General features: G+C 35.5%; 3 protein-coding genes across 4 annotated transcripts in view; 1 reads left to right on the top strand and 2 right to left on the bottom strand.

The window, feature by feature from the left end:
- Positions 1–24,090: 24,090 nt before the first annotated feature.
- LOC149414458 (uncharacterized) lies at positions 24,091–29,913 on the top strand. The gene is made up of 4 exons (XM_089644179.1): positions 24,091–24,252; positions 25,073–25,266; positions 26,076–26,216; positions 29,879–29,913. The coding sequence occupies exons 2-4, from the start codon at positions 25,128–25,130 to the stop codon at positions 29,911–29,913; spliced, it is 315 nt and encodes a 104-aa protein (XP_089500305.1). The 5' UTR covers positions 24,091–24,252; positions 25,073–25,127.
- A 16,272-nt stretch (positions 29,914–46,185) lies between these two features.
- Positions 46,186–49,844, bottom strand: LOC149414457 (uncharacterized). 2 transcript variants are annotated; one of them, XM_089643824.1, is made up of 5 exons: positions 49,024–49,844; positions 48,856–48,945; positions 48,569–48,703; positions 48,283–48,417; positions 46,186–48,132 (listed from the first exon to the last, which is right to left on the bottom strand). In XM_089643824.1, the coding sequence occupies exons 1-5, from the start codon at positions 49,229–49,231 to the stop codon at positions 46,232–46,234; spliced, it is 2,469 nt and encodes an 822-aa protein (XP_089499950.1). In that variant the 5' UTR covers positions 49,232–49,844; the 3' UTR covers positions 46,186–46,231. The 2 variants fall into 2 exon arrangements, with proteins under 2 accessions (XP_089499950.1, XP_089499948.1); XM_089643822.1 differs by having other exon boundaries at positions 48,856–49,844.
- A 6,807-nt stretch (positions 49,845–56,651) lies between these two features.
- The window catches only part of LOC149414456 (ionotropic receptor coreceptor Ir8a-like), a 7,252-nt gene continuing 4,245 nt past the window's right edge, over positions 56,652–59,658 (bottom strand). The window contains exons 4-5 of the mRNA XM_089644178.1: positions 57,262–57,485; positions 56,652–56,947 (exon numbers count right to left, since the gene is read on the bottom strand). Of these exons, the coding sequence (XP_089500304.1) occupies positions 56,652–56,947; positions 57,262–57,485 (520 nt within the window). The remainder of the gene's footprint in view (positions 56,948–57,261; positions 57,486–59,658) is intronic.

Here is a 59,658-nt window from a genome sequence, read left to right as displayed (position 1 = left end):
CGCAAGGTCCTAAGTTACGTGCCACCTCTAGAAAACGTTGTAACTCCCACGCCGTCGGGGATTTACATCCCTTTCTAGGTCAATAACATAGATAACACACGACAATCTTGTCGACATTTAGCCTGCTTTTTAGCGATAGGTTGTGTGCCTACCCATTCAGCCAATTATCATGTGAGATATATGTAAGGTCTACTCGAGATGCCAAATTTAGGATGAGGACTGTCTGTATTTTAATATTTGGTTCTAGTAATTATTTTATGAGGTTACTAGCATCCTCGTGTATTAGGTATGGGTAACTTCTACTGGATACCTATCCTCTCAGGTAGGTATAAACGGATAATTGGTTTGATTTTTGCATTTTATTTAAAGAGGCTGCCTACCTCTCGAAAGGTACCTGTTGAGAAAAGTTGTTCGGTTGGTAGTTTTATTTCGGAGATTACCATCTCCCTCTTTTGACTTTAGATTTGTTTTTGTGCATCCCAATTCGTAACTTAGAAAGTCAAACAATAGATGAAAAGTATTAAATTAGAAAGTCAAATAACAGAAGAAAAGTTTTCATTTTGTTCCGTCTGGTTGCATCCGATCGCTTTCAATTCGGGACGGCATACGCTAGCAAAACTTCCCCTTTGACTGACTGTACACCGCGCCTCTCAGCCTATATATGAAAAGGTCATTGGCCTGTCTCTCACTCACAGCTGATTGACAATCCGTCTAGGGTATTCCTTTTAATGATAACATTATTTGGGCGGCAGGTGTCGTAAACTTAGTTCCTGTACCTCGGTTGTATCCGTCTTTTAAAAGGGGTCCTCTGGAATTGAATAAATAATATAAAAAAACTCACCCAGTTAGTCACCTCTCATTCTCAGCGTGAAGCTTACCTGGTTACACTATATAGCTAAATCACTTTAATTTTCGACCTCCTCCCTACGCTTATAAAAGGGTAATTAAATATTCCTGTAAATAAAATTGTACCTCCCTAATCTGTCAGGATTCGAACCCACAGTTAATAATCTATTTGATTCTCTGGTTTTCGGTCTCCGTGGATAGAATGCCATCTCGCCAAATCAATAACCTAGCCAGATTAAACACTCCCTGCCTTTATACGTTCACTCTGTTTTAAAAACGCAATCATTATTTTTATCATTTCCATGTTTTTAAGACAAGTCACTTAGTTTGAACTACATATTTACGAAATCACGTTTAATCTAACACACTTTCACTTCACACAAACACCGGATCAATAATCTTTCTCTTTAATTCAATATTCCACAATATTCTCTAATACCATTTGAATTCAATAATTAACTCTAATTTCACACAACACTTCTGATTTGTATTGATTTCTCGGAGCTGCCAACGTATCTAAGTTCAAGACTCGACTGTCCGTCCGATCTCTCCTTTCCCGTAGGAATGTGTTTCTTCAAGGCCCGCCTGTCAATAAAATCTTCTCATATTCTAAACAAAAATTTTTTTGGAGTATGTTTATCTCGTTTATTTTATGTGAGTGTCCAAAACATCACACCCTTGATATACGATCGGAAGAAAACTACGAAAAATATAAAAAAAAAAATTAAATTAAAATACTCTTGTACCACCTCATAACTTTACTTATTGTTTAGAAATATGTTTTTGCCTTTTAAATTCTTTGAATCATTTATTAACTAACCTATATTTTTATTACTTTTATTGTTATTTTTTGTGTTATTCTTTGTTTTATTACTAATATTTTTTGTTTAATTTAAACAAATAAAAAAATATTTTTGTTGTCCTCTCCTAAACACAAGCAGCTGCTTTATTAGGAGAGTGATTGATATACTGGTGTTTATATTGTTAAAAATTGTAACCTTGTTTATATGTTTCAATAAATTAAAAAAAAAAAAAAAAAAAAAATCTAGATAGTTGCGAGTTGTACGTAGGTCTGTCGGGCGCCATTATCGAATAGGTATTTGTCTGCATGTGTGTAAAGAGCGTATTTCCGTTCGCATTACCTCTGTAGTTATTCCAATAGTTGTGTTTGGCGTTCAAATTGCCTCCCATCACAACAATTGGTCCCAGATTGAGCAATTTATTGAGGTCTTCTCTCACTAGGTTACTTTGGGTGCAGTATACGGCGATGATGGTGTGCGCTCTACCTTCTATGGTGACTTCGATAATCGTGGCTTCAGCGTGCTTCAACTTCGGGGTGGGTATTCTTGTGGACGTCATAGATTATCGAACGAATATTTCGGTTCCTCTGCCTGATCTTCCCTGTCGGTCGTCTCGATAAATCTCGAAACCTTGCACTCTCAGCGGTACGCTTGGATTAAAGTGGGATTCTGATAAGAGAATAATGTCGGTGTTTAATTCGTTTGCCAAAGCGAGCAGTTCGTCTGTCTTGTAGCGCACGCTAAATACGTTCCATACGAGGACTTTCACCATCTCGGTATTAGGCATCGAGGGTGTCTAGAAGCTCTATCAGGACGACGAGCTTGTCTGCTCTTGATGTGCAGCGGGCGAGCTGTGATCGCATCCTCAGGAGGCCTTGGAGCAGGGCCATCATATCCAGGTTGTCTTCTGAAGAGGTGGACGCGCGCACGGGCTCCTGCTGTGGGCGGGGCTGGGGGCGTGGTTGTGGGGGCGGCGCGGGCTCGCGCTGCTGTTGTGCGGGGGCGGTGCCTCCGGCTACGTTGGCCCATGTGCGTCCATCCGTCCTCGGCTGAGGAGGTGGCCTGCTCGGGTTCTGTTCTGCAGGCGGGCGTTGGGCCCTTCTGGCAGGTCGCTGCTGTATTGAGGCGACGTACGCTACCCGCTTGGGGCAGCCTCGGTAGTTGGCGGGATGCGGGCCTGAGCAGTTGCAGCATGCGGCGGGCTCGTCTCTCGTCTTCTTGGAGCATTCTGCCGAAGCATGCTCCAGTAAGCATTTAACACACCTTGCTGTGTGTGAACAGTTTCGGGACCCATGCCCGAAGTCTTGGCACCTGTAGCACTGGGTGCCGTGCTGAAGGTGATTGCTCCTGTGCTTGAGTCGAATTCGGCAGTGGCACAGGTATTTGACGGCCGCACGCAGCTTTCCCATGTTGACTTCCTTATTGAAGTGTGCTTAGTACAATGGATACCCAATCGAGGCGGTCATCTTAACCACCTTCACTTCTGGAAATCCCTGTGATTCCAGATCAGCCTTGATGTCTTCCACTTCTACGAGCGGCAGGCCCTTGATGACGGCCTTTTTCATTTTTTCCGCTTCGGCCGTGAATGTATGAAAACCGCGAGCCTCCGCTCGCAGTCCGTTGGTAAGGGCGCGATGGTCCTTCATCGAGCGCACGAAGATGTTGGCCGTGCCGCCCCTGTTATATTTAAAGGTAAACAGTTTGCCTGCCCCCAGATGTCCTTGGACCGAGGCCGTAATCTGCGCGTGTGTCATGTTCCCCAGGGTCATCACAACCGGGGGAACACGGTCTCTCCTGCCGGTACCTGCAGGGGAGAAAAATGAATAAGTATTGGCACGCTTATTACGCGGCGCGCCGGCGCCTTCGCTTACCTGGGGCAACTCTTCGAATCAGTTGCCACACTGGAGCGGTTGTGGTCCCCGTGGGGACATGGGCCTCTTCACGGGGTTGGACAGCCTCGTCCAGCCTCCATCCTGGGGGGCAGCCGTCTTCATCGGCTGCTGCGGCCTCGGGGGCGCCACGTAGGCCGACGCTGGGCCTATCGGGGGGCGCCTGGGGGCAGGACTGGGTCCTGTTGCCCAGGAGGGTCCTGTTGCCCAGGAGGGGCCTGCTACGGGCTCCGTCATCTCGGTTTCATTGGGCGTCGTGGGAGCCGTGGTGGTGGATGGTCTCCGGGTCCTTGGGTCCACGGGGCGGGGCTGTGGTGCGGGGACCGTAAGGCGCACGGTCCCGGTCTTCCTTCGAAGCGCTATCTGGTGAGCGCCGGGTGGTACCACGACCGGGGAGTCCTCGTGGTCAATGGGGAGCATCCTCGACGGGAACATGGTCATCTGAGTAGATCTGTGACTCCTCTTGAAAAGGGAGCACGTCTCGGGTGCTTGCGGGCGGTTTGTGGGGGCCAGCGTGGATCTGTGTTGAAGTATTTCGTATGCGAGAAGTTTGCCTTGAAAAAGGCAGTTGGGGGCGCGAGCGCCTGCTCAGTGGGCCGGCGGGATTCCTCCGGCCGGCAAAAGTAGCGGGGCCTGGCTGATTACTCAAGCCAGACAAAAAGACTTTTGTGGTTATATCACAAACCACAAAAAACTGCGCAATCAATCTCTCCCAATCATCTCTGCTCTATCGAATTGTTGCCTACAATTTGTTAAAGGCAAGATTCGAAAACATTCGGTTAATAGCAGATACCCATATCGAGTTAATATTGTCATCTCAAATTGTCAAAGCCAATGATAACTTGAGGAAATTTATTTCAATATTGAAGGAAAACGTAGCGGCTTTAATGGCATTACATTTTCCAGTACATGAATGGAGTTTCCTATTATTACATATTGTTTTACGTAAATTACCAAAAGAATTACGTATTGAATTTGAGATTCAAAATAAATTGGAAAAAATACCTACATTTGACCAATTATTAAATTTTTTGGAACAACAATGTCTAGCTAAAGAGACCGCTTTAGGCATTTTTCCGGAAAATCTGTCGCAAAAGGAAAGCTTCAATAAAAACCCCTCGAAGTCATATAACATGAAAAATCGTTCGAATAATAATAATAATATTAATTATTAATTATTATTTTGTATCAAATGTCGAAAATTTTTTTATTATTTTTTTTTATTAAATATATAAACACATTACAATAATTTACAAATGTAGATATTTCGAGGCTGATTGCGAAAAAATTAGAAATTTTTAACAAAAAATTGCCCAACTCAATTGAGAAATTATTTCTCGTGTTTGAGTTGGGGAGTGTTGTGAGTCATTATGGTTTATATGTTGTAAAATTTCACTAGTTGATGTAGCTAAAAATTAACAAATAGCTATAAAACTAGATGATAAATTTGATAACACTATAAATTAAGACAATAAGAAATTTAATTACAAACTAAAAAATATAACTTAAATAATATAATAGTTATTAAACTTAGAAAAAATAAGATATTAAAATAAAAATGTACTTATTAGGTACGAAATAATAGTAGGTAGGTACAGTACTGGTAGTAAATTGTTCAAAGACCGAGCTGGCAATCTTGTATGAAATGGGTACTTATTAAAATGCAACAACAATAAACGCATATTAGCACATATTAGGAAGCGGATAATATAACTTTAGAGGATATGTATTTTTTTTTTAATATTAAATTTTGTTTATATATATTTTTTTTTATTAATCATTAATCAATTTTCCTAAATTCATAACGTAAATTTAGGAAAATTTAATTAATAAAAATTACAAATCAGTTCATATAAACAATTATTTGAAAAATGTATCCAATGAAATTAAAACTTGTGATTACCGTTGGGTTTATCTAAAAGTTGTTTGATTTGTGATTTGAAAGTTTTGTAATTTTTTTCAGTTTTAATTTTATCCGGAAGGGCATTAAACAATTTTATACCTTGATAATTATAATGGTGTTGACCAGCACTAGTATTACATTTAGGAATTTCTAAGATACCACGTGATCTAGATCGGTTACTTATTTTTGTAGAAATTGTTGAATTGAAATGGTCTTTATGAATTTGTAACAGTGCATTCTTTTTAAAAATTTTGTTAAAGCTAAGAACCCTAAACGAGTCAAACAGCTCCGTGGTTGGAAATATCGATGGTTTTCTTAGGATGACTTTCAAAATTAACCTCTGAACCTTTTCTACAGGTGAAAGGTTAGTTTTGAAAGTCCCTCCCCAGCCGATTATACCATATTGTAATATGGATTGGGCAAGAGAAAAATATATAATTTTAATCATATTATATGAAAGGATGTTTCTCAATCTAATGAATAAGTAAATAAGTTTTCTTACTCTGGTTGCCGTATTTTGGACTTGTTCGTTCCATTTTAAGTGTCTATCTACTATGATACCCAGATACTTTATACTATTTTTGCATGTTATTGGTAAACAATTTACATTACCGCATTCTTTTTTATTTTCACATTGTGATGAATGGATTTTAATGGTAATATTGTTTTCAATTTTTTTTTCCTGCAAAGAGAATGGGATGAAATATGTTTTCTCGGTATTTAGTGAGAGACAATTTAGGTCGAACCATGTTTTGAGTATGTTTATATTGATATTGGCTATCCTCATTGTTTCCTCCCATGATTTTCCTTTTGTGATAACTACAGTGTCGTCTGCGTAAGATATGATATCTCCAACAATGGGAAGAGTGAACATTTGATTTACATATATAATAAAAAGGATTGGACCGATGACAGTTCCTTGCGGTATGCCAAAAGATGAGGTTTTGGGTTCACTAAGGGTAGTCTAGTTTCTGCTGCCGTGCAGCTCGCACGGACAGAAATTTCGATAAACTCAGTAACCACAAACCACAGTGATACCCAGTTTAACATATTGTTGTTGCAAAAATAAAGCAGGCTGGCTGCGTTTAGTCACCAGACAGCCCGCAAAAAAAAATAACTCATTATGGACCGAAGTGTCCAATCATTAATTGACTCAATTAAAATTGAAATAGGAAAATGCTCATCTGTCAAAGAGGCAAAACAAAGGAGTAACATAGAACAAGATATACACCAGCTAGAGGAAATATGGTGCAAGGAAAAACTTCAACTACAAGAAAAAATAATTGAGCTACAAAATAAACTTATATTAAATGAAGAAAAATATTCAGAAAAAATTGAAAATTATTTAAAAGAAAAAAAGGAATCAACTAATACTACGTACAACAAGTCAACCCTCTCAATACCTATACCAGAGGCCAAATACTCATTAATAATTGCAAGTGAAAATACTAATACAACATCTGATGATATTCGAGACATGATAGTTAAAAAAATTAAAACATCGCATTTGGGGATTGCAGTAAATGGAGTACAAAAAGCATCAAATAAGAAACTAATCATCTCTTGCCCCAAAAAGGATCACGCAAAAAAACTAACAGAAGAAATAAATATAGTCTTCAAAAATAATATGATCGCGAAAGAATTAGAAAAAAAAAATCCTAAACTATTCATCAGAAACCTACCTATCGACCTATCAGAAGAAGAAATAATAGAATCATTAAAAACCCAAAATGATGGAATTAAAATCATCATGGATGAAAATCCGAAAAACTCAGTAAAATTAGTAAAAATGCTTAAACCAAAAGGACAAAACAATCTTACAAACTATATAGTCGAAACAAGTGGAAAACTTAGGAAATATCTCATATCTAAAGAGAAAATTAATATTGGATACCACAGAGTGCGGGTGGAGGATGCTAATCCAATAATGCAATGCTTCCATTGCCTGAGATTTGGACATTCAGCTGTCAACTGCTTTAATAAGGACAAGAATGCTTCGTGCCTGCACTGCGCCATGGACCATCCTTGGAAAGACTGTCCCAATAAAAACAAAGAAGAGAAATGCAAAAATTGTGATTTCCAAAACAACACTTTCAAGTCAACAAACGATACAAATCATAAAGCAAATAGCAAAAATTGTATGTATTTAAAAAAAATGATGACTATTGCCCAAGGGCGTATAAATTATGAATAGGTATGTACCTACTTTAACATTCTTAATAACTAACTTTAAAATTCTTAACAAGATTAAAAACTCAATAACAAATCTTATATTTTTGTTTCAAATACGCTTATTTTCTGACTTTTCACACTTTTCTAACTTTTCGCACAATTTAGCTATTAATATTAAAACTTTAAAACAATTGAGAAACATTTCAATGTTATTAATCTACCATCGAAGAGATAACGATTTATCAGTAATATCCAAAAAATATTTAATTAACTATTTCTGTAAAATTTTAAGACAAAAACAAAGCATTAAAATATTAGCCTACTCTCAAAGTGTTAATGTTTGTAAAATATTATTTATACAAAACAAAATTAATATACTACATAGTATGTATCATCTTCATAATATCATCACTAGTAATACAATACTAAGTTGTTCAATATTGTCACCAAAACTATTTCAAGTCAACCTTGATATTATCCGTGAACATATGCTGCTAATTTATAGTTTGTCATCAAAATCAAATTCATTTTTGACAATTAGTTATAGCAATATTATTTCCTTATTTCTTTTAAAATGAATAATTTCTTCACTGAGGAATTAGATAAAACGCTTAATATTTCGGAATATATTTGTCATACTTTAAAAGATTGTAATAAAATCGTGGATAAAATAACAAATTCATTCTCTGTACTCCATTTAAATATCAGATCAATGAAACAAAATTTCAATGAATTTTTACTCTCAATTAATTTACTAAATCATAAACCGGACGTTATTGTTTTAACGGAAGCATTCACCAACCTATACAATAAATTTTGCATACCAGAATATACCTACTTCGCAACATCTTGTGCTATTAACAGAAATAGTGGTATTGTTGTATTTGTTAAATCTTGCTATTCAAACATCGCAGTGGAAGAAGTACCTATGCAGCGAGTTAATTGCTTAGATATTAATCTAAATGTAAATAAAATGTGTTTTAATATTATTGCAATTTACCGAACACACGGATCAAACGAGTACACATTTATGGATGAATTGAGAAGCATTATCTTATCAAAAAAAAATAAACAGAACATAACAATAATCGGCGATTTCAACATAGATGTTTCAAACGAAAATAGTAACAGAATAAAAACTGAATTTATCAATTATATGACGGAAATGAATTTCATATTGTGTATAAATAAATATACTAGAGAAATTACGGGTCAACGTCCATCTTGCATCGATCACATATGGAGTAACACTAAAGATACCGACAAATTACACACGATAATATTAAAAAATAATATTACTGATCATCACACTTGCATCTATATACAAAAACTTAATATTAATAATCATATTGATTCAAAATGCAATACTTTTACAAAAAATTCACTAAACCATCATAAATTAAGCCTAAAAATAAAAACAGAAACATGGCGTTCCGTATTAGAATCAACATGTGCTGAAACATGCGCAAATATTTTTGATAATATACTATGCAATTATATTACAGCATCAACAGATATTAAAACCATAAAAATTAAATCAAAATTCAAAAAAATAAAACCATGGATTTCACATGGCTTAATCGTGTCTATTAGAAAAAAAGAAGAGTTATATCGCTTGACAAAGAAATTTCCCTTAGATAAAAAAATATACACAGATTATAAAAAATTTAGGAACAAATTAACCTGTTTACTAAAAACAACTAAAGAAAACTTTTACAAAAATGAAATTGATGTGGCTAAACAAAATGTAAAACATATATGGAAAACAATAAATGAAATAAATAGTAGAAAAAACAAAAAAACACAAATTAAAAAAATTAATATCGGAAAAAATTCTATTAATGCCCTAATGGAACCGACAAAATGTGCTAATGCCTTCAATAAATATTTCGCTAACGTCGGACAAAATTTAGCTACACGGATTGATGAAAATTATAAAATAGATAATTTCGAAAAGGACTGTCACAAACAAAATAATCTGTCAGTTTTCAAACCGGTAACAACAGATGACATAAAAAATATTATTAGTGAATTAAAAGGTGCATCTGCACCAGGGTTTGATGGAGTCACAGTAGAAATGTTGAAAAATTATAATGAATTATTAATTCCAATTACACACATTATAAATATTAGTTTAAATAGTGGAATATTCCCCTCCGTTTATAAAAAATCTATTGTAACACCCGTTTTTAAATCTGGCAGCCCCGAAGAAATATCAAATTATCGACCCATATCTGTTGTCTCAAACATTGCAAAAATTTTCGAAAAGATCGTAAAAAAGCAACTTTTATACTATATTGAAGATAATAAAATAATTAGTCCTAGCCAATTTGGATTTAGAGAGAAACTAGGCACTCATGATGCCATTGCAGAACTAACTTCAACTATATACCGTGCATTAGATAAAAAAAATAAATGCCTTGGCATTTTCATTGATTTACGTAAGGCTTTTGATAGTATCTCCCATACAAAACTAATTAATAAATTAAATGATATCGGTATTATTGGTAAGGTAAGGTATTGGCTGCAAAGCTATCTAACTCAAAGAAACCAAAAAGTAAAATTTAATAACTCACTTAGCGTAGATGAAACTTTAGAATTTGGAATTCCCCAAGGGACTGTTATTGGACCAATTTTATTTATAATTTACGTTAACCATATGTTTAAATTATCACTTAATGGTAAACTTATATCCTTTGCTGACGACACTGCAATAATTATCGAAAAAAAGACATGGAACGAAATTACCAATGCAGCGAATCAGGATATGAAGGTTATAAAAAATTGGTTCGATGGCAATTTATTATCACTTAACACAGAAAAAACATATTGTATTCCTTTCACTCTACAAGAAGATGTGCCAAATAACCTAATTAACATAACAATTCATTCTAAAAATTGTGTAAATGACGGTACATGTAATACGGACTGCGCGAAACTAAATCATAAATCCAATATAAAATATCTTGGTATCTTAATAGATAAAAATGTTAAATGGAAAGACCATATTAATCTCACTGTTGAAAGAATAAGAAAACTTATCTATATTTTCTATAGTATACGAAATATTTTAAATAAGAAAACTATCAAAATTGTCTATTATGCATTAATTCAGTCCTTATTACAGTACGGGATTATTGGGTGGGGAGGGGCTTTTAAGGCTTCTTTACAGCCCATAATTACAATTCAAAGAATAATTATAAAAATCATCCTTAGAAAACCATATGACTCCCCTACTTTAGAGATATTTCAGGAATTTAATGTACCATCTATAACAGAATTGTATAAGAGAATCGCCTTATATCAAATTTATAAAGAATATTTTATTTATAAAATTCACCCCTCAGATAGCATAAGCAATAGATTCAAAACTAATGGCTTAATAGCCATTCCTATGCTTAGAACGACCACGGCTCAGCACCACTATTCGTATTTAGGTGTGAGATGGTACAATATATTATTGTCCAAAAATAAAATTAGTGTAACCGAAACTGTGAATTATGAACAATTCAAAAAGTTAATTAAGTCCCTCAAATTGGATAATGATATATTGTACCCCTAATTTTCTTACACTTACTCAATCTGTAAAAAATATATATTAATTTGATTGTCTTTAAAAAAAAACTATTTTTCTAAATTTTTCTTGATATATTGTACCCTTAATTTCCTCACGCTTACTTAATCTGTAAAAAGATGTATTATTTTAATTATCTTTAAAAAAACAATTTTCCAATTTGTGTACCTATGTTAATATTATGTTTGTATTTATTTCAAAAGTTTTTGATTATTGTTTAAAAAATCATTAGTACTAAATGTAAAGACTCCTCCCATAAACACGAGCTCCTGGAGCTCACTTATGGAGAAAGAGAATAATAACGAACAAATTATTTATAAGTCTGCATATTGTTATCATTTATAATGTTAAATAATAAATAATAAAAAATAAAAAAAAAAAAAAAATATTGATTTTGACATATTGGAATCTCTCTTTTAGGTAACTTTGGAACCATGATAGTACTATTCCGTCCAATCCAATTTGTTTTAGTTTCTCAGTGAGTTTTGAGTGTAATATGCTATCAAATGCTTTGCGGAGATCAATGAAGATTCCAAGACACTTTTCTCCATTATCTAATTTTTGCATTATTGTTGATGTCAATTTAGCAATCGCATCCTGTGTGCTGAGATTGTCCCTAAATCCGAACTGGTTTGGGCTCATTATCTTCTTATCTTTTATGTAGTTGTTGAGTTGTTTTTTAACAATTTTTTCATAGATTTTTGCTATATTTGATGTGAGTGCTATGGGACGGTAGTTAGAAGTGTTTTTTTCGTCACCAGTTTTAAAAACAGGGGTCACAATAGTCTTCTTATAGATGTTCGGGAATATGCCCTTCTTCAGACTAACATTTATTATATGAGCAATTGGTTTGCTGATTATCTCACGTACAGTTTTTAATGTTTTTACAGTTATGTTGTCGTAGCCATGGCTCGCTGATCCTCGTAGACTTATTATAGCGTTTTCAACTTCTTTATCAGTTACTGAAGCAAATGTGTGGAAACCTTCTTCAAAAGTTGGGTTTAGCTCTGGTTGTTGAGTTTGTTTTTTGTCTAGGATAATATTACTAGCAAGATTAGCGCCGACATTAACAAAATAATCGTTAAAGATATCACCACAAAGTTTTGGGTTTTTTTCTGTGTCAGTATTGATTCCTTGATGAGTAATTTCTTTTGGAAATTTTTGTTTTGTGCTTTTGTTGGTTATTGTTTTGATAATTTTCCAGAACTCTTTGCTGTCTTGACCAGCATTTTTTAATTTATCACGAAAATACTTTTCTTTAGTCAGTCTAATTAAAAGCGTAAGTTTGTTTCGATATTTCTTGAAGAAAGTAGCGATTTTTTCGTCGTTAGGGAATTTTTTAGACTGGTGATAGTATTTTTCCTTATTTCTGATTGAAATCACTAATCGATGGGTTATCCATGGTTTTATTAATCTGTGTTTAGATTTTGTTTTAGAAATAAGTATTTGTGTAGAAAGGTTTATGTGATTTAGGAAAACAGTTTCGAAATTTTCCGCACAAGTATTTGGATTTTCCGATTCAATTTTTGATGCCCAGGTTTCCAACTTAAGATTTGTTTCTAAAGTTTCCATATTTAATTTTTTTTTCTTGTTTTTTTTTGTCAGTTTTGTTGGGGTTGGTACTTTTTTTGTCTATGTTGTTAACGAATATACAGGTGTAGTGGTCAGTTATGCTGGTTTTCCATAATATCGACATGTTTTTTTCAGTGTTATTTGAGTTGCACCATATGTGATCGATACAGGAAGGGATTTGTCCGCTGATATTTCGGGTTGCATTATTTATATTTGATTTATAGTTTAGCGAAGTCATTACATTTATATAATCATCTTTCGTTTTGCTTTGTACCCAGTGTCCGATGTTAATGTCACCAACAATAATATTAAAGGTACTTTTTTGACTCAGTAATAATTTTTCGATTTCTATAATGAAATTTGTGGGATTCGATCTGTGCGTCCGGTAGATGGCAATAATATGGTACATAATGTCGTTCACTTTTACACTCAGTTGTAAACAGTTTGCTAATTGCATTTTAATTTCTGTGACAGTGACAGTGACATTGTTATATTTATTTAGAATGAACACCGCTATACCACTGGTTTTATTAATATAGGTAGTTGACAAAAAGTATGTGTAATTCGGAATACTGTACAGTGTGTCAGCGTTATTTGTATTTAAGTGCGCTTCTGTTAAAACAATGAGGTCCGGTTATGTTTCAAAAAGGTTTAGTGTTACTACAAACTCATCTAGGTTTTTTTTTAAACTTCGGATGTTTTGGTGCAGAACAATGAAAGTACTTGGGACTTTTTTTAGCAGATCTCTACAATGTTGTGAATCTTCGCAAATGTGCTGCGAAACATCTGTTAATTTGTCAATTTCCTCGCCTAGAAAATCATCCATCACTTATTCATAATCGATTCTCTGTTGAGCTATGATAACCATTCGTTTTCGGTAAGTACATTTATCGCTATTCGCACTGTGTTCAGTATTGTTTTTTGTTCCGAATAAATTGTTGTTTTTGTCGCAGTTGTAGCATTTCACTATATCTTTGGTTTTTTCGCATTCACTAAATTTGTGGTTTTTTGCACAGTGTATGCATCTAGGCTTATTCATTTTGTTCAGGCATTTTAGTGATGTGTGTCCGAAACCAAGGCAGTGGTAACATTGCATTAAGGGATTGCAATCTTCTATGTGTGCTCGGACAAAACCAATATTGACCCTTTGTTTATCAAGTAATATCTTTCGGATTTGGCCTGTTGTTTCTATTATTACATTGCGGAGTTGGTCACTTTTCTTGTTTTTTAATATTTTAGTTACTTTAATTGAATCATTTGGGGCATCACTTAGTTCATTGTTTTGCGACAAAAAGTCGTTAAGAAAATTATCTTCAGTATACTCCCCTCCCACACCTTTAATGACCATGCACGGTCTCTTCTTTTTTAATTCTGTAGCAGATATTCCGTTTTTATTTTTATTTATTTCCGTTTTTAGTTTGTCTGCGTCTTCTTTTTTCGAGCAAGTCATAATTATTTTATTGTTTGATGCTTTTTTGATCCCATTTATACCAATTCCTAGGTTAGGTGCTTTGATTGTTTTAGTAATAATTTTTTTATGTCCTCAGATGTTTCTTTGCCTTCTGCAGCAATCATAACGGCATATTTGGGTTCTTCGATTTGTACTGTTCGTTCTCTTAGTACCATTGCGTACGATTTTGGTTCATAAATTTTTTTCGAGTTTGGTGATAACTTTTTTTTTAAGATCTATTATTTGTTCCTGGAAATTGTTTCTCTCTTGTTTCCAGGTTTCTTCTAAGAGGTTTATGGTTAATTCGAGGTTATTTCGCACTTTCGAATCTTTTACGGTAGTTATATTTTTTAGGTCACTTTTAATGTTTTCGATTAATTTTAGCACGTCCATGATGTTAAAAACTTGAGCAGCCGTGCACAAAATGCACGTCACTCCGGGTCAAACTATGTGACAATACTCAAATAAATGTCTTGTTTGTAAATCGTCACATTATCTGAATAAATGTGACAAATTCTTACGCCTGTCACCAAAAGACAGGTTTTCATTCGCCAAGGAGCACAAGCTCTGTCTCAACTGTTTACAAAATAAACATAATGCAAAAAATTGTCAGTCTCGTTTCTCTTGTAAGGAGTGTCAAGCTAGACATAACACCCTGTTGCATTTTCCAAAGAAAATGTTTAAAAATTCTGAAAATCAGGAAAATTCTGAAAATCAAGAAAATTCTGAACCACTTGCTTTAACAACGTTCTACAATAAAAATAGTAAATCGGTACTGTTGTCCACAGCCTACGTGGAAATATTAAGAAAAAATGGCGTTTTTCAAAAAGCAAGGATTCTTTTGGACTCGGCGAGTCAAGCTAATTTCATTTCGGAGGAGTGTGCAAAACGCCTTGGATTTTCTCGTTCAAGTAAACATTCATTTTCTATCATCGGTATTGGTGGCACTCGCACAATTGGATCAAACGGATTGGTAAAAACAAGTTTTCGTCCTGTCGCCTCGAAGGAGTCTGGTATTACTACAGATTTCCTTATTATCATCGTACTTGCCGTCGCCTCATATCGTTGAACATGACTGGCAACATATTAGAGGACTTAAATTAGGAGACCCAACCTTCTATTTGCCATCAGCAATTGACATTTTACTCGGAAGTGATATTTTTGCATCGTTATTAGGCCCAGGTAAATTGGTCGGCAAAGAAAATGAACCTATTGCCATCGAAACAACATTAGGATGGGTTGTAATGGGAAATGTCGGATCGTCAAAAGATTCGATAAATTCATTTTTTACTTCAATGGATGACTCAATTGAGGATAAACTTAAATGTTTTTGGGAGATCGAAAATGTCCCCACTTTGAAAGAAATTCGATCCCCTGATAAAATTCGGTGTGAAAAGTTGTATATTGAAAATACCTACCGTAACAAAGACGGGAGGTATGTTGTAGCTTTACCATTTAAGGAAAGCCCAGAAAAATTGGGAAAGTCATATGACACCGCATTGTCGCGCTTCATTTTATTATTTATTTATTTATTTAATACATGTTACATTATTATGAAATTTACATAAAGTAGATATAATGAATCACCATACTAGGCGGCTGCCTGTTTCATGGTGACCAATTGAGTGTAATTAATTTGTATGAAATATGAAATCTAGTGTAAACATATGAAATTAGTAACTATAGATGAAGCTAAAATTTTGGAAAAATTGTAATAAAAAGTAGAAGATAGAAATTAGAAAGGAGAAAGAAGTAAATTAGCATTAGATTGTAAAAATATACATAATTATATATATAATTTTTAATATGTGTGCATGCAAGCACACATGTGTATATAGCAGCAGACATACCTATATACATATAACAGCACATGTATACATACACCCATATGACGCATCCTCACGCATATAAACAATATATACACCTCTATCGGAGTACTTGGAATAGGCGACTAACACTATAACAATCACACATCAAAAAATCCCCGAGCGCTTTCCTGAAACTGTCGTATTTGGCTATTGATTTTATTTCTAACGTTAAATTATTGAATATTTTTGGAGCAAGAAAGTTAAATTGTCTTTGTGCCATTGAGGTTTTTATTGGGGGAATAGTATAATTCGATTTGTTGGAATATCTTGTATTATGGGTCGATTCAAAAATTTTTTTTTTTCGTATGTTTGAATTTATAGTAGGAGGATATGTTTTTGACGTATAAGGATTTTATGTTGAGTACTTTGAAGTCGTTAAATAAGTCCTTCGTGGGGTGAATATAGTGTACTTTGTAAATAGTCCGCATTATCAATTTTTGAGCTTTAATTAATGGATCTTGGTGTCGCGAAGTTGCGACTCCACTATATTTTAAGAGGTGGTGCAGAGCTGTGAGGTGCTTTCTTAGCAATTCGAACATTGCATCAATTAGCAGCTGATGAAAAATCTAACTATTCAAAGGCTGCAAGCATATTAATTAATGACACATATGTAGATGACATTGTCAGTGGTGCGCAAACTTTGGAAAGCGCTCGATATTACATCATGGAGTTGAATGCATTACTTCAAAAGGGTGGTTTTGAATTACGAAAATGCACTAGCAACTATCCTGAAGTTTTAGAAGAAATTCCTCTCAATTATCGGGAAGTACCATTAAGTTTTGAATTTGACGGTAATAAGAAAAATATTAATATATTAGGTATTCAATGGATCCTGTCTCTCAATAAATTTACATTTACCATAGCACGATTATATGATCCATTGGGATTCATTAACCCTGTCGTTTTTGTCGCTAAATATTTCATGCAAGAATTGTGGAAGATGCAAATTGGTTTGGATGAGGTAATCCCCATGGAAATGAGTTTGAAATGGAAGAAATTTATAACGGAACTTCCTTCCCTATCCGATTTAAAAATTGATCGCTTTGTTACTACGTCTCAAAAAAGTCGTTGTGTACTGGTTGGCTTTTCAGACGCCTCTGAACGAGGATATTGTGGAGTTGTTTATTTGATTGTAATCAATAATCGAGAAATTTCAAGCCACATTTTACTATCTAAATCAAAAGTTGCACCCATTAAGGTGATATCTATTCCACGGCTTGAACTGCTTGGAGCATTTTTGTTGGCAAAGCTGTTAACCTATTGTAAAGAAGTATATAAAGATCGACTTCAAATAGAAAACATTATAGCTTTCTCCGATTCCACTATTGTCTTGGCGTGGTTAAAAATACCTACGTTTCGTTTGCAAACTTTCGTTGCAAATCGTGTTGAAACCATCATTCAAATTCTTCCTTATGAACATTGGTTTCACATTTCGTCGCAAGAAAATCCTGCAGATTTGGGGTCACGAGGAGTTTTTCCAAGTGAAATTTCCGAATCTTCCTTATGGTGGTTATGGTCCACGCTTTATATCGTCACCCGTAGAGGAGTGGTCCTTTGTTAAACCTCAAGATATTCCGGTAGAACAAATACCAGAGTATAAATCGAAGAATCTAATTTCATTATCAACTAATGTGTCAACTCGTGACCAAGAGTTTCTATTGAAATTTTCATCACTATCAAAATTATTACGAGTTATAGCTTGGTGTCGTCGATTTATTAATAGATTAAGTTTGAAATCAAAGATAAGTTGCAACACACTCTCTTTGAAAGAAATTAATTTATCTTTGACCTGTTGCATTAAATTCGTTCAAAATATTTATTTTAAACAAGATGTAGATAATATAATCTCTCATAATGTGTGTTCACCGCAACTGCAAAGGCTTGCTCCCTTTATCGATGAATTTGGAATATTAAGGGTGAGCGGACGTCTTCGCTTTGCACAAGTAGTGTCGGAAACCTCTAGACATCCTATTATTTTATCAAAGCAATGGCATTTGACAACTCTAATAATAGATTATTACCATCGTTTGTACCTTCATCCTGGTCCGCGTGCATTGCAATCTATACTATCATTAAAATATTGGATAATTTCGGCTCGTAACGTAATTCGACATCGTTTGAGCAAATGTATCTCTTGTTTTAAAAACAACCCGCGTGGTAGTTTACCCTTGATGGGTAACTTGCCCGCTTCCCGTTTTCGAGAAGGTCGTCCATTTTTAAATGTAGGAACCGATTATGGAAGTCCGTTTGTAGTCCGCGAAAGTAGGCGTCGCGGCGCTAAAACCTATAAAGCCTATTTGTGTCTTTTCGTTTGTTTATCGACCAAAGACGTTCATTTGGAATTAGTGTCAGATCTATCCACTGAAGCATTTATAGCAGCATTAGATCGATTCATTTCTCGTCGTGGACTTTGCCAAAACATTTATAGCGATTGTGGTACCAACTTTGTCGGTGCCAATAGATATCATATAGGTCTTTCTAAATTTTTAAGATTACCTGAAAACAATAACACACTTATAGACGCTACTGCCACTCGTTCAATTATCTGGCACTTTAATCCTCCCTCCGTCCCACACTTTAACGGAGTATCGGAGGCTGGAATTAAATCAACTAAACATCATTTGAAAAGGGTGGTGGGAAATCAAGTACTCACTTTTGAAGAGCTAGCCACTGTTTTGACTCGTATCGAGGCAATCTTAAATTCTCGTCCTATTGGCGCGATGTCAACGGATCCATCTGAAATGGACGCCCTGACTCCAGCGCATTTATTGATTGGAGCCCCTCTAGTTTCTGTTGTTGAAGAAGATTTTGTTGACGTACCAATGAACCGTCTATCGCGCTGGCAATTATTGAAACAAATGTCTCAACATTTTTGGAATTGTTGGCGAAAAGAATATTTACACACTCTTCAACAACGGAACAAGTGGTCGTCATCATCGCCCAATCTGAAAGTCGACGATCTAGTAATGATTGACGACTCACATTCTGCGCCCATGCGTTGGCCCCTTGGGCGAGTTATTGAATTATTTCCGGGTGCTGATAAAATTGTTCGTGTCGTTTCAGTTCGTACGCCACAGGGTGTTTTTAAACGTCCCGTAGTGAAACTATATCGATTAGTTTTGTTCTATTTAGTCTCTGATTTTAGTTTTCGTTACATTAACTTTAGTTTATATATTTTGTTTATCTTCTTTTTTTCATGTCGATTGTTGAGAAAATTTGTTCATTTCCTCAAGGCGGGCGGAATGTTTAGTATTGAAACAGTTTTTAGAATTACCTACCATTTTTTTCTTACTATCCATCTCCTTCCCTAAATACAGCCCTACCCACATTGGACATTATGAACATTTTGTTGCACTAATTGTCGCTAATACCAGTCGAATTCGTGTCGTTCAACAAGAAGGTGCCACCTTGGTTTTGTCGTCGTAGCATATGTGCAAATAAATTCGTAATACCAAAATAAATTCGTTTTTCGTTCGTCTCGTTGTGGAGGAAAATTCACCAGTGCAAGTGCATCGAAAGCCCGTATTTTTGCCCGGATTCATGGGAGTTCAGGTAGGCTGTTTTCCTTCTTCCGCTTATTCCCGTGATATTCAGAACCAATTGAATGAGCTTTAGTTATCGTTTTTTACAGTTCACTCAAAGTGTAATAGAACACGCTTCAACACCACATACGTAATTTAGTTGTTTTTTGTAATTCTTATTGTTCCTTCCTTCAACCTCGATACAGACAACATGTTATAAAATTAATATTACTTTAATCGTTAAGACGGACCGTTCTTTACTTAAATTTCAAAAACAAACTGTTTCATCATGAAATTCAAGTGAAAGAAAGATAGAGCATGTGCTAAATGGGTTAAAACCAAAAGGTACCGAGTCAGTGGCGATATTGGTTTCCATTCAAATCTACATGGAAGGCATTTTTACAGTTTTTCTATTCTGTGACGATAATGATATATTATGTATTTAAATTGGCCTTAGACTACGCTTGTATGTCAATATAATATTCATGTTGATGCATTCATTCCTCATTAGTGGAGACGTTATAGTCTGTCATCTGAATATGCCACAATGCTCGGGTAAACAAGATAAGTAACAATAAAATACAATAGATCAAAACAAACCCTTGTTTGACGGAATTCCTTTCTTGTTGTGTTCCTGGGATGTGCCGGTGCATTATACTGTTTAATGCCAACACAATTTCGTTCAAGTGTCGGCTCACTGTTTGTTGCGAAAGGCTTGAATGAAAATCGTTCCCTACAATTTTTGGTATGACCCTGTCGCAAGAAATGAGAGTGTCGTTAGAACCTTAAAAATAAATAATGTATTATGAGTACGGCAAATACACGGCAATAGACGATAAGATAGGCAGAGAGAAACAATACAAACTGTATAAATGAAAGAGTACCTAGGTACAGGTAATGGACTAAAACGAATTATTTTTAATTTCTAATTGTAATTTCCACCGGAAAGTGCTGTTAAGTTTTGGGGATTAAGGATTGGGGATTTGCAGATATTGTAATGTTGTATTCACCTTAAGTTCCAAGGGCACTCCGGTTGTTCGCCTATGTACAGGGAGTATCAGATAATTGGAAATGAATAATGTATATTCAACGGATTGGAGAGATCCCTGAACTCATTCTCTCTTCCCGGAGGTCTTCCGCGAGCAAAGCTCTATTTATAAATAGCAGGCGGAGATAACCTCCCATTGTGGCTAATGTAGGTACACAAAAAAACATAAAATATTAATAAGATTGAAACAGCCATGTACCTATTGGGCATATAAGATAAAATATTCAGCTAACTACAAGAAATAACTATTTACATCCGTATATATGATAAAAGATGCATTCAAATTCTATTTTATTCAACATCAAAATTTTCCTTATAAAACTATATCTTTGCAGCGTTTGACTTTTGCGAAAGTTTCCTTCCAATCTAAATTACGCACAAATTACTTAAATAACCCAAATTAAGAACCTAATAATCTATTTTGTTAACGTAAATAGTTATTTCTTGTAGTAATTTGTTGAAACGAAGTGTAATTTCCATAATCTGTGCCTAAAAATGCATCGGTTAGGTATATATTTATCAATTCGGTTGAGGTATTGTTTAATTCGAAATAAATGAAATTACTTACCTTTTCAAACTAGTAAATTCGATTTTATTAACTTCGAAAAATATGTCGTTCGGCGATATAAAGCTCTAAACGGTCCCAAACCAGAGGTAGTTCGACCTATTTTGATAAACCCGACATTCAAGCCTTTGGAGCTATAATGTTTCTACTTTCGGAGTTAGAGAGTACCAAAGTCAATAAGAACTGTCAAAATACAGGGAACGTCGGCAGACGTCGATCCAGGGGCGTATAACTCCCGCATGACCTTGTAACCCTGATAGGAGGAGTTATCCTTTACCCAAATTCTTGTAGACAAAGCTGTTGTGGCTGAAAGCTCAGATCTCATTGGCTCAGAGCAAAAATTGTAGTTTGATCTCTCGCTCTCTACCATAGCGACTTGTATAACAGAAAGAGAAGCTAAGCATGTGTTATGCTGCGATAAAAATTAACGGTAATTTCCAAGACGCCATTTCGAAAGTCGAAGTCAGTTATAGTTTTTAGCGTAAATATTTTGAATTTTGAAAATCGTCTAACCCATCTAAAAATAATGTTGCGTGCTAGAATTCTTCAAGGTGATAAATTAATGCCGTGTTGTGTTAAAGGTTGCTCAGACGGATTCGATAATCCGGTGCTAGCAAGAAGCAGCAAGAAATACGTTTGTTTGTGGGTGTCATTTCGCAATTCAAAGCAAAAATACGGTACTTTTGGGATTAAAAATCAATGCTTGGCAACGCTTAATCTTCCAGTCATCATATCAGTCTATCTCCACCAACTGAAAAAAGGATCCGAACCCGTTGTTAAATACAGGTACTAACCTCTCGTTCTTTGATACAATGTTCCAGATTCCTGAATGTACTTCATTGGCTAATAATTTAATTAATTTTCCTTTTCAGACCTATCCGTATTCCGACACGATACTATACCACGTATTAGAATTGCATCATTAAAGTATTCAGATTTAACCAGCATTTTCCATAATGTTTGCTAACTTTACTCTTCTAATATTTATAAGATGTAAGTCACCTACAGTACGCTTGAACAGTGTGGGATCCTCATTTGAAGGAATATTCTGAAGGTATACACCTAATTTATATTGCAGTGAAACTCGCTCAAGAAGTTTTGTTTTCGCTCCCTACAAATTCTGCAGAAACTGCATAAAACGCTATTTTTTCCATACAAGAAAGTTCAAAAGTTCAGCAGTGAATTAATCCATCACCATGTCCCCTTCTTCTTCAAATATTATTAATTAATTTTATCCATGAAATTTATTAAATATGTGTACAATACTAGAATAGTGTAATCATTGGTCTCAAATTTTGTCTTTTTCTAGGTAAGACGAAGGTCATTTTAAGCTGCATTGGTCCGACGGCAGCCCTTTCTTCCAGGAAACAGAAGACGCACTTGGAGATTTTGGGGACCAGACGGCAACTGCGATATGTTAAACATTTGTATAGGTATATATATATATATATACCTATACAAATAACAGACTTATCTGTAGACCTTTTTAAGGTATAAAATTCCGTAGTACATTATTTTGATATTCTCATAAGGTTTCGTCAGTGTTAGCAATGTAAACGGCCAAAAATAATCTTTATATCGACTTTTCTCTGCTTTTTATCAATATGTGTCAATGCATGTGTTATTTATCTAAACCTTCCGGAATAAATTCTCAAAATGATGCTGAAAACCTTTACGAAATCAGTCGCAGAGTTAAGAAGAACTAAGCGCACAAACAGACAGACGAGAATGTCACTTTATTTTATACTATTTATAGAAAATGGATTCCACCATGAATTGTCAGTATCCAAAATAGAAATATTAATTACATGTTCTTAACTTCTATTTCATAATATCTTTTGTTGTTTTACAAGCTATATTTATTTATAAGCTTTTATTATGTACACGATTTTTATTTCTTATATTATGGTTTATGTATTAGGTATGATTTAAATTATACCATGTAAAAGTCAAAAGGCGTTACTATTGTTGTTCGTCTAGTCAGGGTCGGCCCTGAGCCAAATGGCGCATGGCACAAGTAAAATTTTAGCGCTCCTTGTCAAAACCAGTAGATGCCTAGGCCCTATGTAGTAGATAGGCGATCACTGTAATCAATTATATTTTGATGATTTGTATGTATGCGTAGAGTGGTTTTTATGAAAGATAATCTTACGTTGATTTAGGTATTATCACCCTTGGAAAATCAGGGCCCGAAGTGGACTGCTCTAATTGCGCCTGCACAGGGTCGGCCCTGCCTCTAATTCTTTTTTTTATTACTTGACATAATGAATATCTTTCAACACGTTGAATATGTATTTTGTGTATATATTCTTGTATTTGTGTGCAAGGTCAAATAAAATCCTATTAAGTTGTTGCAGTAAGACAGAAATCCTGGGTTCGATTCCTAGTTGAGACCGTTACTTTTTATGTTTCTGTGTCTTGTTCTGTTTTATGTTTGGTTTAGATATATTAGTATTATCTTCTACTTCAATGATAAATCAATGCTCAATACATCGGTTGTACTGACCCTGTTTTGTATTACTGTCCATCGTCTTTTTGAAAATAAAAAGTATTTTGATGTGTGCATAGCTGTGGGTTTTTTTTTATTTTCCTTTTCCTGCATTCCAATATTTTTATTTTTAAAATATAATCTTTTTGGGCTAGTGAATGAACGATGTTAGCTGGGATCAGTTATATTGTTTATGTTTGCACTTTTTAAATGGCCTTGAGAATTCTTTATGGTCCACAATATATTTACCTGTCTGGACCAAACGACCGTTTTATCTGTGGTCGTCTGTGGTTAAGGGGGTGACAAAATGGGGCCATACAAAAAGCCCGAAGATATCGATCTAAAGCGAAACGTCGAGCTGTCACTTTGAGTTTTCGATTAAATTCGGGTTGACGACTTGCTAAAGAGTACCAAAATCAGTGAAAACGGGTTTGTCAGTCGTAAACCCGCGGTACGGACGCTTGTGAGAGATACAGAGTCAGCCCCCAGACTGTCTGTTTGTGGGTGTTAATGTTATATAATATGTGTTATATGATCCTGCCCCGACTGTCTGTCTGTTAGTGTTAATATTATGTAATAAGTTTTGCCCGAGTTTAATGATAAGTTATTGGCATCGAACCATTTATTCAACCGTTTATTCTACATTCGCAATGTGTACTGTTCTTCGGGCTATGGCTGGAGATAACCACTTTAACCAAAATCCAAAATAAATGCGTATTTTGGCCGCCAAAGAGGAATAATTATTTTACCCGTCTGAAACTTTTGCATGTATCGTTTTTTTATCAATTTAAATATGCATGCATTACTGCTGATGGCATAAAACATGTCTAAGACTTCATTATTGTCTGTGTAAAACTAACCCGATTTGTTGACTCATCCTTTTTTCATCGCCAGTTGGCCAGTCGCATCCCCCGGTTTTTACTCTCTAATTCTACTTTATATCGCTTAAACTGTTGAACCCACGAAGTTAAATTTATCTTCCCGTGCTTGTGATATTTATTAGAAAGTACTTATGCTTTTATGAATCACGCATCATCGTGTAGCGGCCGTTATCGGTACACCTAATTTAACAAATCTATTGGAGTTTTGTTTGCGGAACGTTCAAACTGTTACTTAGACGTCTGCTTATAATAGTAAAAATATTTTTTTAATTAAGTATTTGCATTACTTATGGTTATAGTTATATTGAGTTATCCGACGAATCTTTCAACAGATTTTAAATGTCAACTCCAAGGTCAAGATATTCACAATATGTATATCCCTATTTCCCAATAAAAGTTTCGCATATGATATCATTGTTTTGACAAAATATTTAACCAAACAAAATGAAAAGCTCATTTAAAATAGGGTTCCGTCACAATTATATTCTGTTTCAGGTATGCATATTTGTTTGGGCTTATACCAATTACCAAAGCCTATGACAGCGGTGCCATGGATCTAGTAAATCCAGAAACTGTTTCCATCAAGACGGAACCAGGGCCCCAGGAAGAAGGTGGAGGTGAAATGGATTTAGATTTCCCAGATGTAAAGAAGGAATGTTCCCCATATGCGGAGAGTACTCAGACAGCCAGTTAGTTGCATTGCTTTTGTATAATAAATTATGTGTTATTAATTCAAGTCCATTTTGGATTGCCATGGCGACAGAACATAATATGTTTTTTAACGCTGCCCTCTTTTGCCGTAGTTATTTTAGTTTTTATCTTTGCCAGAAACAGCCAATCTACAACATTAGTTAAACTAAATAATTTTAATTTAGTTTTGTGAATACTCCACGCGTGTTCCAACTGCTCTCAAGCTCTTGGCGTAGTAGTACGTTGTGTGGCTAGAAGTCAAAAGGAGGGAATGGATATAGAGTGGTGAAAGATGGGAAGTACTTGTCATTGGAACGTGCCGCAAGAATATATTGTGAAATATCATGTATCAATCAAAAAAATTGCTTGCGCACGCTTGGATTTTATCCCGGAACCTCCAGATTACAAGTCGAGAGCCATTCCCTTTGATTACAGAAGCCGCCAATGCTCACAATAAGTGCTCGATTCCTCAAATTTTCCATTTTCTTCCTCATGAATTAAGAATACATATTTATTTATTTGTTTGTTCACGCCCAATTAGGGCTCTTACTATTATTGGAAGAAAACAACATTTCGTCAACTTATAAAAAACTACATAATTCAGGTGCTCTAAAGCAAATGCTTATTCCTTCCCAAGCGGACATCTGGGGTTGTCCTTATTAATTTGATTAAATTAACCTTGAACTCTCTTCATCTCATTTTCAATTCTGCAGGATTAATCAATGGTGTATTTTATCGTAAATATTATAATTTGAAAACTTGTGTTGTTTAACATCGATTATCAATCTATGTACATGTTTTTTTATAGCTTACATTAATGTGGAGACTGTTACCGTTAAGGCGGAACTCGGATGCCGAGAAGATAGTTATGGGGAACTTCCTTGTATGGAAATTGACATAGACCTGCCGGATGTCAAAAAGGAATGCTTAGAACGAATCTACCTGTCCGGTATAAACAATTTCCTTCCTAAAATTTTACATTTTCTGCCATCGTAATTTGTTAATTTTTTTTAATCTATTTTAGTGCTTTATTGTGGTAAGTGTAGATATTTAGTCGAATAAAGCTTTTATAATCATATTATTTTTTTTCCACAGATATCAAGACGCATCCTGTGGAAAAACAATTATTTTGTCCTAATTCTATCTTCTCCCTTTCTAATAAGTCGAATTTAAATAGGCACCTATGCAACCCTACAGGAAAAAAACATTTTCCATGTTCCGAGTGCAACTATACATGTTCTCGAAAGGGCCATCTGACGATCCACATGCTGACTCACAGTGGTGAAAAACCTTTTTCATGTTCCGAGTGCAACTATTCATGTTCTCGAAAGGACCATCTGACGAGTCACATGCTGACTCACAGTGGAGAAAAACCTTTTTCATGTTCCGAGTGCAACTATTCATGTTCTCGAAAGGTCTATCTAAAGAGGCACATGCTGACTCACAGTGGCGAAAAACCTTTTTCTTGTTCCGAGTGCAACTATTCATGTTCTCGAAAGGGCAAACTGGCGATCCACATGCTGACTCACAGTGGTGAAAAACCTTTTTCATGTTCCGAGTGCAACTATACATGTTCTCGAAAGGGCCATCTGACGATCCACATGCTGACTCACAGTGGTGAAAAACCTTTTTCATGTTACGAGTGCAACTATTCATGTTCTCGAAAGGACCATCTGACGAGTCACATGCTGACTCACAGTGGAGAAAAACCTTTTTCATGTTCCGAGTGCAACTATTCATGTTCTCGAAAGGTCTATCTAAAGAGGCACATGCTGACTCACAGTGGCGAAAAACCTTTTTCTTGTTCCGAGTGCAACTATTCATGTTCTCGAAAGGGCTATCTACCGAGGCACATGCTAACTCACAGTGGAGAAAAACCTTTTACATGTTCCAAATGCAATTACTCATGTTCTCAAAAGGGCTCTCTGACGATCCACATGCTGACTCACAGTGGAGAAAAACCTTTTTCATGTTCCGAGTGCAACTATTCATGTTCTCGAAAGGTCTATCTAAAGAGGCACATGCTGACTCACAGTGGCGAAAAACCTTTTTCTTGTTCCGAGTGCAACTATTCATGTTCTCGAAAGGGCAAACTGGCGATCCACATGCTGACTCACAGTGGTGAAATACCTTTTTCATGTTCCGAGTGCAACTATTCATGTTCTCGAAAGTACAATCTGACAAGCCACATGCTAACTCACAGTGGAGAAAAACCCTTTTCATGTTCCGAGTGCAACTATTCATTTTCTCGTAAGGGCCAACTGACGATCCACATGCTGACTCACAGTGGAGAAAAACCTTTTTCATGTTCCGAGTGCAACTATTCATGTTCTTGAAAGAACAATCTGACAAGCCACATGCTAACTCACAGTGGAGAAAAACCCTTTTTCATGTTCCGAGTGCAACTATTCATTTTCTCGTAAGGGCCAACTGACGATCCACATGCTGACTCACAGTGGAGAAAACCCTTTTTCATGTTCCGAGTGTAACTATTCATGTTCTCGAAAGGGCCAACTGACGATCCACATGCTGACTCACAGTGGTGAAAAACCATTTTCATGTTCTTAGTGCAAATATACATTTTCTCAGAAGAGCTATCTGACAAGACACATGCTGACCCACCGTTAAAGAAAACCTTTGTCTCGTCTCGAGTGAATATAATATTTATCTTTTGTGACGAGCCACATGCTGACTTACAATTAAATTTGATCGCTCGTCACGGAACCCCGGGCATCATCACCACGGACCATGGTCGTCAGTTCGAGAGTTGTCTCTTCAAAAAACTCGCAGAAAAGTTTGGCATCAAACACAACAGAACTACTGCGTATCACCTACAGGCGAACGAGATAATAGAGAGATGGCATCGCACGCTCAAGGCATCCCTCATGACATGTGGTGACCGGAACTGGATCAAAAATCTCCCCCTTATATTGCTCTGGTTGAGAGCGACTGTTCGAAGAACTAAAAAGGTTCGCCTGCTGAACTCACCTATGGTGGAACACTAAGGCTACCTTGCGATTTCCTCACTGAAACCCCCCGTGAGGAACCCGACACGTACGTAGGACGTCTATAAAGGAAGTTCGAGCATATTAAATCGACTCCTGCCAGCAAACACAGTACTAGAATTTTTTTCGTACACAAAGACCTACCTGTCACCACGCACGTATTCCTGAGAACGGATAGTGTAAGAAAACATCTACAGAATCCATATGAAGGTCCTTACAAGGTAGAAGAGCGCGACGACAAAACATTGGTCATTTCAATAAGAGGCAAACCTAAACGCGTCTCCATAGACAGACTCAAGCCTGCTTTCGTTCCGGTCGAAGAAAATATCACTCTGGACACACCTGTCGCTGTCACACCTGTAACCAAGACGACAACTCGCTCAGGTCGGCAAGTACATTTTCCAAAGCGATTTGGATCGGAATATGCACGAAAAGACATTTCTATTTGGCATTTTTTTATAACTCATGATAGTAATTAATTTATAAATTTCGCCTAGCTTTCTCTTGCAAACAATATTCTTAAAGTATATATCTTTTTTTCTTAAAAAATACTGCAAATCAAACATTATTAAATTTACACATTTTTGATTGAAATTTGACTTTTATATTGTTTGTTATCAAATGATAGAATCTAAAACTTAGATAATTATTATGTTTTTTTTTTTTTTTTTTTTTTAATAATAATTCTTTATTGACTGAAAATTTTTAATTTTTTTTTTTGACAATGTATAGATAGTCCCACGAAGCTGCCACATGGCTGCTTGTCTGCAGGTTCTATCTCAATATACAATTATAACACAATATAAGTCTCCCGTTATATAAAATAAATAACAGACTCTTACATACAATCATAGAACTCACTAAAGCGTCCCAAGTACACTAACACTTTGAATGACAATACGATAACGTACATTCAAAAGTACAAGACAATATATCACACAGATAACACACATTCAAAAATAAGACATATACTATAACACACATTGAAAGTGAATAATATCGTACTGTAGCACAATGTAATAGAATTATAATTCTAGTTAACTAAGTGAAAAAGGTTTTTTTTTTTTTTTTTTTTCTGGAAATCAAAAGCTTGTTAGTGAAAAAATAAAAAAATAGTTACATTCATTTATATTAGAATTAAAACTTTCAAATAATGTCTTTCCTGTTCTTATTTGTTTGCTTTATTTTTTATAGATATATATATAGATTTTTCATTTATAAGCCACACCTTTACAGTTTTCATGCTTAAACTCTTATTTTCTGAAAAAACAAATTTATTTTTGAGCTTATTAAAAATCACTGGTACACAGTACTCCAGCGTTCGGCTTCCATACTTATTTGTTATTTTAGGTATTTTCAGCCCTTTTTTTTCTGTAAGACGTGTGCTGTGGCTATGTACCAGTGGTTTTTTATAAGTACTATCGCCCCAGTTATCTTTAATGGTAAGGAACCATTATAAACCTTTTATAGGGAGCAGGCCCTCAGAACAATATAAGAGTTGCACATTATGTCTTTGTCTATACATATTAGGTGATACAATTTTTTTATGATAGAGGTTTGCAAATTTTGAACATACTTAATATATGTCATGCTTGTATTTCCCCAGCTTCTAATTCCATATCTAAGAATAGATTCTACTAATGAGAAATATACTAGTTTGAGTGTGCTATGAGGCAAAACAAATTTTAATTTATAGAAACTGTTTGCTAGAGCTCTTAGCTGGTTACATATTTTAGTAACTTGCTTATCCCATTTAAATGTGTTATCTACTTTTAATCCCAGATAAGTATACTCGTTGACAAAATCAATTTTCTCACAATGGCAGCTAGATATTATTTTTCTATGGATGCATTCAAAGTTATGTGCGGTTAGTTTGGGAATATTCCACATTTTCAAACTTGGTGATCTGATATACATGCATTTTGTTTTCTTTACATTTATAACCAATCCTACATCGTGTGCCCATTTTAGCAGTTCATCGAAGTCGGTTTGCAATTCTTGAATCGCTATTTGAGGATTTTCATTAGATACTACAAGTGCGGTGTCATCTGCGAAAATGAATCTGCGCGCTTTTCTAAATAGTTTCGACATAGCTATGACATATATAATATATAATTTTGGACCCGAAATTGACCCCTGTGGGACACCAGACCTTACAAATTTAGATTTACTCATCTCATTCAATATTTTTACCCTCATTTTTCTATTTGATAAGTAGTTATTAAAAAAAGTTAGCTGTTTACCACGGATTCCAATAATTTGTAGAAATTTTATTATTTGTTTTTTTTTTTTTTTTTTGTTACATACATGGTTTTAAAATACAAATTATGTTTTTTACATACATATTAAAAAAAGAAAGAAACAATGCGAATTACAGAAAAGTATATGTACACATGCACATATGTATACATATATAGTGTATTACACACCATACATAACATACACACACAATACACGTACACACACACGAGTTCATAAACAGCATATACATAAAAATAATAATATGCATAAATGTATGATAGCAAAAAAATCCCACATAGGCATCGCCAGTTCGTGGGTATACTTGTGTTTCTTTAAGGCAGTTCAGTTAAAATTACTCTAAATATACATATTTTATCTTTGTAGAAAATTGAAAAGAAAAGAATGAAAATATTTATAGTAAAATCATTATTTACTGTATTTACGGGATTAAATATGAAAAATAAAAGTTAATAAGGATTTGTTAAAAGTTAATAGAGATTAAGATCAGATGTTACAGCAGGTAAATATTAATATCTATGGTATTTATCCAAGACTTTATTACATTTTTATGTTTCCTGTAGGATGATATATTTTCACATTTGATTTCTGTATTGGTATAGAGTGCATTATAAATTTTTGGTGTAATAAAATAAGCATGTCTTTGCGCAAGCCTTGTTTTGCACAGTGGAACTTTAAATACATTATTTACCCTATTACTAGACCGATTTTCATTTTTTATAAAAAGAAAATTTCGAGCAAATATATATTTTAAACATTGTGTACAGTAAATTTTTCTTATCTCTAACAATTTAGCCTCTTCGAATAATTGCAAGGAGGGGTAGGTCATATCTTTATGCAACATTATTTTTAGTATTAGTTTTTGTGTTATTTCTAGTGGCTTAATATGGGTGTTATAAATCCCCCCCCATGCAATTATTCCATAAGATACTGATGATTGCACCAATGCATGATACACCAATTTGATTCTTTTGATATCTACTATGTTATTTAAACGTTTAAAAATATAAGATAAATATCTAAGTTTATTTACAAGCTTTTCTACATGATTTGTCCATTTGAGTTGGCTGTCTATTATAATTCCTAAATATTTAACTGTATTCCCCGATTTCATTTCTGTACAGTTAGTGCATAAGACAGGATTGCAAGTATTTTTGTGAAACCTTATACTTAGATGAGTTAAGGGTGCCGCTTTTTTGGTATTATAAAAAGGAATATATATATAGTTTTTTCACAGTTCAGGGTTAGAAGGTTTTGATTGAGCCATTCTTTGACAATAATTGTGCACTTATTTGCATTTTTAGAGACCTCGTCCCAGGATTTACCATGAACTGTGATTGCAGTATCATCAGCATACGAGAAAAGTTTTCCCGGAATACTAATATTACATAGGTCATTAATATAAATTAGAAACAAAAGCGGACCTATAACTGTTCCTTGTGGAACCCCATGTCTCATAGATGCTGGTTTACTAATATTTACGCCAATTTTTGTGGATTGTCTGCGATCAAGTAAATAATTTGTTAAAAGTGACAGACAATTGTTTTTGATTCCCATATTATTAAGTTTTCCAAGCAGTTTATTATGATTGACGGTATCAAAAGCCTTTTTTAGGTCTAAGAATATTGTTAAACTTTTCATATTCGAATCTAGATTGGTGTATATTTTTTTTGTTAGATTAAATAAAGCATCATCAGTACTAAGACCTGATCTGAAACCATATTGGTGTGGTGACAAGAGTGCATTAGATTCTAGAAACTCTAGTACTTGTATCTTTATGATTTTTTCTAATATCTTTGCAAGTTGGGATATCAGCGATATTGGTCTGTAGTTGTCAAGTTTAGAGATCGATCCAGATTTATGTATGGGTACAATAATTGAGAGTTTAAATGCATTTGGGAAAATGTTTTTTTCAAGGCAGGAATTAAAAATGTGTTGTAAGGGCATAGAAATGTGTTGTTTAATAGACTTGATTGTGATACAGCTTAATTCATCTGGACCATTGGCTGTATTTGTTTTAAGATTGTCAATGTGTTTTATAATTTCAGATTCAGTTATCCGTTTAAATTGAGATAAATTAGGAGTATATTCGGGGGTGGGTATGTCTATTTGGGTTGATTTATGTATACTGTTTTGAAATGAGGGATTATTATTTATTAAATCTGCGGCAACGTTTGTAAAGAAATCATTGAATTTATTTGCGATTTTTCCTACATCCGTTATGACTATTTTATCGTCTGTTACAATTTTTTCGGGAAATCTTTTTATTTTGTGTGTTCTATTCGTTATTTCATTTATGACTTGCCATGTTTTTTTAGAATCATTATCAGCTTTTTGCAATTGGTTTGCATAGTATTCTTGTTTACATTTCTTCATAAGAATATTAAAAAAATTTCTATAGATTATGTATTGCTGACGTAAATTTCCATTAGATGGTACACCTTTTACCATACAGTAATTCTCATGGTTTTTGTAAATTTTGTACAGTTTGTTCCTGTGTTGACTTGCAATTATCAGTCCACGCGTGATCCATGGTTTAATTTTTTTATGTTTTCTTTTAGGTGTCCGTGTTAATTCTAGACTATTTTTGATTTAATGATTATTTAATATCGAATAGAATGTATTCAGTGATTGATTTGGGTCATCATTGGATAAAACTTGGTTCCAAGTTTCTTTTTTTAGAGAATTGTTTAGTGTTTGGTAGTTAATTTTATTTTTTTCCACTTGTTGTTCTTTAGTTGTATGATGAAAATTTAATTTACTGTGACCGAAAAAGGTTGGGTAGTGGTCTGTGATATCGAATTTTAGGACAGCTGATCTGGGTATAAAATTTTTATTAGTTTTGAGTAATATATGATCGAGGCAAGAATCAGCGTGATGGCCATATCTAGTGGGTTTATTTATGTAAGACAGATAACCCTCGCTATATATTACATTTAGATATTCGTTTGCAATAGGGTTTAGGATCGAATTATCAATGTTGATGTTTATATCACCTACAATAAATGAGAAATCGGATTGATTGCAATTATTTTCATTTATAAAATATTTAAGTTCTGTAATAAAGGATTTAGAGTCTAAGGAAGGGGAGCGATATATAGCAAGTATAGAGTATGTTTTACTGTTATGTGTGAAGGATAAATGTATGGCATTAGAATACTTAAATTTGGGGATATTAATTATTACGTTAGTTATTTTATTTGAACTGTAAAATATTGAGAGACCATCGTGAGAAGTATGTTTACAGGGTAGTGAGTAAGTCTCATAATCGGAGATGTGGTAGGGTATTGAGTCACGCATTTGCGTTTCGGTAAGTATGATTACATTTGGACGAAAATCTAGAGAATTGAGGAAAATACAGAAATCATCAAAATGTTTGCGTATGCTTCTTATATTTAAATTTATTAAATTGAAATCTGTATTTCCCTCAATTATGTAGTTATTTAGTTCTGTCATATTTTCATAAACCTTAGTGTCTGGGACCGAAAAATCGTCATAGTAATCCATTTTCAAATTTAATTATAAAAATTTCTTACTCTAGTAGGTACATTATTATTGGGTTGGAATGTCGTTAACATCATTTATTCTTATTATAGGGGATTCTTCGTTCTTTCTCAGTAATACATTTCCATCCTTCGTCCAAACGTATTTATATCCCAAAGATTTGGTAGATTTTGTTAACCAAAGAAGTTGTTTATTCTTTGGAGTAAGTTTATCATTTATGAATATTTTTTCAGTTGATTCTGAGTACCTGATGTCCTTGGGAGTGAAGATTCCTTTATTTTTTTTTTGTTTGATGACCTTATCCTTCGTTTCCTTTGTATCAAATTGAATAGTAATAATTTGTTTCACCCGGTTGTTATAGTAATTCACCAATGAGTTATTTTTTAGGAGGTCACTACAGTCTAGTGTCGACATCAGCATTTCTACTGGTTTTCTGATGTCGTCATTTTTTTTCAGTGTGATTCCTTGAATTTCAATGGATGTTTCTAGTGAGCTCTGTTGGATATGGTTTACTGACTGTTTAAGATTTTTTATTTCTTTTTGTAGTTCTTCAATTTTCGATTCATTTTTTTTTTGATGTTCATTGGTTTTTTTTAATTCATTTTCGAAATCATCAATTTTGTTAGAGCAGAATTCTACGCTCTTAACTATATCCTGAATTTCTTTTTTAATGTCTAAGAATATTTTATTGACATCTTTTTTTAGAAAATTTTTTAGTTGAAGGTCAATTCTGTCGCTCATTGTTAGTAACAATTGTTCTTTGAAACATTCTAATTTTTGTTCCATTGTATCACTTTTGGGAGCCATTTTTAAATGATTTTTATTTATTTTGGATATTATAAAATTTCAATTTTGGGCTAGAGTGACATCTATTGGCAGCAACTATTTATGGTGTTTTTGGCAGCAGATTAAGCTTCGTCTGTTGGTCGATAGATGTGATAAGATAAAAATAAATAATCAATATCAACTTTAGTATTATTTATTGCATTTGAAATTTATTTTTATACTTAATTATTAATTTTTATGTATGATGAGTAAAACCGTAGATGATTTAATGTCAAATTGATTGTTTTGAGTATCACTTTTTGTATCCACTATTAATTGTCCAAATTGTTATTGCCAATTTCTAGGTTAAGTTGATAAAAGTTTTTAACTGATATTCTTTTGCTTTATGTTGAACTAATCAGCTGATTATTATTATTTAATTGCTATGGAAAGCCACTGTTTTGTTCACTTTACATTTGCACTTATTGGATACTGAAAAAATATAGTGTTGACAAATTCTATTCAAAGATAGTTAGAATTTGTCAGATAAAGTTTGTTCTATTGGGTTTATTTTTATTTAGGATTCACTAACTTGTGTATCAATTTAGGATTAATTCACTAGAACAGTTTTCTGTTACTATTTCACTTCAAATTCTCAAAGATTTCAAAAAAATATCGGAAGATACTTTGACAGCTGGTAACTGCTATAAATTCCAGGCTTGCAAAAATGTATGTAAAATGTATGTTATGGCATAGTGTATCAAAGGCTTTAGAGAAATCAATAAAGAGTACAAGTACGTGTTTTTGAGAGTTGAGCTGGGTGTTTATGAAATTAGAAAAATTATTAAGTAGTGCGTCACAGCTTTTTTTTTTCTGGAATCCGTACTGACATTCGTCAATGATACCAAATTTATTTAAATATCCATCTAGGTATATTGCTATATATTTTTCGAGAATTTTTTCCAAGGCAGGTAATAGGGAAATAGGTCTGTAATTATTTATAATTGAATGATCACCGCCTTTAAAAATAGGTCTAACAATACTAGTTTTTAATTCTTCAGGTATTTGGCAAGTATCAATTATTGTGTTTATAAAATGAGTAATTACTGCGCTCAGAATTTTTACATGTTTTTTTATATCATACATACGTATTTGGTCCAATCCTGGTGTTTTTGAGTTTTTCATTATTTCGATAATAGATTCGATTTGTTTTACGCTAGCTCTGGGTAGGTACATAGAATGCGGTAAATCGTCTAGCTGGCACGGAGACGCACGGACATCACATTTGTGTAGTAACTCATTTACTCCATCATCAAAGAAGTTAGCAAAATTTTCTGCAACTTCATCCGTCGGTTTGGTCTTCAAGAAATATTTGGATATAACTGCGTCACAACTGGATTTGTTTTTTCTTCCTAATATTTTGTTTATTTCGTTCCACGTTTTTTTTTTATATCCTTAAAACAATTATTGAATTTGTTATTAAAGTATGTTTTTTTTGCATCTAATATTTGCTTATTTAGATTATTTCTGTATTTTTTGTAGTCTTTTTCATATTTCTTGTTTGTTGGCATGTTTTTCCATTTTCTCCATAATTTATCCCTCGTTTGTATATTTTCTATGAGAATATCGTTCATCCAACTTTTTTGATTATGGCGATACGTATTTTTTACTAATTTTGTGATACTACTTTTTTCGTAGATTTTTTTAAAGTGTGATTTAATGTCTTGATATATGATATCCGGATCAGTGTGAATTTGAATTGAGTTCCAATCAGTTTTTGTAATCATTTCTCCAACTTTTTTTTCAGATAGTACAGTGTTGTATTCATGGTGCGATATTTTGCTTTTGTCCTTAGTATAAAGGTATACAGACACGGCAGTTATATAATGACCTGCTATCCTTGTTTCACATACGCATGAGTTAATTTCACACTTTTCTTTTTTTCTCATATATATATGTGATCCAGACACGTCGCAGTTGTGTAGGTAATTACCACCGCTTCTCTCGTAATGTCATATATACATTTCACTAGACCGTAATTAGCCATTAAATTTTCGTATTGCAGAATTATTGAGTCGTGTTTATTTAATAGGTTTAAGTTAATGTCTCCAAGTATCAAGATGGTTTCCTTAATATCAATGTTTCGTATTATATTTTCGAGCCGTTGTAGGAAAGTTTTTTTGTTCGTGTTCGGGGGTCGATATAATGCAAATAGATGTATGCGTTTGTGTTTGTTTACGGAGAAGGTTCCATAGACGCACTCGAATGTATTAGCTATTATATCTTTTTTTTCGAATATATGGTTTTCTTTAATATAAACCATAATCCCGCCTCCCGATCTTTTTGTTCGGCAATAATAGAATGAGTTAAATCCTGATATTTTGTATAGATTTACACTGTTTTCGTCTATCGAGGTTTCACAGAGTATTATAATATCAATTTTATTTAGTTGACTATAAATACTTAGTAGGAATGTATTCCAGTACTTGGAGATAGACCTAATGTTCAAATTAACGACAGTTATTGCTTTATCGCCTGTTTCATGTTTGAATTGGGTCCAGTTTTCGAACTTTTGAATCCGTTCATATTCTATATCTGAGGTCTCAAAATCAATATTAGACGCCATAGTCAATTTTAGCTAAGTCCTTTTGAAGGGCTGCCTAGTAAGCCGGACAGTCCCTATCTCCGGACGGGTGGTTTGCGGGCTTGTGAAATCTCGTGCATGTCGCGCAGACTGGTTCCGCAGTAGCAGAAGGGCATGTCTCACGGGTATGTCCTTCCCGGGCACAGTGCCCACATCTCGTCGTCTCCTTGCAGAACTTGTAAGAATGTCCTATCATCTGACACTTTGAGCACATGTGTGTTCACGAGTGTGAAACATTTTCTATACGATTAACACAAATCATCATGTAAACCGCATAATTCATGCACCTTAAAATGTATAACAATAATTATAAAATAACTCTACGTTCGGATGAAATCTTTTTACCGCTTTATAGCATTTATATATGCATTGCTACTCGATTAATAGCATCAACCGTCATCACAAGTGTGATCGACTACCAATATAATGAGCATAGTTTTTTTTTTTTAACCACGTACCAAGGTACTTTTGTGTACTTTCAAATATGCTCCTCCGGACGTATAAGGCACTATATACTTCTAGAGAACCATATAATCGAAATTTTCTGTTATTTAATATTTCTTTATTATTTTTTTCATGCTATAACAATAAACAGCTGATGATGTATCACTTTCTAACTACGGAACATTAACCCACTTTGTCATACGTATGTAAATAAGCAAGGTTATTCGACTTTTTGTCTCCAAAAAACACATATTTACATACCGATGACAGACGTGTTGCATAGTTAATTTCAAATTACCAATTCACCGCTACAGATTAGCGTAACACATTATATTTCTAATACCATAATGAACACCTTATTTAGGTTACCTTATACATGTACTTCTTTAATTAAGACAACTGTATTATTTATGCTTATATTGCTCTAAACATTTCATACTCTAGTTATAGCTCACTATACATTTATATTTTATGTCAAACAAATATTTCTCTAAACGCAGAAATGTTTCCTAAGCTAATTATGACTACATATTTTCGATTCAATTATCATGTACAATGCTAATTTCAAGTTTATCATAAATGATAGGATTAAATATTTTTATATTCTATTATATAATAATTTCATGACCAGCGCTACATAGTACGCACTCTGCGTAAAAATCATGCAGTTGCACTGAACATAGTTCAGCTTACAAAAATTTCACGATTTATACAGTGATCTAAACCACAAACTGGAATCAAACTTTGATTTCCATGCACCACAAAATAATAAACAAATGCTTCGAGCAATTAGTTCGTTGATGCACCTGACACCGCAAACGCGGAATATCAGCAAACTTTTAGTTTAAAGCTATTTTGTAAATAATTTAAAACTACAAACAACTTATTATAATTAAACTTAGCAATAATACCTATAGTTGTTATAAGAAATCTAATACTAGTAAACAAAACGTTATGTTTCCATTTCATCACATATTATAAATATTGTATTAGAATTAAGTACTCTTGCTGACCATCTATCTTCTAATAATTGCTAAGCCAACAATGCCTTCCAATGTGTTCCCGAAAACGTTGCAACTTTAAACGCTTAAAAAACAATTTGTCATCTCACCAAGTCCAATCATAACTTCTCTGAACATTTCTTACTCTCCTGGACACATTGGAGGCTGCTCACATTCTGACTGAAGGTGCCTCAGTCAGGATATGACCAATAAATATGTCTTCTGTTTCCGGACACCGTGTATAATGCAGAGAGGTTTTGCGAGTGTTTCGGCACAATTAGTATAATGTTCTTTACTGTATTAAATAAATAGGTTCTTTTATACGAAGTTAACTGTATTAAATAAATAGGTTCTTTTATACGAAGTTAACTGTATGAAATAAATAGGTTCTTTTATACGAAGTTAAGTTTATTAATAATTCAGTTGTTTATAAAAGTACAGTGCAGTCTAACTGCAAGGAAGGAATCTACAAGAATGCCCTCCCGCGCTCCCCGACTGCCCGCTGCCCAGCAGAGTCGGAAACGTTCGACAACCCTCGGCTATCTCCGGTCGTGCACGAACGCCTATATGATATACTACACCCTTCCCTCTCTAACTGCAGCGCTACGACTACTATATAACAGAGATATAGGGTCCCTAGTTACCGCTTTATGTGGTAACCCTACGGCTAAAACCTTATCATTATCAACAATAAACTTGAAAAAACCTATAAAATATACCACACACATAAACTACATTTTTAAACTAAATATTTCACACAATTAATAATAAGTACATAATTTATAACTCTTCAATAATGTTGACTTGAGAAGTAGCCTGCTCTTCTGGGGTATTTTGTCTGGGCCGAAGTCGATTCGCCCACGGACTCCTTTGTGTTGGTATTGGTGATGCTCCTGATGGTCCTGGCCCAGCACCTTCCACATCTGCCAACCTGAAATCAGGAGAATACCCCTTAAAACCACGTAGTAAAACCGAGGTCTCCAACTCCTGAGGGTCGTTCCAACTGATCTCAGACGCGGACTGCGACCCGTTGAACTCCTCACCCCAGCTTACTGACAGCTCCCTGATTTGATCCAAGTGTCACTTCCACGTCACATTCGAATCTCCCACTCTTACAATGAAAACCTTTTTCCCCAGAGACTTACAAATCACAGCTTTTGTCCATAATACTTTATTATTTTGGCGATAATCTCGCACAAGGCATTTTTGACCTATCCTAAATTTGCGAGCCTTGGCTCCACCAAAACCTTTAATCTGTCTATCCTGACTTTTCACAATATTATCGTTCGCACGCTTAACCAACTCTGAGTCTAGCTCTAGCTATCCCACCTTGGGTAGAACTAACCCGTCAAACGAGGAACGAAGCCTCCTGCCTACTAACAAAACAGCGGGTTCAACACCCGTCGAACAGTGAGGCGAGTTTCTATAATCTAACAGAAAATTCAGTAGTTTTATTCTATAATCTTTGTGTAAGCTAGAACCAACCATCACCTTTTTAAGAAAACCTTTTACAGTTTTCACTGCGTTTTCTGCTAGTCCGTAACTTTGCGGGTGCCTTACCGGTGACGTCATAAATTTAATGTTATTTTCACTCAAGAACTTCTTAAAATCTTCACTCGTGAAAGCAGTACCATTGTCTGACACAATCAATTCAGGGTTACCAAAAATCGCAAAAATTTTTCTTAATTCTAAAATGGTGTGAGTACTATCTGCCTTTGTAACCTCGATACAGTCTATCCATTTAAAAAATGAATCGCAAATTACTAAGAACATCTTGCCTGATAAAGGCCCACAGTAATCTATATGCAAAAGACTCCACACTCTTCCTGAATTCGGCCAAACAATTAATTGACTCTTTGGTGGTGATTGCCTATTAATAGCACAATCCTGGCATGATTGAACCGTCTTTTCTAGATCCTTGTTCAACTATGACCACCAGAAATACGCTCTCGCAACGCCTTTCATCTTGACTATACCTAAGTGCGACGTATGTAACAAGGTTAACACATGACTCTGTAAAGAAGCTGGCATAATTATCCTATGGTTCCAGAATAAACAATCATCTACAATAGACAGTTCGTTTCTCTTAACCCAAAAATTCCATAAAATATTGTCACGTTTCATAGACTTAGGCCAGCCCTGCCTCAGATGAGTGACTACTTGCTGTAGAACTGTGTCTGAAACGGTCGCTGCTTTAACCGAACGCAAATCTAATTGTGTTCCTTCTTCTATAAAACTCACAAAATCTGCACTAAAATCATCATTGTGTTCCTCGACCGCATTTTCTAACGGCAAGCGAGATAGGAAATCCGCTTGATTATTACCCGATTTAACGAATTCCGTCTTATATGCAAAACTCGCTAAGACAATACCATACCTCTGCAAACGGTTGGCCGCTAGAACTGGTATGTTTTTGTGTTCCCCAAGAATTCTCAATAAAGGTAAGTTATCACCACATAATGTGAATTCTCTTCCGAACAGGTACTGAAAGAATCTATTCAGCCCGAACATGATTGCTAAAGCTTCAAGGTCTAAAATGCAATACTTTTTTCCGCGCTAGTAAGACTACGTGAGGCAAATTCAATCGGCCTCATCGAACCGTCCTGAAAAACATGAACTAGACACGCCCCCAAACCGGATGTACTCGCATCCGTATATAGCTTCAACGGTAATTCGGGAAAATAATTAGTGAGCACGGCGTTTTCACTCATTAAACTCTTTACTGTATCGACAGCCTTTTTACACTTGTCAGAAAAATCCCATTTAACGTCTTTTTTTAATAAGTTATGCAACGGCTCTAATATCGAAGACATTCTGGGAATGAAGTTCCTGTAAAAGTTTAAAAACCCTAAAAGGCTTTTTAATTGGTGCACATCCGCTGGATATGGTGCCCTTTTAATCGCCTCCAACTTGTTAGGTTGAGGTTGAATGCCTTCCCCTGATATCACATAGCCTAAAAACTCAATTGACTTCACGAAAAAATCACATTTCTCCGTGTTCACACGCAAACCGCACTCTTTTAAGCGATTGCACACCGCGCGAATATTCGCCATTAAATCTGCCTCGTTAATGCCAGCGATAATAATGTCATCTAGGTAGAACGCAACACCCTTCAGACCTTGCAGACAACCCGCAATCGTCCTAGCAAAAATTGCAGGCGCAGATTTGAACCCAAATACAAGCCTGTTATATTGAAAAAGACCCAAGTGCGTATTTATAGTCGTGTATTTCTTGCAACCCTCTGCTAACTCCAACTGTGCGTAAGCTTGCTTAAGGTCGAGCTTAGCGAACAGTTTGCCTGAGCTAACTTTATGAATGACCTCATTAATCGTAGGCAGACGATATCTTTCTAAATCTGTCATGATGTTCAAGGACCTCTTATAATCAACACATATACGAATATTCCTGTTTTTCTTAATGACCGGAACAATGGGTGACGCGTACTCGCTACTAGAGACTGGAGATAAAATTCCGTCCGCCACCATAGATTCAAGTTCTTTCCCGATTTTATCTTTTAACGCGAACGGTACCGGTCTCGCGTTATGAAACACTGGGTTTGAATCCCGATTGACTTTAAAACATACTTTATGTTTGTTAAATTTCCCTAATTTGTCTGAAAAAACTTCTGGAAATTCCTTAAAAAGTTCCCTTTTTTTTCATTCACTAAAAAAACTGAATCACGATTAATCGGCGCAATTCGCAAGTCGAAAAGTTCCATGAAATCACGACCCACAATTAATTCTGAATCCTTAGCGACAACTATAAAATACATATTATTTTTAGTGTTGTTGTATGTTACCGAAAAAATTGATTTACCCACGATTTTTAATGGATAACCGTCGTAACCAGAAATTGTACGCTTGTCAGTTGACAACTCTATATTTTTAAACGATTTTTAAAAAACAATCTCAGGAATCACCGATACACTCGAACCGCTATCTACCATAGCTGAACATGAAATCTCATTTTTGTTGTTTGTTTTTGGGGTGTTATGCCGTGTTGCGCTAACTCCTTCTTTAGCCGACGTTTCGGACAGCGTTGCAGTGTCCATCATCAGGGCAGATCTGGTAGATCCGAAGATGTGTCGAAGAAGAACACATCTTCGGATCTACCAGATCTGCCCTGATGATGGACACTGCAACGCTGTCCGAAACGTCGGCTAAAGAAGGAGTTAGCGCAACACGGCGTAACACCCCAAAACAAACAACAAAAATGCTTTTGGCCGTGAGAATCTAAAAACTTACATGAAATCTCATTGATTTTAATCTCGACTTTATACGGACTAATAAATGCAATGTGCTCTTTATAAATTGCCTTTTTTACAAACAACGGAGACACTTTATTATTCTTACACATATTTTTAAGATGACCCACTTGTTTACAGATGAAGCATTTTGCGCTTTTAAACTTACAATCACTTAACGCGTGATTCGCTCCACAACAAGTACATTTCTTAAAACCCTAGAATTTCCTGACACTAGGGCTTCTCGACCGTGAATCCGTTCTTGAAATCTCCGGTTTCCCTCTAGAACGCGACCTTTGATCCCCCCATGTATTCGTCTTTTTCTTGATTGTACTCACAAAACTACCTACAGAACCCTCATCCTTGACTTTCACCCCTAGATGGTCCAACCCCGCAATACTAATCGCCAGTTCCTCCATCTTAATGAAAGACAGACTAGGTCCCTCCAGATAAATTTTTTCCTTTGCCCTCCCAGGGATCAACCCCAGAGCAAACACATCCGCTAAATTCGCTTCTAAACGCGTCCCAAATTCACAAAATGTGCTAAGACCGCGTAATCGCACAGCAAAGTCCTTAGACGACTCCCCCTGTGATTGTTTAGCTGAAAAAAACAATTCTCGTTCCCTAAAAACCGACTTTGGCTTCGAACAATGTTTTTCTAATAATTCCAATAAATTATCGAATGACGTATCTGTGACCTTGGTAGGAAAACATACATTGATCAAATAAGTGAGCGTTTCAGCTTCGAGAGAGCTCAACAAATATGCTCTCTTTTGAGATGCATCGAGTTTGACGGTTTTCGTGTCATCACGGATCAGCAGGAACTGCTCAATCCTCGGGCGGAAGATTCCCCAGTCATCACGTAAGTGGCTAAACCGCGGGATTCCACCTGACTCCATAGCTGCCAGATGCCTGGACCGACACCCGAACCATCAATGACACAGCAAAAACACCAACACAACTCGACAACAATAACCTCCAAAAGAGAAGACTACTTAACTCAACCAGGGTCCACGGCGATGGGCTGCTTGGCTAGTTAATTTACTGACTGCTTGGCTAGTTTTAAGGTCTTCCTTCTGGTCGGATTGACCGTCTTCCTTCCTTCTAATCTTAATAAAATAGACCGGAAACTTCCTCCACCGGATGGCAAGTCTTCTTTCCTTCTAGATATTAAGATCCAGCCACCTTGGCCTGAATTTCCGTAACTTCTTCACAACTGATGCTCCTTTCTCCGGATAGTCCTTCCACAGAAGCGACCAGATGACGTTGGACAGATGTAGTATTCTCCGGATGCAGGCGGTGATGGCAGGTCAAGCGCGGGTCTGTGAGTCGACGCCGGGCGCTAGTGACCGGACTCGTTGACTGTCAGGCACTGGCGATCTTGGCAATCAGTACTCCAGTGCTGACGGGAAGGCCGAAGGTGCGATGGACCTTGTAGGCGGTTGAGCGGGAGTTGAGCAGACCAGTGAGGATGCTGCGTGTCCTCGTGGTGGTCACGGAGCGTGGATGAAGCGCTGGTCAGAGACGTTGGAACCAGGGCGCTGTAATCCATGTAGCGTTGGCCAGGGACGGCGATCTGGGCCAAAGCGCTATGATGATAACCCGATGGAGTCCATGAGCAGAGCCCGGAAGAATGTCCTTCGCGCAGGTGAGGTGCGCGGATTATCACTCGTTGAGCACCTTGTTAACTGATGGCGGATTGATGACTGACTAGATTCTTCATGCTGTCGTTTTTAAAAGGTGAAGAAGCTTCTCGAACAATTTGGTTGCTATGTAGAATTTTTCAAACAAATAAATAAAAGAACATCCAAGAAGCTTGTTTGGAAAAACCGAAACTTCTAGAATTCAGTTCGAATGAAGTAGTGGCTTACCACTACAGGTAGTTCCGTAAATGACACAATAGACCTAACACAAATCGTCGCCGTAGATGCCAAGAGAGTCAAGCCACAAAACCAGAAAGCTGAGAAAACGGCCCTCAAAGATTTTTGGCTACAAAAAAATCACATTTTTTTGTCATAACTTTTTTGTTTTTAAAGATAGAAGAGTGTAATTTTAGACATAGATATTTTGTGATGTTATCTTTTTATTAGTTAGATTGAATAAATGTAAAAAACAGTATTATAAAAGTTATTTGGGTTATATCTCTTGACCACTGAATATTGAAATAAACAGATGGTACATTTGTGTGGTAGTCAAAAGAGTTAAGCCTCTTACGCCTGTTGACTACTGAGAATTTGCGGACAAATTACTAACTTTTTTTGGACTATACTCTAAACTCTAAAGGAAAGTCTATTAACTATCTAACCACCGCGCTGTTTCTCTAAGGGTTGAGCAGAGAGGATGGACCGCCAAACAGAGCTTGGCACTGCTTGCTTCATTCACATTCATACATAACCCTTCAGTTATTCTGACTCATGGCACGGCCCGACAATAGTATCTGGTTCACTTAATCGCGCCAAGTTTTTCTCAGGAGTCCTCCTACATGTCATTGTTCATCCACTCTACATGCTTCGTTATTCCGATCACACGCTCAAACCATCCTTTTCTTAATTTTTCTCATCACGCTTACATTATTTGCAAATTACCACATTTTTCACACAATAAAAACATGGTTTTACCACACATACACCTCAGAGATCTTATTTGTCCAAAATTCATTCAGACAAGATTTGAGATTTTCACGACCAAAAGTATTAGCGATTGATTTTTGGGGTATTATGCCGTGTTGTGCTACGACCTTCTTCAATGTGTCGAACAGCGTTAGTGTCCATTATTAGAAGAAGGTAGCGCAATACGGCATAAAACCCAAAATAAATCAGGCTAATCTATCATTCTACGCTCATAGTATACTTCCTCTGCCAGTTCTATGCCTCATTGCCATACACATTAAGATTGGTATCAGCATTCCATTTTTTGCATTTTAAGTCTGTGAATGTACTACTGTATCATCCCTTAAAATTTGGTCCATAGTCAAGCAATCTATCGTATGGTTACTATGTTTATACCTGTTGAAATAAAGTTGGCTGAGGTACATAAAAAAAATTAATACAAAGTTAGATTCTGAAGAAAATATTTATTACAAAAATGTTATAATAATTTTTAAATTCCATCTTCTCCGTCACTCTCCGAGCCATCATTCTCCCGAGATGGACCGTCCTCAGGCTGCAAATTTTTATAAAAATCATGATAGGTGGACGGAATGCTGCCTTTATCACACAATTTGAGTAGGTCCTTTAATTTGTCTTGGCCTATTTTTGGCTTTGAAAAATACAGTCTTTCTACTTCTACGCTTGCACAGGATAACGTTCGAAGCCGTCTTCGCTGAATGTTAAGGGTATCAAAGTCATTTCGGCTCAATTGATACTTATAAAAAACAGTAGTGGGTTCACCTTTTCGGTATTGAAACCACTTTACTTTGAGCCACTTTAATTTGTCTCCATTTTCTGATATATTTTTGTTTGTCATAACTTTATTGCTGTATTTTTTATAGTTAAGGAAGTCAGCATAATCCATTTCCACAACCTTGTGGTATGGTTTAGAAGTTTTTGCAGTACGGGCAACAACGTACCATCCATCTGGTGTGAACACGTCTATTTTTCTTCCTCGGGCCTCTATTGTGGAGTGCACAGAATCGCACTCCATCTCTGAGTGCCCTGATTCCATAAATTTTTGATTGATGACGTCAATCGGCAGCTGTTCCACTGCACGTAGGAACATAGCGGATACTACTGAGTTCCGATTTTGACCAGAAGCCGTGTCCGAGTACAGCGTCACTACTTTTTTGGGGCCTAATGACACCAAGAGGTTCCACAGACACGTAGCGATCTCCGAAGCACCCTTTGTGCCCACACCTTCGTGCCACATGTAATTCGTTGCTTGTCTGGAAGCCAGCTCATACACCGTGAAGTTATACGTTTTTAATTTTTTTGTATAATATAACTGTCCCACTTGTAAGCTCGGAGTCAATAATATTTTTTCCAGATCCATAGTGAAGCAACTGATGCTAGGATCATTCATAGCTTGGGCTTTGTCAATTTGTTTGTGTTCCCTTGCTTCTGTTTTTCTTGTTAAATGAAGATTAAATTGATCTTCGTCTCTTGACTTCTCTTCGTCAGACTTATTTTTGTACTGCGTACAAAAATCACACTGATCCTTTTTTGGTGTGTGAAATCCATAATTGAATTCTGTCACAAATATTTGTTTGTAGAAGCCGAGCTTTTCTGGTACCACGTTACGTTCTTTACAATACTCAACATAGTCTAAGTAAATTCTTGTCTCGCTCAAACCAGATGGCAAGTATTTTCTTTTACTGCTGCTCCGACAGTAATGCGAGGCAACTACGGGCAATGACTTGATGTGGTCCCTGATTATATTCCTAACTTCCTCGGATTTTTTGTTTGGCGGTTCCTTGCGACCTCTCTGATCTATTTCAGTGACACCTGAAGGAGTCAACTTTTTCATTGCACTTTCAACTTTTGTTCCCGAGATGACAAAGGTGGCCAAAAAAAATTTTTTGCACACTTGGACTCTCTCTCCATTTAACATTACCGTATATTCGAATGTATGTTGTCGTTTGATGGTGTCTCCACTACGGTATCGTCGTTTTACTGGAATACAATTTACATTGCCACCAATGAAGGCCCATCTCGCTCTGTCGGAATCCAGACTCAGATAGTCAGCCAACATTTGCTCCTGTTGAGATTTTCCTATTTTGGATGCGCAATTATAATGGCATTTACAGCTAACATCTCTAATTGTCCTTGCTTGAACTGTCTTTCCGGATCTGCTTTGGTATTCTTTACCTGCCATTCTCAATATCTTTTGGGAATTCCGTTTCCATTGGTTTGGGGTTCTCTTGCGTTTCCTACTTAAATCATCTGTCTGTTGGTTGCTTTCCAATATTTCAGAAAAAATGGATGTTCCTGAGGCATTAACGTGGTGTTGATTTGAATGTTCTTGCCTGTTATTGTCTTCATTTTCGGAAAGGTTCACGTTCAAGTCTGTAAAACCGAACAAAGTGGTTTATTTCTTTGAAACACTGAAATAATTATTGAATTTTACAAGCAAATGATTCGCTGATAATCACAGGTTTTACAAGCCAACATAACAACTAGTATGCAGTAGTATTGTTAACAAATAAAAATACTGACCTCCCACATGCGTGCTTGGAGCGAAGCTTCGGAGCTCTGCGTATAATGCTGGGACAGCAATCTCATCCGGAACTTGCATGCCACCGTTCTGGCTGTGTTCTGCACATCCAGCTTGCACACCATTTAGAGGAGAGCCTGTAAAACAAAACAAAGTAGTTTACTTCTTTGAAACACCGAGATAAACATTGAATTTTACAAGCAAATGCTTCTCTGATAGTCACAGGTTTTACACAGCCAACATAATAACTAGTATGCATTAGTATTAATAACAAATAAAAATACTGACCTCCCGCATGCGTGCTTGAAGCGAAGCTTCGGAGCTCTGCGTATAATGCTGGGACAGCAATTTCATCCGGAACTTGCATGCCACCGTTCTGGCTGTGTTCTGCACATCCAGCTTGCACACCATTTAGAGGAGAGCCTGTAAAACAAAACAAAGTAGTTTACTTCTTTGAAACACCGAGATAAACATTGAATTTTACAAGCAAATGCTTCTCTGATAGTCACAGGTTTTACACAGCCAACATAATAACTAGTATGCATATTGTATTGATAACAAATAAAAATACTAACCTCCCACATACATGCTTCGAGAGACGTCCAGATTTTGCATGTTCAGGTCGTGTTCTGCACGTCCAGCTTGTACAGCATTCCCCTCAGAATCTACAAAACAAGTAAAACTGTCAGATTGTCGCATTGTTTTCAAACAATCGGAATCAACATTTTTAACTAGATTCTTACCTTTGAGGTTATGTTGATCCTGTGGATTTAAAACTGCTGCATCCATTTGTTTAGCACGTGAAGAACTCATTAGGTTCTGTGGATTAGCAGCTTTAGTTGATGCAATCATTTGTTTGCCACGTGAAGATTCCAATATGTTATGTCGAACCGGTGGATTTAAAGCAGCTCTGGCTGCTGCAACCATTTGTTTTCCGCGTGAATGATTCATTTCTTATCACTGTTTCACTAAATAAAGTTGAAAGTACAAACGTTTGTAGGCACAAAACGAAATAAAGCACAGAATCGCTGAACGAACCGAACTGATGTTGTATTAAAATAACACTGACCGACGCACTGAACACTGAACTGACAGTTCGCGATTCGCGATACTGTCGTGGGCGCAGACGTATGTGCAAGCGTGAACAAACCGACACGATAGGCATTTTGCTGAGTTAGAGGAAGACAACACTATAAATCATTGTCGAATGTGAGTAGAGGTGCGCACGCTTTCGAGAGAAGTTTGTGTTGCCAATGGCGTCAAGCCACGCATAAAATTAAATTATTGGGAAGTCAAAAGATCTATGTGGCTTGTCGTCATAGACTGCTTTAACTTGTGTAAAATTATTCGAAAGTCAAAAGTCTATGCGGCTTGTAGTTTTTGACTGCTTTGATTGTTTTCATCGATGTGTGTTAGATCTATTGGCAAATTTCAAAATACTCAATAACGGAGTGTTTTATGGCTTAAATCTTTTGACCACGGCAACTTTGAAGGTTTTCAAACACTTCTGCATACTTAACTCATTTTCGCCAAATTTGTGGCTTGACTCTCTTGACATCTACGGCGACGAAATATAATAGACTGAGAAATTACTTATTTGATCTCATAGAGTATAAGGTCTTAAATATACGACAACTCCACCTAAAATTTTCGCTAATACATTTCCTGTTCAAATATAAAAACAAAACTCTCTTACAACATAACTACATCACCAGAACAATAACCAACGGTCACTACAAAGTACCTTCACTACATACCAGGTCAGCTCAAAGACAATTTTTATTCCTAGCTCCTAAAATCTTTAACCTTATCCCTGAAAACCTAAGAACCGTTAGTCAACCCCATTCTCAAATGGATCCTTACACACGGAATACATTACAACTAAAATACCCATTCGTTCTACACTCTATAAATTTAATCAACTTTCAGACAAAACATAATAAATCCTTATTCCCTTACTTGGCGGTATAGTATGTACATAATTAATTAGTGTGATCTATTTACTAATAATTTTTCATCTTCTTATAATTCTCTAACTTCTCCATCCTCTTCTTGCAACCCAAACTAGCTATACATCACTTTTCTTATTTTTCTTTTTTTATATTATAGTAATGTATAGATTCTATGTCCGCAAACTGTAAAATTCACCCGCCATAACACAGGGTCATCCCTAGCATGGAGGATGAAATATCACAAAAAACCACATGTACTCTCTAAATCATGTATCCATAAAATAAAATTAATAAATAAAAATCACTAATCAATCAAATCTCTGTAAACCCAGATATTCTTAGTAAAATCTCTTATCTATAAATCGCAATGAATCATATTTATTATCTGAAGTAATTTTATAAGTAACACATTAAAAAGAATATATATTTACCAACAGAGTTGATTTTCTGTTCACGTGCCACAAAGGTGATGATGGACTCTTCCGTGTCTTGAGGAATAGAATAAAATAACAACGAAATATCAGAGTTTACTCTGAACTGACTTACAAAAGTCACTGGAATTCTGTCAACCACGTAAAAGTCTTCTAAGTTTTCGAAAACTTTGGTTCCCAACTATCATTAATATGAATGGCATTTTCGTTTAACTTTATAGTCCAGTTATTTTCTTCTACTTCAGTAAATCTGTAATTTTCATTGTAGCACTCTTCACCGAAGACATCATAAGCGAAGAAAAACACGCAGAACGCAATTTTTAAATACATTTTTTGATAAAACACCGTCTTTAACTGTTGAAAAACCCAACTGAACTGTTAATAAAATCAGAAGTTTCCAATAAAAATAAAATAAAGATAATTTTACATTACTTTAAATTACAATTTAAAATCACAATAACGATGTTAAACATCACTGAAATGCTGAAAAGATCACTGTCGAATTTATATCAATTATTTACTACGATGTAGGAACTGAAAACCAATCAAAACACTACATAATTTGTTATAGATGTTCTCAATTCATTGTAAACATACTCCAAAACAAACGTTTCAATTTTAAAACACTCTAAATGTATAATTTATCACTATAATTATAAAAATCACTTCTAAAATGTGTATTTTTAATATAAAATTCTTCGATTTTAGCAACGACAAAAAACTGACTAGAAAAACTACAAAATTTCTCGTAAAATTGCCAAAAATTGGAGCAATTTTCTAAAATAATTTTGACACGTGAATATTACGTCGATGACGTTTTGTTTGACAGAAGGAGAATCGTACCTCCATTGTTTATTTTTGATGATTAACCAAATGATAAGGACCTTATCTGGTATCGCATGCAATTTTACCTACTTAAATCAATATTACATTTTTCTTTTTTTATTTTCTTATCTCGTTTTACAAACCTATGTACCTAGACAGAAATCGTCAATTTTATTGAGTAGTGTTTCTACAAAGAGAAAAATATCTAGAATTTTCTTTTCATGAGACAAGTGATTTTAATTGAACTAACTAACCATCACGCTGTTTCCCCGCAGGAGTGGGCGGAGAGGACGGACCACCAAACAACTTCTCGCCTCAATCACGTTCATACATCGTCTCATACATACTCTTCTATTATTTTGAATCTTGACATGACCCGACTCGATTATCTGATTCACTTGATCGTGCCATGTCTTCCTCGGGCGTCCCCGATTTCTGCTACCATTCGTATTGGCATCATTAATTTTCCTTACACTCCTTCTTTTTTCGTTCATTCGCTCTACATGCCCAAACCATCTAAACGTCCCTTTCTGAATCTTACTCGTTACGCTTACGTCAGCCTTGCACTCTTTGCGGATCTCCACATTCCTCACAGGATCATACATGGTTTTACCACACGTACGCCTCAGAGAAATCATTTCAACAGCATTCAGTCTACTTTCATTCTTTCTTTGCCAGTTCCATGCCTCACTTCCATACATCAGGGTAGGTACCAGCACTCCATTGTGTACTACTAATTTCGCTTCTTTGGATAAGTTATTTTTGGTCCCTTAGTTTTAGCGACTTCTGTTGAACGTATTACTAAAATCTCAAATGTTTCTAGAGGGATCCCCACAGACGTAAGTGTTATTTATATTTATGATAAAATGTGCGATTCTGGCCTCGGCCCGCAGATTCAGAATGCCTGTTTGAAATAATCAATAGAATAATGACTACGATAAATAGCTTAAACATTTCGAGAAATACGTAAATGGTATTTGATTAATTTAAAGTATTAGAAACCGTAACATGGGGCGACATTGATCATCCTGGTTATCTGCGTAATTCTTGCTACTACTCGGAAGTTACTCGATTCGTAATAATGGTTTTATTTCGGGCAACGTCGGTATGATTCGTGGAGCGAAAATGCGTGTAAAATTAACCCAACGTGACTGAGGTCGGGTATGTCATACCCGAGAAGTTTTAAAACGCAGAATTGTTATGTTATTGTTGCCATGCAAATCCCGTAGTCACTGTAGCTGGATGTAAAGGAGTGGGGGGCGAGGTGCAGTGATGTGTTTAGTGTCGCGCTTTCGCCAATGGATGGAGTCCGTCACATAGGGTTATTTGATTTATATTAAGACTAAGTCATTTTTTTCTATTTATATAATTAGAATAAATTATAGCAATGTACAAAAAATGTTAATATAATCATTTGTTTTGTATACATTTTTCAATTCATGTTCCCTTACATATTACAATACAAGCCAATCATTTATGGGAATTTCCCGTTACACGCAAATCTCTAAGTATTTGATTTTTAATTTTTTTATTAGAAAAATTAGTTGTTTTTTTCCAACCAAAAATATGGAAAATCATTAGTAATTGGACATCGATTTTAAGGCTAAGGACTCACGGAGCGATTTTTACCCGCGTCCGCTGCGGTGGCGGAATGGAGTTTTATTTTCAAAACTCACGAGACCGCTCTTTTTTGCGGTGACGCAGCCGCCGCGGTCGCGGTTATCGCCCGCAATCTTGGCGGTTGATTATCGCAAGACGGGCGGTTGCAAGACTGAGTTCCACTAACTCGCCCGCCAACCGATCGCAGAGCGCGCGGGGGCAACCCGCCGCGGCCGCGGGACCGCGGCCGCGCCGCCGGTACAAGATGACCGCGGGTGCAGCGGGCCCCGCAAACAATCGCACACGCCGCGGGCGTAAAACGCGTCGTGAAATGTGCTTTAATTTTTTACATACATATCTGCATTCTACAGAGGCTGCAGGCCCGCAACCGCGGCGGGCGCGGGTAAAAATCGCTCCGTGAGTCCTTAGCCTAAGTGTTATTTGAAGAAGAAAAAGATAAATTTTCGAATGATAATAGATTAAATTTATTAATTTAGAAACAGTGGTAAACTTTTAATGATTCCAGAATGCAAGACTTGGGTACGAACTTTGATAGCAATTTTCTTGCCTAAAAAATAAATTGTTTTATATTTGTATATAGATTTTATTATCGTTCCAAAATTTTTAATTAATTTTATTATCGTTCCAAAATTTTTAATTAATTTTATTATATAAAAAAATAATTACGAGATAAAAAATTATATATAAATATCTAATAACTGCATGCTACAACGTTCCAACCTTCTTTTTTTTTTTTTTTGGGACTGGTGTATCATTGTAATAAACGGCCTCGTGGTTGTCGGAATCCGGTGGTCGAGGGTCCATATCCAGCAAGCAAATTTTATTTGATTGATTTGTATTATTTCATAAATTAATCATTTAAAATAATATATGGTTTACAGGCGGCACCTTCTAGAGTGGAATATACTCTGAGCATCGCCCCGATGTGAGATCACCATTCAGAATTGAAACGTTGCTTCTAATGGCTTTAGCCGTGGATGGTGACCAGATCTTAACACCTTCAGTGTTTTACAGACGGCACGTTCTAGAGTGGAATATACTCTCAGCATCGCCCCGATGTGAGATCACCATTCAGAATTGAAACGTTGCTTCTAATGGCTTTAGCCGTGGATGGTGACCAGATCTTAACACCTCCAGCGTTTAGGGTCAAATATGATAGGGCGTCTATATTTTATAAAAGTATTTTTATATATTTATTTCTATCATGCAGAACTACATAATTAAACAATAATAATTTCCAGTTTTTCTCAAATATTTATACTGGTATCCGTTAATAAAATCCTAAAAATATCCAAAATTAAGAACTCATAATTCTCGCCGCTATTGTAACAACTTGTTTAGCAAATTATTTCTTATTTTTTATTATATGAACAAGATAAAAGTAAAGGTACAGTTTTCTAACGAATTATTTAGTAAAAAAATTTCGAAATTATCGAGATCTCTAAATTTAAAGTAAAATATTAAGTAAAAATGTGGTTAGAGTTTTTGACAACATTTTTCACGTTTGATATTAAAATCCTATTATTTAGAAATAGTAATGTTTATTTTAAATGCACACATTAGAAAGATATGTTTTATCTTCTTTCTAAAACATTATTTGTTTTTAAGGAAATTAAGAAAATAAGATGTGTTTGAATTACACATAAAACATTGCAAACTGAACAAATGTTTGGAAAGTACTGAAGGGTTAATAACCAGGTACTTCCCAACCTTTCTCTTACCTATCTTCTTCCCTTCCCCGGTACCTTCAGCATCACAACATACCCCAATAGGGGATGCCATAGTCTCACTGGCTCCAGACGATTGGGAGCAGGCCCAAGGAGTCTAATGTACATCGGTTATCTTTCTCTTACCTATCTTCTTCCCTTCCCCAGTACCTTCAGCATCACAACATACACCAATAGGGGATGCCATAGTCTCACTGGCTCCAGACGATTGGGAGCAGGCCCAAGGAGTCTAATGTACATCGTTTATCTTTCTCTTACCTATCTTCTTCCCTTCCCCAGTACCTTCAGCATCACAACATACCCCAATAGGGGATGCCATAGTCTCACTGGCTCCAGACGATTGGGAGCAGGCCCAGGAGTCTAATGTACATCGGTTATCTTTCTCTTACCTATCTTCTTCCCTTCCCCAGTACCTTCAGCATCACAACATACACCAATAGGGGATGCCATAGTCTCACTGGCTCCAGACGATTGGGAGCAGGCCCAAGGAGTCTAATGTACATCTTTTATCTTTCTCTTACCTATCATCTTCCCTTCCCCAGTACCTTCAGCATCACAACATACCCCAATAGGGGATGCCATAGTCTCACTGGCTCCAGACGATTGGGAGCAGGCCCAAGGAGTCTAATGTACATCGGTTATCTTTCTCTTACCTATCTTATTTCCTTCCCCAGTACCTTCAGCATCACAACATACCCCAATAGGGGATGCCATAGTCTCACTGGCTCCAGACGATTGGGAGCAGGCCCAAGGAGTCTAATGTACATCGGTTATCTTTCTCTTACCTATCATCTTCCCTTCCCCAGTACCTTCAGCATCACAACATACCCCAATAGGGGATGCCATAGTCTCACTGGCTCCAGACGATTGGGAGCAGGCCCAAGGAGTCTAATGTACATCGGTTATCTTTCTCTTACCTATCTTCTTCCCTTCCCCAGTACCTTCAGCATCACAACATACCCCAATAGGGGATGCCATAGTCTCACTGGCTCCAGACGATTGGGAGCAGGCCCAAGGAGTCTAATGTACATCGGTTATCTTTCTCTTACCTACTTTCTTTCCTTCCCCAGTACCTTCAGCATCACAACATACCTCAATAGGGGATGCCATAGTCACACTGGCTCCAGACGATTGGGAGCAGGCCCAAGGAGTCTAATTAATCTTAGTTATAATCAGTTATCTTTCAAAGGGCAAAGATCGCAATATCTAAAAAAATATGACACTAGTTTATACGGAAATAAAAGACAAGAAAAAAAATTTTTTTATGCCATTTTTATTATTTGCATGAATAAAATATAACTTAGTGCTAAAATATGCGACTCGCAACGCTGCCCAACCGGGTGGCGACATAGCTCCCTACCTTTACACTGTAAAGACAAGGGTGCACTTGTGATGTGTGATGAAAAAATATAATAATATACATAACAACATAGAAAATCAGTAGGAATTGGACAGCTAAGGTTGATGTGAGGGGTTGAGCGGTTACTCGACCGAGTGACTATTGTCCACATGTGGAAGATTTAAAAATAAATAAAAATTGATAATTTTTTAAACACAACAAAAACATCGAAAAAAAACACCGGATACCAAATTTTCATTTTGTACTCCAAATAATTGTCGGGAGACACTTGTTAAAGTAAGTCAACTACGTACCTTAACAACCTTTATAAACATATTTTAAAAAGTGGGATATTTGATGAGAAGATACTTTTTGTCAACCGTTTACAAGTGCTTAAAAGAATATTATTACAAAGTTACACCGTGAATTAATATTTCTAATGAATAAATAAAATAAATGTTGACTCGAATTCCATATTTATGGGTTCCATTGCAGCTTTGGTTCTACATTTATGAAGCTGACTTTGTTCTTATTCTTGTTCTTCACGGCTTTGAAGTTATCTCCGAAGGTGATGGTCTTCACGGATTCCTTCGGCTGCTTCTTGTCCTCAGTTCCCTGGCTCTTGAAGGCCTGCATCAGACCCTTCGGCGTCGCAACAGCTATCTTCTTGGTAACCCGCTGAATCTTCTCCTTCATCTTGTAGTAGAATATCTCCCATACGAGCGTGATGAGAGCAAGGACGAGTCCGAACAGTGTGGCGATGAATACGCCACCTGGAACGTTTAAGGAAATTGGGGTGATGGTTCTTTCTGCTCGAAAACATGTTTCGTCACTGGGAATAGTTTATATTTTTCTGCTTAGCTTTAGTTTGCTCGCGAATATGGAAAACTGACCATAGATGATGGATTTTGTCAATACCGTATTGACAAGGGCTTCGTGGATCGAAATAAAATCATCGGTAGTTACGCCTATTGATCCGTCATTGTAAAGTTATCGATTTGACTGTGCTAAACACCTTGAAGATGTCTTGCCAAAACGATGGGACCAGAACAAAACTTAATATTTATTAGGACAGAATTCAACCCACCAAGACTATCAAGGGTGATGCCCTCCGAGTTATCATTGTCCTCACAGCTGGTGTTCCAGTAGCGGGCAATGAGCGAGTCCAGGAATCTGTCCTTCTGCAGCTGGAGGATGGCTCGGGAAAGTTCTTCCTGGATCCTGGAGTCTTGCTGCACGGCCACGGCGAAGGGTCTCTCCCCGAACACCTCGCCCACGACAGTCAGGTTGCAGTTCTTCTTCACATGATACCTGAAGCATAACGGTCTTACTAATAAAAAATCTCTTATTACACATTGTGGAAAGATAGTATGCGTTACACTTTTAATAATGTCTCGCAACATTAAATTTTCAGATTTATGCGCAATACTTACACGCTACTTTAACGCGTGCGCCCCATACAAGTGAGTTTCCCAGCAAACGAGTTTTGGTTTGTCATTTTTTATTAAAATTATGTTTTTGTTAACAATTTCGATTCTAATGACCATTATTATATTAGTAATACAATATATGTTATTTTTCGTCAGTTTTTATCCATTGATAATGTCATGTGAATATAGTTTTATGCCATCGGAAAAAGCGAAGATATTTTGACCTTTTTAATTTTTTAATTAACTTTTACTTCCATAAAACTTCCATGATAGTGATGAAAATTAATTTTTCAATTTAAAAAAAATGCATTTTATATATTTTAAAAGATTACAATTTTGGTGATTTTCTAAACTACCATACTAGGCTCATTCTCGTAGTATGGTAGTCGTACATGATTTATTTAAGAATTGTAATCGCAAGGCGAATCAAGAATGGACTGTAAAATTAATTGTGAACTTGAAGTTCACACAACGATGGTTAGAGATGGTGAACAGGAGGGAGTAAGGAAGGAATCCGACTTACCCCTTTGATGTTCGTCAACGATGTTGCTGGTTGGTTTCACTCACAGGAGATGATTTATTTCACACGCAACTTCCACAACATCTGGGTTGGGTAAGAAACACACTGATGGGAACCGAATATATTCACTGCACAGTAGGTATTCTACCCCGAGTTGATATCAATAATAGCACTGATCATAAAGAGATGTTCCTCAAACCGGCTTCATCAATAAACTGATTTGACAGTTAAGTTTATGGTTGTAAATGTCACACAAACGTGGGTATTGTCGGATAATGACAGGTACTTGTAGGTAATAGGATGGGAAAATATCAAGGACAATGTTAAAGGAAGATTGTTGCGTCAACAAGAATAATAAATGTATTTTTGTGAACAAATAATAAAACATAAGGGAAAACGACAGGTTATAGTAAAACAAAAAATACATATTACTATAGAAACCATATTAGAAATAAAATAAAGATTAAATTGATTGTTTAAATGATATTTTAAAGAATATAGAAATAAAAATATTAGAAGTAAGTAAAGTTATACCAAATTATTTTATATGATTATTTTTTTATTTAACACAGGTTAATCGTTGTACGTACTTATCTAGAAATGACTTATGCATGTATACGAAAATACACAAAATGGCAAAATGACCAAATGGATCCAAAATATCTGTTCTTTTTATAATTCTCTGGAAATCATTTTTATACTTTTTAACTGTAAGGACGAGATAAAAAGTAAAGTAACAGCGAATTGTAAATTTCTTGTATAAATGGACAGTTATTTGGAATTTTTAATTCTCGAAAATTTTTCAACGTTTGATTTAAAATATTTATTATAAGCTTTTTCTTTATTCTTTTCATGTTGAAATTAAAATATTGCAATTTTTAATATTAGTGGACATTTCAAATACAAAAATCTAAAAGGTAATTATAGTATGTAGTTTCCAAATTAGTATTAAAATAGGTATAAAAAATTTATAGAACATTTAAAATACCTTAAAAAAATTCCTCAAATTTGATGGGAAATTATTATTATTTCATATTTATACAACAGATAAACTACCCTCTTTGACTGGATAAGCAGTGTGTATATGATATCAATACAATATCAAAATTCCAAAATGTAATACCAAACAAATGCAAAATAACTATAAATATTTAGGAATAAAGTGTTTCAACAACCTTCCGATTAAAATAAAGAAATTAAAAGATATTAACATACTTAAACTAAAACTGAAGTAACTCTTTCAGAAATAATTAACTAAATAATTACCTGTTTTTCCCTTCATTGATATTTATTATCAGTATATACTCGTCTCCACTGTACTTAGATTTTGTCTCTTTATATATTGTTCCTATCATATATATACTTACTCATAGAATAATGATATTCTATTTTTCTTATAATTAGTGTAACTCTCTCACCAAGCACAAGAACCAGTTTATTCATTGGTGAGATTGCGAACATAAATAAAATTTTGCATGGTAAATAATATTTTTTATGTACTCATATTATATCCTGTACCCACTTTATATATATT

This window comes from Hesperophylax consimilis, chromosome 20 (genome assembly GCF_061612785.1).
Source record: "Hesperophylax consimilis isolate HC1 chromosome 20, BYU_Hcon_1.0, whole genome shotgun sequence".
NCBI classification, from domain to species: Eukaryota; Metazoa; Arthropoda; class Insecta; order Trichoptera; family Limnephilidae; genus Hesperophylax; species Hesperophylax consimilis.
Note: the sequence above shows the minus strand (reverse complement) of the source record. Positions and strands in the feature narration are given on the sequence as shown.

What these genes read in the sequence shown, in the direction of transcription:
- LOC149414458 (XM_089644179.1), top strand. Translation starts at nt 25,128, where the DNA reads ATGGATCTAGTAAATCCAGAAACTGTTTCCATCAAGACGGAACCAGGG. An exon ending in GGAGAGTACTCAGACAGCCA is followed by an intron (nt 25,267 to 26,075) that starts GTTAGTTGCATT and finishes GTTTTTTTATAG; the next exon opens with CTTACATTAATGTGGAGACT. An exon ending in AGAACGAATCTACCTGTCCG is followed by an intron (nt 26,217 to 29,878) that starts GTATAAACAATT and finishes GTATTTCCCCAG; the next exon opens with CTTCTAATTCCATATCTAAG.
- LOC149414457 (XM_089643822.1), bottom strand. Translation starts at nt 49,231, where the DNA reads ATGAATCATTCACGCGGAAAACAAATGGTTGCAGCAGCCAGAGCTGCT. An exon ending in TCGAAGCATGTATGTGGGAG is followed by an intron (nt 48,704 to 48,855) that starts GTTAGTATTTTT and finishes TTTGTTTTACAG; the next exon opens with GCTCTCCTCTAAATGGTGTG. An exon ending in TTCAAGCACGCATGCGGGAG is followed by an intron (nt 48,418 to 48,568) that starts GTCAGTATTTTT and finishes TTTGTTTTACAG; the next exon opens with GCTCTCCTCTAAATGGTGTG.